Source organism: Sarcophilus harrisii, chromosome 2, assembly GCF_902635505.1.
Source record: "Sarcophilus harrisii chromosome 2, mSarHar1.11, whole genome shotgun sequence".
Classification (NCBI taxonomy): domain Eukaryota; kingdom Metazoa; phylum Chordata; class Mammalia; order Dasyuromorphia; family Dasyuridae; genus Sarcophilus; species Sarcophilus harrisii.
The window spans coordinates 416,327,569-416,399,657 of record NC_045427.1 but is presented as its reverse complement, the minus strand read 5'-3'; the positions used below and the strand labels follow the sequence as shown (position 1 = coordinate 416,399,657).

General features: G+C 40.6%; 2 protein-coding genes across 2 annotated transcripts; both read right to left on the bottom strand.

The window, feature by feature from the left end:
• Window positions 1-30,139: 30,139 nt before the first annotated feature.
• On the bottom strand, window positions 30,140-49,384 carry TSPAN17 (tetraspanin 17). The gene is made up of 8 exons (XM_003756869.3): window positions 49,136-49,384; window positions 46,724-46,774; window positions 46,431-46,577; window positions 43,667-43,837; window positions 39,586-39,711; window positions 35,009-35,056; window positions 33,012-33,128; window positions 30,140-30,763 (listed from the first exon to the last, which is right to left on the bottom strand). Exons 1-8 carry the CDS (start codon window positions 49,220-49,222, stop codon window positions 30,698-30,700), a joined length of 813 nt encoding a protein of 270 aa, XP_003756917.1. The 5' UTR covers window positions 49,223-49,384; the 3' UTR covers window positions 30,140-30,697.
• Window positions 49,385-55,571: 6,187 nt separating this feature from the next.
• EIF4E1B (eukaryotic translation initiation factor 4E family member 1B) lies at window positions 55,572-60,671 on the bottom strand. Its single transcript, XM_012552758.2, has 7 exons — window positions 60,643-60,671; window positions 60,373-60,473; window positions 59,903-59,998; window positions 57,376-57,439; window positions 56,589-56,702; window positions 55,951-56,090; window positions 55,572-55,785 (listed from the first exon to the last, which is right to left on the bottom strand). The coding sequence occupies exons 1-7, from the start codon at window positions 60,661-60,663 to the stop codon at window positions 55,671-55,673; spliced, it is 651 nt and encodes a 216-aa protein (XP_012408212.1). The 5' UTR covers window positions 60,664-60,671; the 3' UTR covers window positions 55,572-55,670.
• Window positions 60,672-72,089: the final 11,418 nt, after the last annotated feature.

The following is a 72,089-nucleotide window of genomic DNA, read 5'->3' as shown; positions in this document are numbered from 1 at the left end:
GTGTTCTCACTCAGAGTTGTACAGAGTCAGAAAGCACTTTTATAGCATATTAAGAGCAAAAGAAACAGGGTGCCATTCTCTAGGACATACTGTCCAGGCGAGACCATAACCTAGCCTTAAATCCTTCAGAGGAAGAGAAATTGAGCACCCTCTACCCCATTAATAGAATTCTGTGATCTATTAATAATAATAATTCCCTGCCTCAGTGGCAGGATCTCGCAGAGTTCTCGGCTGCCTTCCCGCACCTGTGCCGTCCCCTCTGACTCTGGCTGTGTCTTTCCTTGAATGTGTTTCTCTGGGTATGCGAGTCCTCGAGGATACCTCCTGGCCCCATCCATCCCGATTAGGCGGCCCGTCCACACTCAGCCAAAGGCATATCAATTCTCAGCACTGGCCACTGAACCGAGCTAATGGGGATGTACACCTACGCCAGCTTGCTAACTCACCCTGATCCGGAGTGGGGAGGGAACTGGGAAGGCTCATGGGGGAGCAGGGGCCCCCACAAATAGAGGGAGCTGGGGTCCAGTGACAAACCACCGAGGTCACTCGGCCACCATAGTGGTCACTAGATCTCATGTGGCTTCCCCTGGGGCCCTGTGGGGTTGGGAAGGGAGGGAGAATCATAGATTTAATAGCCAGAAGAAATCTAAAGCTGAACTATTTAGATGTTTAGGAATATTTAGAGCTGGAGGAAAAAATCTGCTGATTCTATCCCCTCGTTTTATACGGGAGGGGATTCAGGTGATTTGTCCAACATCACACATTCAAAGACACACTTTTACACTCAGACAGTCTCCCATATACACAGACATTCAGAGCTGGAAAGGACCTTCAGAGGTTCCCAACTCTCCCCACTGCACCCGTCCTCCTTATCCTTATGCTCAGTTAGACTTACTTGTCTGCCCTATGAAAAGAAGGATCATCAGCCACTTACTTAGCAAGCCCCTTACTTCTCTGGGCCTCAGTTTCCCAATCTGTAAAATCGAGGGAGGGGAGTTATATTAGTTGGCCTTTAAAGTACTAGTCATAGAGGGCAAGAATTCAAATACAGGTTCTCTGACTCCTAATCTATCCCCAGAGGCAGCTGGTGGGGCAATGATTAGAATGAATGCTAAGTCTAGTGTCAGGAAAACCTGCACACAAATCTGACCTCAGATGCTTGTGATTTTAGGCAAGTCACTCAATGTGTGCCTCAGTTTTCCCAACTGTAAAATGGGAATAGCGAGTAGGGCCCACTGCCAAGATTGTTGAGAGCATCAAATGAGATTTATAAAGAGTCACTTATGTGCTTGGCACCCAGTAAGCACTATACCTCATTCAGCAGGCAACGAGGAATCTCCGAGGGTTTTTGAGCCTGCAAGTAGACATCCTCAGAGCGGTACATTAGGTATTAGGCTCAAGCAATGGTGTGGAGGATAGATGGGAGAGTGGGCAAGTTAGACACAGAAAGGTCATCTAGGGACTGGTCAGATGGTTGTGATAAGAGGCGATAATGGCCCAAACTGAGGCCCTGACACCTGAGCTTTAGTTCTAACCTCACCGAGGATGGAGAAGGATAAAGGAAGCAGGTGATGGGAAAGCTGGTAGTCACTCCTGCCGAGCTCTGCCTGGCCCCAGTCCCAGAAGAGGACCTGAAGCTAGGGCTTAACTGTGTCAATAATTACAGGAAGGGAGAGAAGGAGGGAAGAATCCCCAGGGCTGTGGACAGGACAGGATTGGGAGGAGATGCCTGGGAACTGGTCCCAAACAAGGAGGGCACCCGAGAAACCTGTCAAAGGTAAGAGACAGCAAGCTGAAAAGTGACGGAGAGCAGAGGTTGAGGGCAACTAGGAAAATGGGCTTGGAGTCAGGAGGGCCCGAGTTCAGATGCAGCCTCTGCCCAGCTGCGTGCCTCCAGGCAAGTCACTCATCCCGTTTGCCTCACCTGTAAAATGCTCTGGAGGAGGAAATGGCGAATCACGCCAGGGTCTCTGCCAAGGAACTCCCCAAAAGAGGTTATGAAGAGTCAGAAATGCCTGAACCATCACACACACCCAGGAGCAGCCCAAATCCTGTCCCTATTGTGCAAAAGAAAGAAGGGAGCCGAGATGAGGGAGTTGTCAGGATCACACAAACAACAAGTGTCCCCTGCTACAGCGTGCAGGGCAAGGACTTATCCCCCAGACAATGCTCAGGGGGCACAATGACTGCCTGGTGCCTGTTCCTGGTGGGCTAAGGGGGTGAGGACAGGGGAATCAAGGAGAAAGAAAGGCTCCCCTTGATTTGCATGGGACCCATTTTCCCCACCTCTCTGCCTGGCCCCGAGGGAAACAGGGAGATGTCACCATGGCAATAGCCATGGCAACGTCAAAGGGTTAAAGCTTGGGGGAGGGAGCAGAGCCCGCTGCTGCACCTGTCTCCTCTGCCTGCAGCTCAGCTCAGGGCACCGAGCTTCCTGGTGTCCCTGACAATCAGCTTCAGCCGGTGCCCTGGAGGCTAATGAGAAGCAATGAGGCCCCAGGGATTTGGGCCCAGCCTCCACATCTAGGCTTTCAAACTATAGGGTGGAAGCTGATTCCTCTTTCCCCTCCTCCCATCTTTTCCTCCTTATTCCCCTTACAGGGACACAGAGCACAGGGAGGAGGGGGGAAGAGATCAACCCCCCCAAACTGTCCTCATCTCTTCCAGGAAAAGCCCACGTGGTGGTGCAATGAAGAGAGTCCGGCATTTGGAGTAAGGAGACACTTGAGAGACACTTGAGTTGGATTTTTGGTTCTAATATTTAACTGTGGGTGGCCCTCAGCACATCAATTCTCCCCAAACCTCAGTTTGTCTGTCTGTAAAATGGAGATTATAAGACTAGTACTTGTACTTTATCTACCAGAGAGGGTCGTTATGATGAAAATGCTTTGCACAGGAAAGATCAATCAAGTTCACATTCATTCATTAAGCCCTTTTTAATGTTCAACCCTGGTACTAGGAGGACTAGAGAGACAAAGGCACAAATGACCTTGGGGAGTTTATAGGCAACTGGGGAGGAAACACGGGCATGTAAAAGTATATACAAGATAAAAACAAGGTAATTTGTATACTTTGCATACAGATACAAGGTAATTTGTATGTAGACAAGACTCCAGAAGCAAGTTGTCAAGACAGACATCTCATAGTAGGGCATGAGTTGAACATCAAAAGAAATGGGGGTAATTTAGTCACGTGATGAGGTTTAGGAGAGCAGAGAGGAGGCACAACGATTGTGGAGAATCACAATGAGGCATTCTCCCTGCCAAAAGTACCTTTATTAATGAGTAAAGGCCTCTGAAAAAATCCAAATATGATTTTGTGCCATTCTTTGGGAAGGGGCGATTTTTATAGACAGAGAGGGGAAACCAGGAGAGTTGTTTTGACAACCAGTTGGGGAGATGTTTCACTTGAAGAATAAAATCAAGGAGGAGTAGGGAGAGACTGTTGAAGGAGGAAAACAAAATTTAGGAAAACAAAGTCGGGGGAAAATTGAGAAAAACAAAGTCTGGAAAAACAAAGTAAATTTGGGAAAACAAAGTCAGGGGAGATGTGGAAAAACAATTTCAGAATGGATTAAGGAATTTTGGTTTTAGGTAGAGAACATGCTGACTTGAGTTTCCAATAAGGACTTCTAAGAACCCAAGTGGAAGAAAAGGGCATTCAGGGGCCCCTACAAAATCAGCCCATGGAGTTTGGGGTGTGAGCAACAACATGACTAGTTTGGCTGGGCCACAAATTGTGTCCAAAAGAATAACAGATAATAAGACTGAAAAGGTAGGTTGGAGATAAGTTGGGAATGTTAAATAAGGAGTTTGTATTTGATCTTAGAGGTAATGGATAATAATGAAATCAGCTATGATTAGGAGGAAGTTTGAAATGGACAAGAGATGCCTCTGGGTAGGAAGGAGACTTAGGCCTAGTTCTAAGTCTTCCTTTTCTGTTGTTGTTCAGTCTCTTTCATGTTCCCATTTGGGGTTTTCTTAGCAAAGATACTAGAGTGGTTTGTCCATTCCTGCCCAGTTCATTTTACAAATGAGGAAACTGAGGTAAACAGGGTTAAGTGACCTGTCCAGGATCACACGACTAGTGAGCTTCTGAGGCTGAATTTGAATTCAGGTTTTCCTGACTCCAGGTGTGATGCATTGTCCACTCTGCCACATAGTAGGTGGTTGATGAGTGCTTATTTCTTCCTTCCTTTTCCTAAAACCAAAACCTACCTAAAACTAAAACTAAGTGTAAAGGAACATCAGAAAGAGAAAAGGCAGACAATTTTAATTGTGAGCTCTTTTCCTTTCCTACCTAAAGCGCTTCCTTTCACATGACTTGACCCCCCATTTTGATAAGAAGGACAATCAATCAATCACCTTTATTAAGTTGTGAGAATTGGATGAGGGTTTAATTTTCACAGTTATGTAAAAAATATCAAAGAAATAATTTAGAGGAATCAAACTGAAACCTAAGAAATAAGATCTAATGATTGGGCTGACATGGAACAAAGTAAATGAGACTTTTCTGTATCTATTGGTAGATGCAGAAGGCATGTATATACACCCAAACAAGGGTAAAAGAAAATAAGAGTTACTGTCACTGAAATTTAGGAAATGAGAGTCGGAATTAGGGGAGGGACTGCCAAAATAGTGAGGATGGAGGAGAACTGTGATCAAATAAGGTGGATGCCAATGGGAGATGTAATCAGGGGTGGGGACTTATGCACACATAGTGGGAATTAGGCACTTCAGAAAAGCTGTAACCTCTGTAATATCCAGCCAATGGGGGTAACATCAAAGGAACTTGCATTTCCAGACAAGGAATAAAAGGCTGTACTTTTGTACTTCAAGAGTGTGTCTGCTACTTTAGATACCAGCAAAATGGTAAAATAAAATCTTTCCTGGATTCACCAGCAAGTCAGAGGAGTTCTTGGTAATGGCCTTCTCTCTTACAGTAACAGAAAATGTATCCCAATGACTGGGGATCTAAGGCAAAAATATCTACTGCCTGCAGAGAGTTTGCATTCTGCTGGTCTATTATGATGGAAAATACAGTGAGGAAAACTGGGCTTTCATCCCAGCTCTGCCATTAATTCTCATATGCCCTTAAAACAAGTTGACTCTCATCCTGGGACTCAGGTTTCTGCCAACAGAGTAATGTGAAGAGATTGGACTCTGGATGGTTCCAAACAGAATTTCCAGCTCTGACAATCTGTGTTCCAACATCCCTTCTCTCCACCCTTCTTTATTTTAGAACCAGATCCAGATCCCAGTGAGTCGGAATGAGTGCCACATCTGGGTGGCACAGGAGGCCCGCACCTCCTGGCCCTCTGCCAAACTCTGGGAGCACACTCCGCTTCCTCTCTATCTAGCTCTCTGTGGTGTGCTGCCCTATCTGAAAACAAACAAACAACCTAGATATAGCTCGACTATTCTACTTTCTAAGGGCTTCCTCGTTTTGGAATTCTACATGTGGTTCTGGGCTAGGGATTCTACCCAGGCTTACCAGGGATGGTGATCCCCTTCCTTCTCTGGCAGGGATGGGGCTCTCCTACCTGAAGAAGGGTCCAACCAACGGAGAGAACTGGGGCTCAGAGGTGACTCTGAAGATGACTATGTCACGGAAATGCCAGGAGGAGACAACTTGAAATAGATCTCCGCTCATCCAGGAAGGGATTGGGGGAAAGAGAAATATTGGTGAAACAAGGGGTGAAGAACATCAGTTTGCTCAGGCTTCCTGAGTAAAGGCCAGCAAGATGGTCGGGGGGACCTTTCTCTTTAGAGTATCTTTGGAGAATAAGACCGTAGTCCTTCCCGGAAGCATAAACTATAAGGATGCATCAGCTCCTCCCAGACTCATAGGGTCAAGAGCCATGGATCTGGAATTGGGAGAATAGGCCCCAAACCTATCCCTGCTCCCTACCACTTGTGTGTCTTTAGGCAAACTACTTCAGTAAGGTGTTTAAACGGCATCCTCTGTGTAATGAGCAAGGCTCTTTAAAAGGATGTCAGGGATCCTTCCCGTTCTGAAGCCTAGAAATTGAGATTTCATGTCCTGTGATTTGGCGGCCTCTGGTGGACACTAGATGCTTAACAGCCCAAATTTTAGCCCCATCCCCTTGCTCCCCCCTCTCTCCCCCCCATCACCATAGAAGCCTAGAATCTTGGGGTTTGAATGTTGGGAGAGGTCACAGGATGTTATGGAAAGAACCTTGGAGGTGTCCTAGTAAATGTTTAACAATCAGCTCTCTGAATAAAAATGTAGTAAGGCACACTTTTTTTTTTAAATTATAGCTTTTTATTTACAAGATATATACATGGATAATTTTTCAGCATTAACAATTGCAGAACCTTCTGTTCCAACTTTTCCCCTCCTTCCCCCCCATCCCCTCCCCCAGATGGCAGGTAGACCAATACAGGTTAAATATATTAAAGTATATATTAAATACAATATATGTATACATGTCCAAACAGTTATTTTACTGTACAAAAAGAATCGGACTTTTAAATAGTGTACAATTAACCTGAAAACACACTTTTTAAAAAGTTTCTAGGGAGAGTCTTGGGCAAGGAAGGGGAGGCAAGCAACCAGATTAGGGAAGAGTCCTTTGGGAAGTGACGTGAAAGTAGAAAAAGGGCATCAATTCATTTATTTATCTGCACGTGAGATTTCTTTGATATAAGGAACTTCTAGTTTGTGACTTGCCTCTATCAATGCAGACTGAGCTTCGCCTTCTGCAATGAATAGCTCTGGGAGGTGACTTGCTTTGGGAACCTGTTTGTGTCTGAAGGTGGAAATAAAAGGAGGACCTGCTAACTACAGAGCTCACTCTCTGGACACTCCAGATGCTCTCAAAGTATGGTCCAGCCACCTCTGAGCATCAACAAGATAGTTTCAGAAGATTCACATCAAAACTCTTTTTGTTTTTTTTCATTCTAATATGTATAGATAGATATCTAATACTGTAAATATAGAGATCTATATCTAATACTGTAAATTATAAATATCTCTATCCAATATAGCAAATATATATATATATATATCCCATTAAAAAAAGCTCTTTGGGATCTAACTCAGTTTCAATTGATCAAGAATGGACAGAAGCAGCTACACCCAAAGAAAGAACACTGGGAAATGAATGTAAACTGTTTGCATTTTTATTTTTCTTCCCAGGTTATTTTTACCTTCGGAATCCAATTCTTCCTGTGCAACAAGAAAACTGTTCTGTTCTGCACACATATATTGTATCCAAGATCTACTGTAACCTAGTCCATATATAGGACTGCTTGCCATCTAGGGGAGGGGGTGGAAGGAGGGAGGGGAAAAGTTGAAACAGAAGTGAGTGCAAGGGATAATGTTGTAAAAAATTACCCTGGCATGGATTCTGTCAATAAAAAGTTATTAAAAAAAAAAAAGCTCTTTGGAATCCCCAGCAATTTTTAAGAATATAAAGGGAATATGAGATCAAAAAGTTAGAGAACCAACCTACCGTGCCATACCGATTTAAAATATAGAAATATCAGTTTGTCACTGAAGCTAGCTGTCACTGTGGCTTTCTCTGCAGGCATCAGACAGCTTTAGAGAAACAAGACTGAGAAGATGAGTCTATGAGGGGCCACACACCCAAACAGGTGTGAACAGGGTGAAGCTCCAAAGTTTTCCATAGAAGCCACTGAGAAGACAGACATAGACATCCTGGGCAGGGCTCCAGAACAATAAACGCACTCCCAGTTTTCCTGTCACCAAGATCTTCCCAAGGTGATTAGACTACAAGAAACTTGGTCTGACATTCCTGTCTCTCTCTGTATATATTCCATCTACTCTTATGTCAACCAGCCTTAGACTGAAGGTTCATCAATCGATCAATCAACAAGCATTTATTAAGTACCTGCTGTATTCCAGGCCCTGTGCAAGATTCTGTGGTTACAACTACAACAAATCAAACAATCTCTACTCACAAGGAGCTTTCACTCAAGAGAATTGTATCTTAGCTAAATTTAATATCTGTTATTTTCCAGGAGATCACAAAAATCACAAAAAAATTATTAATATTTGTTGAATTGAACTGAATAACTGACCCTGAATTTGCAAGACCAAAGCTTCTGCTCCTAGTGGGATAGCTCAGAGTGTGTGAGATAAAAGCCCTGAGCTTTGGGGATAAGAGATTTGGGAATCTGTTTCTCTCTGCTGACTTAGCAAATTAATGATGATCTCAGATACCTGTCCCAGGTTTCATCGGGCCTGTTTAGATCAGGTTACCCCACATCTGACTGACCCTAGCCAGCAGGATCTGCTTCCAGGTTACCCCTCAGTGGTCCTGGCCAGGCTGACCTTGCCTTTATTTCAGAATCACAGACATCTCCAGGTTTTCAGGGATGTCGGAGGCCATTTAGGCTAGCCCATCTATGAAGAATGGTCAACTATCTCTTGCTTGAAGAAGACAATTTGATGAAGTAGAAGAATGTTGGTCCTAAAACATGAGGACCCTCTGTGTAGACCCTGCCACTACCTAACTGGGTGACCTTAACCAAGTCAGCCTGTCTGGCTCAGCATCCTCATCTGTAAAATGAGGAAGAGAGTAGATGGATTGCCCAGAAAGAAATGACTAAAATGAGATAATATTTATGTTTTTTTTTAGTATTTAATATTAAAGTATTATTTAGTATTTAATATTTTAGTAAAAAAAACTTTTTATTTTTAAAACATATGCATAATTTTCAACATTTACCCTTGTGTCCCATTTTTTTTCTCTTTTCCTTCCCCCCATTCCCTTCCCTAGATGGCAAGTAATCCAATATATATCAAACATATGCAATTCTTCTATATGTATTTCCACAAATATTATGCTGCACAAGAAAAATCAGACCAAAAAATGGAAAAAAATGACAAAGAAAACAAAATGCAAGCAAACAGCAACAACAAAAAGTGAAAATACTATGTTGTGATACATACTCAGTTCCCACAGTTCTCTCTCTGGGTGCAAATGGCTCTCTCCATCACAAGACCACTGGAACTGTCCTGAATCATCTCATTGTTGAAGAGAGCCATGTCCATCAAAGTTGATCATCACACAATCTTGTTGCTGTATACAATGTTCTCCTGGTCCTGCTCATTTCACTCAGCATCAGTTCGTGTAAGTCTCTCCAGGTCTTTCTGAAATCATCCTGTTGGTCATTTCTTACAGAACAGTAATATTCCATAATATTCATATACCATAACTTATTATCCAACTGAGTGATGAGCATCCACTCAGTTTCCAGCTTCTTGCCACTACAAAAAGGGCTGCCACAAACATTTTTGCACATGTGGATACTTTTCCTTCCTTTATGATCTCTTTGGGATACAGGCCCAGTGGAGACACTAAGGGTTAAGGGGGTTTACACCACTTAATAACTTTTTTGGGCATAGCTCCAAACTGCTCTCCGGAATGGTTGGATCAATTCACAACTCCACCAACAATGTATCAGTGTCCCAGTTTTCCCACATCCCCTCCAACATTCATCATTATCTTAGCCAATCTGAGAGATGTGTAGTGGTACCAATGAGATAATATTTGTAAAGCACTTGGCAAACCTTACTAGATATTGTTAATTCAAAGAAAGATGGGTAGTCTCTATGAACTGATAAAAAAAATAATAAACCAAATCAACAGAACAATAAACACAGTGACTCTAACAATGTAAATAAAAAATCATTAAAATGAGGCTGAAATCTGACCAGTGGAAAATCATTGATAATCCCAGAAAAGAAATAATGAAGTATGTTATGGTGGATCTGTGCCGGAACAGTAACTGCTGCTGGCATTTCTGTAATTATAAGAACAAAAACTCCATATATTTTCCCCCAATTGGAAAATGGGGATAATAACAGCCCAGTCTCTCAGGAGTGTTGTGAGAATTACATGAAATAACATTTTTAAAAAGTTGAGGACAGGGAAATTGTACCAAACTAATTCTTGGCATATAGTAAGCATATATAAATAGTAGGCTTCATAAATACTCATCCTCTTATTTTTCCCTTCTTGTCTCTGAATGCAACTAGTAGGGAATGCCAAAAATTGATAGATGAATTAAATGATTTATGTAGCTTCTCTGGAGATGCGTTCAAATGAATTAATGTATTTGACCAGGAATAAGTTTTATTTTGTGTTTCATGTTCCAAATCCATAATTTGTGATAAAAAATTATGTTAGTATTGTGTTTATGCATTTCTTCCATTAGATTTTGTGATATCTTTATACAGACATACTGTTGCATTATGGAATGATACCTAGCGTACACTACTTTTACAAATGTATCTTTAGGAGGTTAGGTTGATTTTTTTTTTCTTTTTGTCTCAATGCTGTCATTTATAACTTGAGGCACTGTGTCCTTCTGGTTAAAAGCTGTCTTCAGTATTTAAAATGTATATTCTCTAGGTTGTCAAAGTTAACTTAATACCCTGAAATGTTTCATTGTCATTAAGAAGCTTCGTGAGGCTTTGCCAGACCTTTTAAATTTTTGCACTCTAGTAAGATCGTAAACCTTGTCAGTCCTATGAAAGAAGCTACTGGGAGTGGCATTTAAATGAGTTTTGTAAATTCTACCGTGAAACTAGAAATAATTTTAAGAATTTTAATTTGGTTTACAGAAGAACTAAAATCCCCTCCCTCTGACAAACATTCACAGCCTAAGGGGAATGGATTAAGGTTGCTTATAAGGCATAAAAATGATTTGCATTGTGAATTATATAACTGATTCTTAAGAAATCTATAGAAACTCATTGGATAAAATTGTAATTCAATTAATTGGTTGGTATATATCAGCATTATGTTTGAGTCAACTTTGGATCACCAAATCAAAGTTTTTAAAAAGCCCACAAAACTTCTTTTTGTCCTAGGAATTGGTGTGCAGTTCACTTAAGTTTTCAGGACAAATAAAGCTCAATAATAATAATAATAATAAAGTTCATTAAGTTTTCAGGACAAATAGTGTGCAGTTCACTTAAGTTTTCAAGACAAATAAAGCCAGTTTCTTTGAATTTTGAGTGAACTCATGGATTTACTTTATGTGTAAAAACTTCAGAATATTATTATTTTGTTAATTTTTCAATGACTGATTTTTTTGGATCAGGATGTTTTAAATTGCAAAACTGAAAACTTTGGAAAGAACTTGAAAGAGTACACGATAATAAAATTGTTATTCGTTATGAACTTACTGATATTACTGTTAACTCAGAAAATGGTTGTTCTTAAGCTGTAAGTAGTAAAACTTATTAAATGAAATGGAATATTTTAGGTTTGTCATTTGACTTGCTCTGAGTTTGGATCCAGATATGACTTTCGAATTATTAAATTGTTTGAGGTTGTCCGCCATTCAAGAGAAAATGCCAAGAGCTGCTAAAAAGAAATGTCATGTAAAATTACTACAGGTGGATGGCAATGACTGGGAAGGATAAGAAGACAATTTTCCAAAGTTAATGGCAGAACCATCTTAACTCAGTTTCCTCATTGTGCTATTTCCTTTCTGAACAGGAAATACCCCCTCTATGTAGGTCATGAGGCTGGTTGTTCCAAAGGCATATAGTCAATGCCTGAAATCAAACAGAAAATTTAATTTAAAAAAAATCACTTACCTAATTTCATGGCATTAGAAGAAAACTACAAATGTTTTATAATCTTACTACTCCAATCACCTGGAATCATTAAGCCTAATTACAATTGGAAGCAGGTATAAAGGACCCTACTGCTTCATATTCTTATTTCCTATGATAAGAGAATAAAATATATCTACAAAGGGAAGAAGTACTGAAGACACAAAAGCTCTAATTCTTTAACCCTTACTTTGAAAAAGACAAGATTAGACTATTTCCAGTATATATATGGGCTTGTCTTCCAAATGTTTTCCAATATGTAAAAGAATATACAGTTATCCCTTCCCCATGAGCAGTGTTAGTGATGTGTTATCCTCCCACTCCCTCCCTCCACTTCCCATCTGGAAAATCCACATAAAATGTTTTGAATCTCCCTTTATAACCAAAGAGGAAGTCTGAATTTCTTTGTCTTTTGTGAGGTGTTTATAGTACCTTATTGTAAAATTTGGGTTGATATTATATAATACTCTACATATACTTTATGCATTTCTGAGTTTTCTAACTTTTTGTGTCATCTTCTGGCCTTTATGTATTGTCTGTGGCATAAAACTCCCTCCAAATTCCCATTCAATTGTTTATATCAACCCACAATATATCAAAATCATGATGGAGAAAGTCTTGATGTGGAAGAGATGATTGTACTTAAGAAGTTGTGATAGTTGTAATCACATTAGTAGTCTTAGAATCTCTGCTGTTATGTTAGTGAAAGAAAATAACAAAGGAGAAATAAAGGTCATTGTCCTAAAATGGTTTTATATTTGGTTCTGTAAGTTATAGGAATGTGACCAAAAAAGGTTTAAAGCATAGTTCTGAATTTCCTTCAGGTGGATTCGGATATCAACAGATACTGCTCCATATCAATGTTTAAGTACAGACTTTGATTACATGGAGAATTGTTTTAATAATTATAAAGAAATTTTAAATGATGGTGCTTTTTTTTTCCTGTTTGGGATCTTTTACTGATAATATCAAGAGACAGAAGGACTCATTGTACGTTCAAGAACTCTTTGTCTAACCTATAGACAGCTATTGATCATCATTTACAGAGTTTAGACAAGTTAGAAAGAACATGATATGTGAACACTAAAACTAAAAAATTCTACATGAGTTTTGGGTACCTTGGTTTAATGGATTTTTCCCCCTATGGATCTGATAAGATTAACTGCATAAGTTAACTTTCATCACATAAACTAATTCCCAGAAAGCCAAAGTAATTAGACTTTGTCAGAACTTGACAAATCATACAAAATCTTATCCCTGACATATTTAAACAGCATTACATAGGGGATATTCACTAGTGTTATTGCATGATTTGGAATCTGGAAAATAGATCTTCTAGGAGAAATACTTCTATTAATTTGTCCTAGAAAAAAAAAGGTAGAAAAGTCCGTCCCAGCACAAGCACACAAAGCTGACAATATGTGCTCTCTGGCAGACCCAGTTTGATTTGGAATTTCAAAGAAAATGTTTCTCAGAAACAGATGATTTCATGAAGTAGAAAGCGAAGTCCAAATGGAACAAGTAAAAAACCTGTTGTCTAAATGGACCTTAAACTGCTTTTTGGTCCCTCTGATTACAAAGTACTGTCCAGCATCTAGCATTTTTTAGTGTCCCATTCTTTTTGTAAAGTTGTTTATTCAAATTATTTCAATGGTTTTTGTTCCTTCTCATGCTAATTGCAGTAAAATTATTTTATTAACTGATGTTTGCTATGTAATTCTTAAAATATTCTGAATTTTAAATGGTTTGTTTTCCACATTTTTTTAAACCACCATAACCCTCTTTAGAGTAAGCTTCCTATTTTGCTGCACAAATTGACTTATTGCATTGTGAATCTAGTCATTGTGTAGTCCATACTGGATGAAGCTTCTAATGAAGTATCTTTCACAATGAAGGAAGTATCCTTCTAATGAAGTATCAAAGTGGGGAAATAAGAAGCAAATGTACCATAGCTGTATTCTGTGAGTTTGGTGAAAACCTAACTCCTAGACATTCTGATGTCCTGATGTGATTAATTATAAGCAAACATCCCTATTCAAAATGGTGACACTGAGATTATTCCAAAATTAAGACATTCTTCCTCTCTTCCCCAAATTACCTGCCATCCTATCCCTTTACTCAAGCTCCCAAATAAGGAAAGTGGCTAAGCAGCCTCACTTGGCAGGTTCCTTTTTCCATCCAACAGAAAGCTATGTAAAATCCTATAGAAGTGTATCTTCTGTTCTGCAGAGTTGCTAGACACTGGGGCAATGACGCATTAGCTGATGCTAGTTAAACTTTTTATCTTCTAGCCTGGCTTCTAGATTTTTGACCTCCAGTCAAAGGAATATCAGTGAGAGGAATTCATTACTCTCCTAGAGGATCTTATATTGTCTGTTCTGACAAATTCCTCAGCATTAACTAGCCTTCAGGGCAGAGAGGTAGAGCACTATTAGGTAGAATATAGTATGCATTATTGAACTTAGTTTCTGTATCCAATGTTTTGGTTTTTTTGTCATAAGAACAATTCAGTCTGTATTATGAAAACAAAAGGGATCAATAGAAATTTATATATTAACAAATGGGTAATATCCAAATGTATATTTATACATCTATAAAATGTGTATTCTGTATATATATATATGTATCATGTATATACCTGTTCATGTATACATATATGTTGTATAATAATGTATAAGTATATCATGTATAATTTACGAATATGTATGTATACATATATTATGTGTGTATATGTATTTAAAGTATGTTTATGTGTTTTATGTTAATATAAATTCACATTATTAATATTTTTATTTTGCTTATAATATATAAATATGCTTGAAGTATATTTAATCATTATTTTGCTATAACCATATTTGTTAAATTTATTCATTTATAAGAAAAAATTAATTTCAGTTTAATGACATGCTGTAGGTGAATAGGAATTTTAATAAAAGTGGAAAATGTGAAAAAATGAGGGGGATGGGCAAGACCTTTGAGATCACTTTGAATTCTCAGTCTATAGACTATAAATCCTCAGGTGAGAAGGTACACTACCTCCTTAGGCAATCTATCTCATTTTAAGACAGTTATAATTATTAGGACATTTCCCCTTATATTCAGTCTAAATTTGCTTTTCTTGCAGCTTTGCACCCACTGCTCCTATTTCTGCCCTGTGGAGCCAAAAATAACAAGTCTAATACCGATTTCATGGGGCCATCATTCAAATCCCTAAAATCTCTCATGGCTAGTGTCATAGTCTTAGCTGGAAGGAACCTTAGAAGGTTGGTTCCTCTCTGTTTTCTCTTTCCAGAGTTAAACATCCTCAAATCTTTCAAGTAATCCTCCATGAGAACCTAGTCTTATGAGCCAAATGAAACATCCTGAGCATTAGGGAAGGCAAACATGGGAAAACTGTTGTTAACAGTTCATGAGGAAGAGAAATAGGGTTGATCAGCCACAAGTTCAAGGTGAGTCAACAGCATGACGAGGCAGCACAAAACACTAATTGCAGTCTTAATATGCATTGAAAGGTGCAGCACCAGAAGGTGTGAGTGATGATTGCACATCATCATAGTGGATGTAGTCATCCTACCCTGGTCAGACATCCATCTTCACACGGCCCCTCCTCTCTGAAGCACTGTGTCCGGTTCTGGACACTGCCTTTAGGAAGAACATTGAAAATATGGAGACTTACCTGATGGATCAGGCCATCCTCAGCAACAAGATCAACCAAATCATTTCTAATGGAGCAGTAATGAACTGAACTAACTATACCCAGAAAAAGAACTCTGGGAGATGACTAAAAACCATTACATTGAATTCCCAATCCCTATATTTATGCACACCTGCATTTTTGATTTCCTTCACAAGCTAATTGTACAATAATTCAGAGTCTGATTCTTTTTGTACAGCAAAATAATGTTTTGGTCATGTATACTTATTGTGTATCTAAGTTATGTTTTAATATATTTAACATCTACTGGTCATCCTGCCATTTAGGGGAGGGGGGGGGGTAAGAGGTGAAAAATTGGAACAAGAGGTTTGGCAATTGTTAATGCTGTAAAGTTACCCATGTATATATCCTGTAAATTAAAGGCTATTAAATTAAAAAAAAAAATAAAAAAAAAAAAAAAAAAAAAAAATTAAAAAAAAAAAAAAAAAAAAAAAGAAAATATGGAGACTTAGAAAGCAACCAAGATGAGGGGGATGACTAAAGACTATGCCGTACAGAGACTAAAGGCATTGCCATGCACAAGTATGTTGTAGGAACTGGATATATTTAGTCTGAATATGGGAAGATTCAGTGGGAACATGACAGAGTACCTTCAAAGATCTCCAGACTGGCCATGGAAATGAGGAATTTAATTTACTCTGCTTGGCCCCAGAGGACAAAGCTCTGAACAGTAGGTAGAAAGTTGCAGAGAAGGCAGATTTCTGCTCTCATTTCTCCAATCGGACTAATCTTCTTGAGGGTAGAAACTATTTTTGCCCTTCTTTGTATTTCCATGCTTAAGACAGTTGGTGCTAAAAAAAAAAAAAAAAAAAAAAAAAAAAAAAAATGCTTATTGACTTAACCTGACTCCACAAGAAGTCAATGGATAATGTGCAATTACCCAAACAATTGGAGCCAGTTGAAAGTGGAATAGGTTGTTTCCCTTCAGAGAAGTAGGTACAGAAATAACAGATCTTCAGGCAAAGAGTGAATCTCTTGTCAAAGATTTTGTGGAGGGGTTAATGACCTCTGAGTTTCCTTCCAATTCTGAGGACATCAACTCCCTCAATCACTTAATACTCACCCCTTCATGTTAAGGGAGAAGAATATGTACAGAGCAGAGCTGATTGTGAGTAATAAGGCCTAGTTCTGCCAGGATAGAATTTTTGAGGGGCTGTGAAATCCTGTCAAAGACTCGAACCAAGACCACAAGGAAACTTAGTAAGACAGACATCATTTTAACAATTCAGATTCCTTAATTTATGCCTTGGCTCAAAGAAAGAAGTTACTGTCCTTGGGTCCATGATTTTTAATATTTTGATAACTGTTTCTCAATATAATTGGTTGCCTTTGTATGTATTTTATTTTAAGCATTTAAAAACATTATTCTGAGAAATATGTGAGGTTCTGTGAGAAATTTGTGAGATGCCAGTCTCCCCATCTCTCTCTCTCTCTCTCTCTCTCTCTCTCTCTCTCTTTTTCTTTCTGTCTCTCTCTCTGTTTCTCTCTTTCTCACACTCTCCATCTTTGTCTCTCTTTGTCTCTGTCTCTTCTCTCTCTGTTTCTTTCTCACACTCTCCATCTCTGTCTCTCCCTCTCCCTCTCTGTCTCTGTCTCTGTCACACACACACACACACACACACACACACACACAGAGAGGTTAAGTGTGCAAAGTCAATCACTGGTACAAAGTCAGTCTGAGTGATCTCATGACATTTAGATTTTAGATAAGGGACAGGCAACCCATATATAATGGTTTGTACATATGCACTAACCTCATGTCTCTATGATGCTTTAACAAGGGACAAGCTGAGGGGACACCAATCCCATCTCCTCATAATTATCTGTACCAATCAAAAATACTTTTGCTTTTATATGGAAAATATTTACTCTTGCCTATAAAATGAATCACATTTGAAATTGGGGTCAGCCACACTCAACTGAATTAGTTGTCTCAGTGTACCAGATCAAATCCTTTTATTTGAGTTTCCCTCATTAAACAAGGCAAGGCCTAACCCAAGATTTCTTTTAAAATTTGGCAAACCAGGCAGGAGCCATTCCTTCACATGGCTATCACTAAATGAGCCCACCTTCTGATTCGGCAGTAGCCAGTCAACCCTTTCTCTAATCATAGGTTTATATGGATTCCCCGATAGTCTTCCACAAAATGGCTAGAGAATTAAACTCCTCAAACTCAGAAAAGATAAAGAGAAATCAGTTTCAAACCCAAAACTGATTCTTTTTCATTTGGGCATGAAGAAAAGGAGTAATCAGTGCATGGAAAGGACAGGGAAGTGGCGAGTAGATGGTCTTGTCCAATATTATATTGCCCACAAGGCAAGAAGATACCAGTATCTACAAAAGCTCATAGGTCAGTAGAACCATCCTACTAACTCTTGCTTAGGTAAGCTATTAAAAGCTTGGGATAAGGGGAAATTTCCCATTCATCTAAGATTTTCTTTAATGGTAGAATTCAATTTGGACTGGTCAGTACTGAGATAATTGGGAAACATTTTGACCAGATAAATACAAAGCCTTTGATGACTATCAATTTCATATGCTAATAACTAAACTTTAATAACTAGATCCTAGGCAAATGGATTATCAATGCTGTGCGTCGTGATTTTTCAAAATGAGGCTGCCCCTCATTACCATGTCCAAACAATCCCCATTTCCAAAAACAAAGACCATGGCACTGTTAAGAACCACTTTTGTAGGGAATAATCAGAAAAGAAGGAACTTTAAAAAATAGCAAGTCTGAGGAAGCAAAACATTTTGATGGCCGTAGTAAAGGAGGCCAAGGTGTTTTACTGTAAAAGGGAGGCAACACTTTAAGAGAATTTGCCAGGAAATATGAGGGAATAGCTTCCAGATCATCAACAGGAGCCCCCCATAAAGAATAAGCTGCCAAGTAGACCACCATCCCCACTCCCACAATCATCTCTGCCCCATCCTGTCACCTTTTGTCCCTGTAAGCTAGAATTACTGCTGACCAGTCTAAATATATATTTGCAGTATGGAATCAATTGAAGAAATCAGGCATTAATGGAAAAGACACCTGTTATTTGTCATTATGGCACTATGTTTAGAAATTGAAAAAGTAAGTTTCGTTAAAGATGTAATTGGATCAAAATTACTCCATATTAGTCTTGAATGCAATCAGTATAGAATGCCAAAAGTGATTAAAATGAATAATTTTCTACATAAGTATTTGAAAATGCATTCAACTGAATTATGTCATCTGACTGGTAATTCCATGTTTTTAAAACATAACATTGGATATGTTATTATTGTGTTTCTAAAAAAAAATTTTTGTATTGTGAGTTTGGGGAAATCATTGTATCAAAAATGCTATTAACTTTAAAATTAGTACTCAAAGAGCATTACAATTATATCATTAAAAAGGCAACTTCTCTTTTAATCTGGATGCTGTTAGATTATTTGAATTATTTTAAAATGTGGTAAAAATAGTTGAAAACAAATTATTTAATTGGACATATTTTGCTTTAAAAATGGAAAATAAAAATAACTTATTATTTGAGGGCAAAATAACAAACACCTGTTAAGTTGTCCTATTTTGACAAGAAACTGGAAACTGAATGGATGCCCATCAATTGGAAAATGGCTAAATAAATTATGGCATATGAATGTTATAGAATATATTTAGAATATTGTTCTGTAAGAAATGACCAACAAGATGATTTCAGAGAGGCCTGGAAAGACGTACATGAACTATTGCTAAGTGAAATGAGCAGAACCAGGAGATTATTATACACAGCAATAAGACTATACAATGATCAATTCTGATGGACGTGACTCTTTTCAACAATGAGATAATTCAAACCAGTTCCAATTATTCAGTGATGAAGATGAAGAGAGCCATTTACACCCAGAAAGAGGACTGTGGGAACTTAGTATGGACCACAACATTTTCACTCTTTCTGTTGTTGTTTGCTTGCATTTTGTTTTCTTTCTCAGGTTTTTTTTTTCCCTTCTTAATCCAATTATTTTTGTGCAGCAAGATAACTATATAAGTATATATACATATAATGGATTTAACATATATTTTTAACATATTTAACATGTATTGAACTACCTTCCATCTAGGGGTGGGGTGGGGGAAAGGAAAGGAAAATTTGGAACAGAAGGTTTTGCAAGGATCAATGTTGAAAAATTACCTATGTATATGTTTTGTAAATAAAAAGCTTAAATTAAAAAAAAAAAGTTGTCCTTAGTTGTGAAGTTTTTATGACTTTCTATTCAGGCAGTCATGAAATCCTATCAACTCTCTTGACAGTATGTTATAAAATGTTAAAGTAATGAAATTTGAGAAACTAGAATCACTCCCACTCAAAGTAATGACTTTTTGTTTATAGTAAAGAGTAAATTTTCTTTGAGAATATTTGACCATCACCTATGAAAATTAATAATTGTACCTTTTAATGAATTTATATATTGAAGTTACATCTTCGAGCCTACTTATTAATAAAAGACAAGAGATGAAAAGATTTCATCTCTTGTCTTTGAAGTTAATAAACAAAACCAATCAGGGGCTTATTGTGGTCATTTTCTGGGGTTTTGAATGAATTGTCATGTATTTAATGAATAAAGGAAACTCCATATTATGATTATTCTTAATTTATAAATGAAGGACAAATGAGATTTTCTTAAATGTACTCATTGCTAACTGTTATTGCAATATAAGAAAGGTAACAATAATTTGCTAGCCCTAATATAACTATGACAAGTGAAATTTTGCCATTTGAGGTAAAAATCGCTTGGACTATAATTTGATATTATTCTGAATTTTTATTTCAATTATGATTGTCTAACTTGTCATTAAAACAATAATTCACCATTCAAGGAAATGCCATATGCTGCCTAAAGGGAGTGCAGTCTGAAAACTGCTACAGGTGGATATGTGTGTCTAAGACAGTTGAGGTTCAACCTTGGGTAAGCAAAGGTAAGATCCCCTTGATTCAATTTCTCCCTTGTGCTATTTCCTTTCTGAATGAGAAAATTTTCCTACCTGGTAAATTCTGAATCCAGCTAGGATACTGGTGAATAATGTGGAATTAGTAGAAACTAGGCATTAACCAAAACCTAACACCTTATACCAAGATAAGGGTAAAATGGGGTTATGATTTAGACAAATAGGGTGGTACTATAAGCAAATTGGGAGAATGAGGGATAATCTATTTCTCAGATTTGTGGGAAAAGAAGGAATTTATAGCCAAAGATGACATTATGAAACACAAAATGGATAATTTTGATTACATTAAATTAAAAAGGTTTTGTACAAATAAAACCAAGATTTGAAGGGAAGCAGAAAACTAAAAAAAAAAAATTTTTCTATCCAAGGTTCTGATAAAGGCCTCATTTCTAAAATATATAGAGAATTGACTCAAATTTGTAAGAATATAATCCATTTTCCAATTGGCAAATGGTGAAAGGATTTAAGTCATATGAAAATATGCTCTAAATTATTATTGATTACAGAAATGCAAATTAAAATAACTCTGAGGAACCACTTCACACCTCTCAGATTGGCTAAAATGACAATAAAAGATCATAATAAATGATGGAGGGAATGTGGGAAAACTGGGACACTAATACATTGTTGGTGGAGTTGTGAACTGATCCAAACATTCTGGAGAGCAAGTTGGAACTATACCCCAATGGGCTATAAAACTGTGCATACCTTTTGATCCAGCAGTGTCTCTACTGAGTCTCCCAAAGAAATCATATAAAAGAGAAAAGGACCCATATGTGCAAAAATGCTTGTAGTAGCTCTTTTTGTAGTGGCAAGGAACTGGAAACTGAATGGATGCTCATCAGTTGGGGAATAGCTGATTAAGTTATGGAATATGAATATTAAGGAATATTATTGTTTCATAAGAAACAATCAGCAGTCTGATTTCAGAATGACCTAGAGAGACTTACAAGAACTGATGCTAAGTGAAGTGAGAAAATTGTACACAGCAACAAGATTATGTGATGATCAACTCTGATAGATGTGGCTCTTTTCAACAATGAGGTAATTCAGGCTAATTCCAATAGACTTGTGATGGAGAGAGTCAGCTGCATCCAGAAAGAGGACTATGGGGACTAAATGTGGATCACAATATAGTAGTTTCACTTTTGTTTTTGTTGTTTACTTGCTTGTTTTTTTCCCCTTCTCACTGTTTTTCCCCTTTTGATCTGATTTTTCTTGTGCAGCGTGAAATATGTTTAGAAGAATTGCACATGTTTAACCTATATCAGATTACTTGCTATGTAGGGGCAGGGGGAAAGGAGAAGGAAGGAGAAAATTTTGGAATACAAGGTTTTGCAAGGTGAATGTTGAAAACTATAGGTATATTTTGTAAAATAAAAAGCTATATTAAAAAATGAAAAAAGAAATATATATATTCAAGAATAAGATTAAATCCTTGAAGTATCTCTTCTTTCCAGATAATGAAGACAATATTCATACCCTCAAAAGAGAGGAGTAAATTTAAAAAAAAAAAAAGTAAACTTTGAGAAAACAACCAGATTAGACCTTTGAAATTTGAGTAGGACATATGTGTATTTATGTGCCTTTATATATATATATATATATATATATATATATATATATATATGTACATACATATGATTGACCTCCAAATGTTTCTAATGGGATATTCAGGTTTTGAGTGTGTTTTAGTAGTAAGTTCTAAAAATTGAGTTAAAGATTTTATACATAAAATAACATTTATAATTGTTAAAAAAATTAATCTTTTCCCTTATTCTGAAGACTGAAAATAAGACGGAACAGAAAGACTCACTTTCCAAGTCAGATTTTTCATCAATCCTTTTTCAGATTCTTCCTTCAGCATGTCATGATATTGTCCATACCACATCAAGAGTTTGGGTAAAGATAGAAAGAACAAATGTCATGTAAAAACTGAAATTCTCTGCAGTTTTAGGTGAATTATGGGCTCCTGATTTGGTCTTTTTCTTATAGCTCTGTTGTTATTAAAATTAGATCCAACAGATTTGAACTGGTTTTCACCACATGAACTAATTGTTGGAAGGCCAATTTGATTACTTTTTTTTTTTTTTTTTTTTTTTTTTACTAAATTGAACTAAGTTTATCACTAGCAGGCTTTAGTAATATTATCTAGAGAATTTCTACAAGTGACCTGGGGATGGTTGAGGAAATATTTCCACACATCTGCCCTTTTCCATGCACAGCTGTTTGAGAGATACATAGGTGTTCACCACACTCCTAAACATCATGGACACTGCCAAAGGACTTGATACCCCAACTCTATGGTTATATTGGGTTACTTTATTCACCCTATTGTAATTTTGTTTTTAGTTCTGTGTGTATGATGGATTAGATACCTATTCTGTAAATTACCTATCATTTCTACTTGGGTTGATAGCAATATGGGAACCAAGATCCTTGTATTGCAAGTTTGCCTGTAGTAATTTGCCCACGGTGTTTATTCAGAGGTCCCTTATGTGGTCTCTAGCTTAACTAGAAAGAAAACTGGGCCAAAAAGGGAAAGTGGGCAACCCTATTTGAAAACCACAGATTGACTTTATTGCTCTACCATTTGATCACTCATATACTGACTTTATTGAACAGCCAAAATCTATGGGCTATAAATATGTTTTGGGAACAGCAAGGAGGCTCTGTGGAAAGAAGGCCAGACCCAGAATCAAGAAAACCTGAGTCTAAATCCAGCCTCAGACACTTACTGTGTGACTCTGAGCAAGTCACTATTTAACACTATTTGCCTATTTCCTTATCTGCAAAATGATCTGGACAAGGAAATGTCAACTACTCCAGTATCTTTACCAAGAAAACCCCAAAAGGGATCATGAGGAGTTGGACACAACTGAAAAATAACTGAACAATACAGATATATTTTGGGGTGTAGAGATCAAATGAGCCATTTGTACAAAGGCTTTTCCAGATCCTGCTGACCAGTCATACTGCCGCCAAGCTTGTTGAGTGGACAGCCTGGTTATATCACTCCCAAGTGAAGCCTGCTGTGATTAACCTTAGCCACAATTAAGCTGAAAAGGGACCCCAAAACCAATCAATGGATTTTGACCCAATAATTAGGACCTATCTCCAACCTGTTAACTACCATACATTTTTTGTTTGTGCTTTATGCCCAACACTTACGTGTGTCTGATCCAACATGCCAGCCATGCTTTTAACTGGACCAACTGTTAGATATGTGCACATGTCCCTTTGTCCTTTGGGGAAGAGATGCCCCTAATGAGTACAAAGGGCAGATATTCAAGACTTGTGTAATTTTTATTTTATCAATGAGGCAAACTTAGATCCAACACCAAATTGTACAGCCATGGATGGGGGAAATGAGTTTTCCCATTCATTCACTTTTTTAAATGATTTAATATTTAATTTTTTCCCCAATTACATGTAAAAACAATCTAACTTTGATTTTTTTTTAAATTTTGAATTCCAAATTCTTTCCCTCATTCCCCTCATGAAGAAAGCAATTTGATATGTTACACACGTGTTGTCATGCAAAACATATTTCCTGTTAGCCATATTGTTTAAGAAAACACAAACAAAATAAAGAAAACAAGAAAAATAAAGTACAGGAAAAGTGTGCTTTGATTTGCATTCAGACTTCATTTTTTCCTCCGGAATGGACAGCATTTTTCATCATAACTCCTTTGGAATTATCTTAAATCATTGTATTGCTGATAATGCCAAGTCATTTATAATTGACCATTTTACAGTATTGCTGTTACTGTGTACAATGTTTTCCTGGTTGTGTCATTCCACTTTGCATCAGTTCACATGAGTGTCAAGGTTTTTCTGAGGGCATCTTGCTCATCATTTCTCATAACACAATAGTATTCCATCACCATCATATGCAATAACTTGTTCAGCCATTCCCCAATTGATGATCATCTCTTCAATTTCCAATTCTTTGCCTAAAATGGCTGCTATATTTTTGCATATTTTTGGGGGGGATTTCTTTGGTATACAGACGTCATAGTGGTATTGTTTATACATCATGGCTTTTAGTCCTTTGTTCATAGTTCCCAATTGCTCAACAGAAGGGATGAATCAGCATATAACTTTACTAACAGTGTATTAATATCTCAAATTTCCCACATACCCTCCAATATGGGTCATTTTTCTTTTCTGTCATATTAGCCAATTTAATATGTGTGTAGTGGGATCTCAGTTGTTTTAATGTGCATTTCTTTAATCAATATTGATTAAGAGAATTTTTCACATTATTGATAACTTTAGTTTGCTGGAAATTGCCTGTTCATATCTTTTGACCATTTATCGATTAATGGCTTCTAAAAACAAATTTGGTTCAGTTCTTTATATATTTGAGAAACAAGTCTTCATGACAGATTTTTCATAGTACTGTGTATTTTCCTCCATCCTATTTTCCCCCACTTAATCTACTCTCTCCCTTCACTCTATCCTCGTATTTTTGCTTCTCTCTTTTACTTCTCCCAATCTGCCCTCCCTTCTATCACCACCACCCCCTATTCTTTCATCCTACTTTCATATAGGGTAAAATAGATTTCTATACCCAACTGACCCCCATTCACTTCTAATTAGAAAAAGATCACTAACTTTTCACAATTCTCAACCTCCCTCCCCCTCTCCCAAGATTTCAACATATTGTCAGGCAGTCAATTGTTATGAGCAAAATGGAACACAGAGACAGGAAATGGGATGATAAAAGGAATGTAATCGCACCCTATCCTTGAAATGAAATGTGACTATTCAGGAGAGAAAGAGCTTTCTGGGAATTTTTCTTAAGTTGGGAGGCCTGACCCTCAAAGGGATTTTATTTCCTGTGTAACAAAAAGGGAATTATTGGCTCCCTTCAAATTAAGCAAACAGGTGTGGGTTAGGGAAAGCACCTTTTGGCCTTGGACCCCCAAAACCCTACCTCCTCACACACACTTGTGAAGCAAGCGCGTCTCCAACCAGGCTTCTGCTACACTTCCCCCTTTGGTAAATGAGACCAAACACACCTTTTCCATACTATTGCCTATGTATAGGGCAGGTCTCGGTCTGGTGCTCCTGAATAAAATGGACAAATTTTTGCAAGTAATTGCTAATGAAACCAGAGGCACAGTGGAAGGCCTTAATACTGAGGGCCACACACTAAAAGCTGTGGCTTTCCAAAAGGGTTTGGCTCTAGATGTCCTCTGGCAAAGAGGAGGAGTTGAAGGGCTCCACTTGGTTTCCTGACCTTCCACAGCCTCTGGGCTCTCAAGTATCTGTGGGTTTTCTCATGTGTCCTCACAGTGATTGTGTTGCTTGTGATTACAGTATCTCCCTTGGTACAAAGAACCGATTGCTAAAACAACTCCCAAATCATACGCAGCAGAGTTTAGGGCGATGCGGTTAGTGTGAAAGAGAGGATTATTGTGCAATAGGATGTCCACATTGCCAGAGGTGGATCGGTGTTTGGGAGGCTTGGAAGAAAAGCATGGGAGGAGAGGTATTAGACTAGCTACCAAACTGAAGGTCTACAGGGCCCTTGTGTTGACCTCACTGTTGTATGTCTGTGAAACCTGGATACCTACCAGCACAGTGCCAGGAAACAATCACTTTCATTTTAATTGTTTTAGGAAGATCACCTAGTAGGATAAGCTGTCAGGTCCTTTTTTAGTGGACTGCTAAGCATTGCAACTCTACTTCGGAGAGCACAATGGGCTGGCCACACTGTTCAAATGTCAAATGGACCCTTGCCGAAAAGATTTTTTTTATTTTTGAGAACTCACACATGGCAAGCACTCACAAGGTGGTCAAAAAAGCATTACAAGGATATTCTCAAAGCCTCTCTTAAGAATTTTATAATTTATTGTGTGCCACAGGAAACTTTGGCACAGGGCAGCCTCACGTCAGAGGTGGTGGGCTCTATGAGCAAAACTGAATTGAATTAGCTCAGAAGTGGCATTAGAAAAGCCACCCCAAAAGTTCAGAGACTATTTATACCCGACCTGTGACAGAGCACACTCCAAGCTCATACTGGTCTGATCAACCAGTCAGATATATCATAACTCGACTCTAATATAGAGAAGTCATTTTGGTCCTCTTCAAGAACGAAGTTCAACAACCAACCAAGTTCTGGTGCAGAGGCAGTCTGAGTGACCTTGTAACCTACACTTTGGGTAGGGACACTATCCTGCATAAGATGGCTGCCCATTAATATCCTCTCTCTGTGATGCTGTAATGAGGGAAAAGCTTAAGCAATCCTAATCCCATTTCTTCATAATTACAGGTGCCAATCAAGAATACCTTTGTCTTTATATGTAAGATGGCAGTTATATGAAGGAGGGATTTGAAGTTGGAAGATGCTTGAGGTAGAGAAATCAAATAGGAAGCCATTGCAATAGCCCTGGCAAGAGGTGATGATGGCCTTCTCTTCTCCCTCTATGCTTACTTTTTCACTTGGAGATCTCATTAGTTATCATGGATTCAATTATCTTTATGCTGAAGAATCTCAAATCTACTTATTAAGCTCTAACCTTTCTGTTGACTTCCAGTCTGCCATTTCCAAATGTAAAAGTGGACAGCCTGCAGACATCTTAAACTAAACATGTCCAAAACTGAATTCATGACCTTTCCCTCAAACCTCCTCTTCCAAACTTCCCTATTACTGCCAAGGATACAGCCATCCTCCAAATCACCTAATCACTAACTTAAATGTCATCCTCAATTCTTCACTTTCTCTCACCCCTCAAAACCAATCCATTGCCAAACTTTGATTTTACCTTCATAACACCTTTCACAAAGGTTCCCTTCTCTTCACTGAAATTGTCACCACTTGTATGGATCCTCATTACATCATACTTGAACTATTGCAGTAGCCTCTTGGTTGGTCCTTCCTACCACAAGTCTATCTCCACTCTAATCCCTCCTCCAAAAATCAAAGTGATTTTCCTAAAGCAAAGCTCTGACCATGTCTCTCACACATCTCAATAAACTCCAGTGGCTTTCTATTACCTACAGGATGGTGCATGAAATCAAATTCAAAATACTTCATCTTATTCGCCATACCATCTTTCCATTCTTATTACACTTTCAGGCTCTCTACAATCTAGTGACACTGTTGCCCCTCATCTGGGAACTTCACCAGCTGCTCCCCATTCCCAGAATGCCCTCTCATCTCCACCTCCTAGCTTCTCTGGCTTCTTTCAAGTTCCAGCTAAAATCCCATCTTCCACAAAAAAGATTTTCCTCGTACCCCATTAATTCTAGTGCCTTTCTTCTATTATCTAATATATACAATTTTTTGTATGTTGTATTCCCCATTAGCATATGAGCATGATTTTTCAGTTCATGTTTTAATGCTTTCTTTGTCCTCTTGCCTTGGTTGATTGGGAAGGATACCAATTCTGCAGAGATGGAAATGAAACAAACTTAATCATGTTATTTCCTTGCTCAAGTCTTCAGTGACTCCCAATTGCCCATTGAATAAAAGTAAAACTGGTTTACCTAGCATTTAAGGTCTTCCACAATTTGTCACCTTACAAATTTTCCATATATTGCCTCTCTCCATAATGCTCTGCTCTTTCCTTAATCCTTTTCTTTTCTCTGCCTCCATGCTATACTTTTCAGTACCTACAATGTTTTCTTTCTTCCTACTTCTCACCGAATGAATTTCTACTCATTTTTAAAACCCCAAATCAAAATACCACTTGCTTCAGGAAGCCTTCCCTGATGCTGACAGTGAGTAAAAGCGATATTTTCCCTTTGGATCTCACATAGGCTGGTGGTCCCTTAGAAGAAATGCCAAACTAAATGATGCAGTGGCTAGAGTGCTACCCCTGAAATCAGGAGAACCCGAGTTCAAATCTGGCCTCAGACACTTAATATTTTCTAGCTGTGTGACCCTGGGGCAAGTCACTTAACCCCAATTGCCTCAGGGAAAAAAAAAAAAGAAATGCCAAAGCTGAATAAAATCTAATCTAATCCATGATTTGATAGATAGGAAAACTGAGACCCAGAGAGAGGAAGAATGTTGCTCACGAAAAGCAAATTAGAAATGGAGGTGGTTGGCACTTCCTAATACCAAGGCCAGAGCTTTGTCCCAAGAGTTTTAAAAATCTTTGAATATAAAAAATCCTAACAAGCCACTGGGCCTCAAAAAATAACTTTTTTTTCCCTATAAAGGGATGAGGAATGGGTTCCTCTAGCAGTGATTCTCAAACTTTTGTTCCCAGTATTTTTATACTGTTAACAATTATTGAGGATCTGCCCAGAGTTTTTGTTTATATGGATTATTTTAATAGTAATTCACCATATTCGAAATAAAAATTAACTTTGAATTTGCAGTCAGAATTTGGCTCCTGATTGTCCTTTCATAGCTGCATTAACCAATAAGAAGTCAATTAACCTCTTCTGGTCTGATTCTTCAGGACCAGGCAGAAATAAGGATATAAAGCTTAATAAACTTTAAAGGGGGGGGGGGGGTAAGGGATTTTTTTTAATCATCTGGAAATTGAATGGGCCCACTGAGCTCACCATCACTGGAGATGTTTCAAGCAAGGCTTGATAATCATCTGTCAAAAATGCTACAGAGGGATTCTTGTACAGAAAGAGATGTTAGATTACAACATGGGTTCTTGACACTTTTTGTCAAGGATCCCTTTGGTCAAGCCCCTCCTCAGGATTTTTTTTTTTAGTTCACAATCAAAGGAAAAGCCAAGTTTCAGTTGGAAGTTAGTAAAAATAAAGATGCAATTTTTTCTTATCTCCACAAAGCCCTTGGAGACACCTGGGACCGATGATATCACCAGCATCATGTGAGGTGGATTTGGGGGAGGCAGAGCTGCACAAAGTCGCCCACCTCACTCACCTCTCCAGTCATCAGAGGTCAGTCCCAAGACAAAGATCAAGGTAGCTGGCAATGGTCAGTCCCAAGACAAAGATCAAGGTAGCTGGCAATGGTCCACGGAAGACCCCTAGACTTAGACACCGAGGTCATTCCCAATGTTACAGTTCTGTGAATAAATGGACGAGGAAGGCTTTGCCCTAAAATATTTTTAGAGTCAGACTCCCCAAACCCTTCCCCCTCAGAAAGCCCCTTTCTATGAGCCCCTTCCCTCAAACTAGCATCCTCGGATCCTGCACATGGGGCTTACCATTTGCCCCAGGTTTCACCGGGCTCAGCTGTCAGTAATCAAATCAGTATGAATAATGCTACTGCCCCAGGGCCCTATACACACACACACACAGGACTGCCAGACCAGGCTCTCACCCCCCTTTTTTACAAAGGTTAAACAAAGGTTTCTCAAGGCCGGGGGCTGTCTCATGTTTGTATCCCCAGTAAAAACTGGCCCTCAAGGAAGCTTACTAACACGCAACCGAGAGAGCCAGGGTGGTGTGGAAGGCACTGGGGTCAAAGGGCTTGTATTCAAATCTAGACACTGCTACAGACCTTGGAAGTCCTCGCCCTATACGTGTCCAGAAGTCGCTGCCTTCTCCGAGCTTTCCTCATCTGTAAGAGAAACCTCTCAGGAGGTTCAAAGGGAGCTGTGCACCCATCATTTCTCTGGTCTTCCCAGAATCTTATTTTACAGCAGAAGAAACTGAGGTCTGAAGGTACATTGATTTGCTCAGTCCCACAGCTATTACATGACAGTGAGGATTCAAACTCGGACCTTCGGACTTCAAACGCAGTGTTTTTTCTCCTATACCACCTTCCTCTGGACTTAGAACAAAACAAGCAGCCCCTTGCCTCCCGCTTCCCACTGTGGGAAAGGTCAGGATCCCTGCAGGGCCTCCCAGCGTGGGACAGGAACAGGCAGAAGGCACACAGCAAGTGATGAGGGTGAGGACAGTTTATTAATCTCCTCGGGGCTGGTGGGGGCAATAGCAGAACCCCTCCCCACCCCAGCTTTCCCCTGCACACACCCTCCCCTCACCGCAGGGTCTGGGTCTGGGTAGCATCAGAGGAGGATACTGTTCCTTTTACTAGCTCTCTCAGGAACCAGTATCCAATTTAGAACCTTTTATTCTCCCCCCTACCCCTCATTACATGGAGCTGTTTCCATGACAACCAGCCACCCCAGAAGTCCTTGTCATCAACTCTGGACTTCACAGCTGTGCCCAGGGAGGGGATAAGCAGCTGTGCCCCTTTCATCGCCCCAGCATGGACACGTGCCCCACCCCCACTCTGTACAGTTCTCTGTAACCTAAATATAAATACCCTCCCTGTGGCCCACCCGGCTGCTACAGCTCAGGGGCGCCAGGGCCATCCAGCGTGGTGCCAAGTGGGGGTCTTCAAGGTGGGCCTGCCGGTCACCCCGGAGCTCGTCCACACAGCCAGGGCGGCCCACCCTCCGAGGCCTGGGGCTGCCGGCTCGGAATCACCCTCTGCGCCCTCACCAATTGGCTTTCACTGCGTTGATGTCACTCACAAGATTCTGGGCCAGGCAAATGCCGAAAATCTGGAAGACGAACAGAACCGAGGGTCAAAGAACCAGCGCTGGGGAGACCCCTTCCAACCTGATCCCATTTTCTACCCTTATAGTCCCCATACTCTGGTTCAAGCCCCTTCCACAGTCAACCCTGCCCCACTGCAGCAGCTTCCTAATAGGTTTTCCCCATCTCCAATTCTCCCTGCTGGGGTCAGGGCAGGCCATCTCTCCTACCTTCAATGGCCATGGTAGAGCCCTAAAAGTTAGAAAACCCAAGTTTGGCTCCCGACCAGTCCTTTATGAGCTATGTGACTTTGGGTGTACCACTTAACTCTCTGAAGGTCAGTTTCCTCATCTGTAAAATGGGGGTATTAATTCTTATACTACCCTGGCTCACAGTGTATACAGAAGAACTCTGTAAACCTGAAAGTGAGATAGCTACACAGGATCCAGAACTGATCCTCCAGGTCAAGGTCTAAGCTTGCTAGGTAATTTAGATGATCCCAAGAGATCAAAATCACAGAGTTAATAAGGGACAGAGCAGGGAGTCAAATCTGCCCTCTTCTCAGTTCCAGTCCAGGGTTATTTCCAATCCATCACTTTAAAAAAATGGGGCCTGCTCTTATGATGTTGGAAAGAAATCTTAACTCCTTAGAGCAATATTCAAAACTCTCGACAATCTGGCTCCAAATTATTTGCCAGGCTTGTCCCATTGATGCGATACTCTCTTCCCCAGTAGAAAAAAGCCCAAATCCTGTTCCTATGGAATAATGATTGTTAATTCATCCATCCTGTCTCCAATATAGTTAGCATCTTTAAAGACATTCACAACCACCTTTGAGACAATCTAGATGGGAACTTAGTTTTCCCAGAGTGTCTTATTACCATAGGTTAATAAAAGTCATAGGTAAATTCTATCAACCATAATTGCATAGGAAAAAGTTAGTTTTCCCAGACTACCTTGATTGGCAGATTTTTAGTCAGGTCTGGGACCTGGATTGCCAGGGCACTCCATTTAGCTCTGACTCTCCCTCTTGAGTATGTGCCTTTGTACCTGAGAAATGCTAAGGCTATATTTCTCCTTAAAAAGACCTGCTTATAATGAAGATCTTGCCTAAGTCCTTTTCAGGACTAACCCCACTAAGAGATTACTCTCTCTCCCCACTCCTAGTGCCTTCCCTCTAATGGTGTCTTTCTCCTTACTCTAGTTAACTCTGATTCGGCTAACCTGCCAGTAAATGGCTTATTCCCACTTCATAAAGTATTTCTTTTCTCCTGGTTAATTGTGAGTTCCCTTGGAGAACTTGTCTTTTTCCTTGCTAACTATATGTTCTCCCAACTTTATTTCATGTTTGTGTCTCCTGATGCCTATTTTACCTCTTATTTTGTCTATAAACCCTTCTCCCCAATAAACCTTCTTTTGACAAAGAGAATGGGCATTGTGAATGTCCTATGTTTACTTCAAATTAGGGATTGCTCAACCTCATCACCATCACTCCCTCTCACAAGAGATACCCCAGCCAAAGTGGACGACTCAATGTTTCCTGAATGCTACCCACTAACTCTGAACCCCCATACCCTCATTTCTTCTCCTACCTGCTCTTCAGGACCCTCTTCCTCTGAGAACTCTTCCTGACCCAGCCCTTTCCCCTCCCTTCTCCCAGCCCCTACTCCCCAAAGCAGAGAAAAAACCACCCCCCTTTGATGTCAAGAAACATTTTCTCTAACCCTCTTTTCCTGCCCTGATTGTGCATAACCTGCCTGGTTTACTACATTGATTGGCTCCTGTCACTCACAGGACAGAAGAGGCCAGCTGATACCCACCCTCTCTTTACAGAAGAGGAAACTGAGACTGTTACCCCAGCAGGACATGTAGTTAATAAGAGACAGACAGGATCCAGGGACCCGAGTCAGAATCCAGCGCTCTTTCCACATATACATCGTAGAAGGAAGAGCAGTACAGCAGAACTTGTGGTCGGGGGCCCTGCTACTAATTACTGAAAAGCCCTGTAACTTCTCTAGGTTTCAGTTTTGCGGAATTAAGACTTGGACTAGAGAGTATCTTCCAGCCTTAATCTACCCTATGGCCCTCCTGCTCACAGAATATCATCAGTTACTGGAGGCCAGGAGTCAAGACTTGGTCTCCTCTGCTTCCTTCCTTTCCCCAGGAGCTGGCACAAGGAAACGGTTCCGGATTGAACCAGTCCCAGCAGATTGGCCCAGAACCCCACGGATTACAGGAGGCACCCCGGGGGATGAGGGAGCCCCCAAGCAGTACCTGGAGCATGGCGATGCCCACGAAGACACCGGCCACCACAACCAGGTTGTCTTGGAGCCACTTTTCAAACTGGCCCACGCAGCCTTTTGTATGGATAAAGCTCTGCTGCTCCAGTTCCTTTGAATAAAGCACAATTAACACGTGTCTGTTATGTCAATGGATGATCACTAGGCTCCCCCCTCTCTCCCATAGTACTTATAAAGGACTTTCTTCAAAACTACTCCCAGGAGGTATAGTCATCCCACTTTACAGAAGAAGAAACTGAGGCTCTGAAGGCGCTTTGATTTGCCTGTAACCCATTGTAACAGACTCCTCACTGGTCTTCCGGCCATTAGTCTCACCCTAGTCTTTCCCAGTCCTGCAGCTTCAAAATATTCTTCACAGCAGGGCTCCAGGGATGTTCCTAGAAGCTTCTAAGTGGCTCCCTGTGGTCTCCTGAACTTCTTTGTTATTTAAACCTATTCATAGTCTGGCTCCAGCCTACCAAAAGTCAAATTATTCTTATACTACCCTGCCTCAGTGAAGAGCCCTGTGATCCTCAAAGTGAGATAAGATCACAGGATTCAGACCTGAAAGGGAGCCCAGAGTTCTGCAGTCCAGGCCCTAAACATGCTAGGTGAAGAAGCTGACCCAGAGACACCTCTCTCTCCCCCCCTCACATCCCAGCCCATTCTTAGCTCCAGCCAGACTGGCTTCCTTTGCTGTGCTACATTCCATCTTGTCTCCCACCTCCTCACAGGCCTGGAACACTCTCCTATCTCCAAGGCTCCAAGCACAAGAGGCCTAGGCCATCTTCTCCAGGTGTTATTGCCTCACCCTCAAAGACTAGGTTTGCATTTCATTTAGATTTAGGCTCCTCTTATCTGGATCTAAGTGGAGTTCCATACACCTCCCTCCCTCCCTTCCTCCCCTCAAGTAAAACATAAATTCCCAGAAGGCTCCAGAAAAGAAGTTAATAAATGTTAAACTGAACTAAATTCATGCAGCATTATTTTCAGATCTTCCACTGAGTCATATCTTGGCACAAAGTGCCTCCCCATTGTCTTACAAATAAAGTATATAAATTCTTGGCCTTCAAGGTCCACTTATAATCTGACTCCAGTCCTCCCAATTCAGCCTTATCTCTCCCAAAGTCTGTCTACATTCCAGTCGAACTTTTCTTCAGTCTCATATAATTCCAAGATTTGTCATGGAGAGAGCCATCTGCCTCCAGACAAAAGACTATGGGGACTGAATGTGGTATTTTCACCTTTCTGTTATTGTTTGCTTGTTGATTTTTTTTTTTTTTTTACTTTCTCACTTATTTTCCTTTTCAATGTGCTTTTTCTTATGTAACATGATAAATGTGGAAATAGGTTTGAAAGAACTGCACAAGGGGCAGTTAGGTGGCACAGTGGATAGAGTACCAGCCCTGAAGTCAGGAGGACCCAAGTTCAAATCTGCTCTCAGACACTTAACACTGCCTAGCTGTGTGACCTTGGGCAAGTCACTTGACCCCAACTGCCTTCCGCAACCAAAAAAAAGAAAAGAATTTCATATATTTAATCTATATTGGATTACTTGCTGTCTAGGGAAGGGAACCAGAGGGAAGGAAGGGAGAAAAATTTGGAACACAAGGTTCTGCAAGGGTGAATGTTGAAAACTTTTCATATGTTTTCAAAATAAAAAGCTATTAAAAAAAAAAAAAAAAAACTACTGGCTTAATAGCACCAGGGAGAGAAAGTGGGTTCAAACACGGAAGAGCTTTTAACCAACTGACTGGAATAGTCCATTCCTAGGATCCTCTGCATCACTAGAGGTCTTTAAGAAGAGGTTAGACAATTCACTTCCCTTGTCAGGGATGTGGGAAGCAAGAATTTTTTCATTTGGTCCGAGGTTATACTAATTAACCACTTAGGTCCCTTCTAGCCCTGGGATTACAGAATAGCACCTTTATACTAATCATCCCCCAACACCCACACTCATTCCCCACTGGTCCTCCCATACGTTCCCCTTACCAGTTTAAGTCGGACATCATAGCCACATTGGGTATTGAGAACATCCTCCTAGGGAAAAACAAGATTTATTAGAGACTGGATCTTTGCTCTGTCTTTCAATCAACCATCCAACATTAATTTACTAAAATGCCTACTATTTGTCAGGAACTTTGCTAGGAGCTGGGGATACAAATGTAACAGAGAGTTGACAGTTTAGCCATCAAGAAGCTGGCATTTTCCTCATTTCTGGGCTTCAGCTATACTTCCCAACCCTGTTCAGCTCATCAGACAATACTCCCTAAGCCATCCCCAGCATGTCAGTAAAAGCAATTGTCGAAGCCCCAGGTTCTGCCACTAATGAATGATAAGACATTTATGTTCTCTAGGTCTCAGTTTCCTCAGCTGGAAAATAAGAATGTTGGATTACACAGTCCCTAAGAGTCCCTTCTAGCTCTACAGGCCTCTCACTCCTAGAATATCATCAAACTCCTAAAGGCACAACCCAAACTGTGGTATAGTCCGTCTTCCTCTCAGGACTCGACACAAAGAAATGGTTGGTTGACTGAACTTAATTCTCAGTGATGGGGAAAGACTTCAAGAGGTACCACAGGGGATAAGGGAGCCTTTAAGTAAGGCTCATGGCAACACCCATGAAGCCCCTGGCACCATGTTATTTCTAAGACATTACTGGGGCCAAACTGACAACAGGCAATATTAGAAGGCTCAAGGAAAGATGAAAGCACTAATGCCTTGTTGGTAGAGCTGTTCTAAAAAACCATCTGGAATTATGCCTTGAAAGTATTTACAATTCAAAGCCTTTGAACCAGAAAATCTACTATGAGGTTACACCACACAGCAGTCTGTGACAAAAAGAAAGGTCTGTCCCCAAAGAATATGAGAAAATACTTGCACCTAATTCTCTGCAGAAATTAGAGGGCGAAATACTGCATAAAACATCAGACTTTCCCCTCCCACAGGCTGTTTAGTTCTGTGAAACTTTTTTTCTTTCTTCCTACTTTATTATAAAGAAATACTCTGGATCAGCCAACTAGATGGCATAGTGGATACAGCCCCGAAGTCAGGAGGACTTGGAATTCAAATCTAGCCTCAGACATTTAACACTTCTTAACTGTGACCCTAGACAAATCCCTTAACCACAATTGACTCACTTAAAAAAAAAAAAAAAAAAAAGAATGATTCTGGGAAGAAGGAGAGAACTACACTGGGAAACAGAAATGTGAAGCCCTTAAGTTTTAAGTTATTACTAGATTATCTGGAACTCTTAGTAAAAACTTCAAGAAACCCACATATTTCTGGGGGGCAACTGATTATGCCAAAATACTCCATCTTTTAAATTAGTCATCATTACTGAAAGAAGACTTTTTTTAAAAAATTATTCAATTTGATTTAATTTTCAGTTCCAAATTCTCCCTTCCATCCCATTGAAGAAGGCAATAAAAACAAAACCCCTATCATGAATCCAGCAAAACCAATCCTCACATTAGGCAGATGATGGAAAGAAGGGGAAAAGGAAGAGGAGGAAAGGAGAAATGCTTCAATCTGCAGTGAGTCCATCAGCTCTTTATTTGGAACTGGACAGTGGGTTTTATCATGACTCTATTGGAATAATGGTCAGTTCTGTTGATCACAGTTCCCATCTTTCAAAAGTTATTTATCTTTAAACATTATTGTTATTGCATAAACGTTTAAGATCTTTTGTTGAGGTACCAACCTCTTTAAATACGGGCAAAGAACCTTAAAAGGAAATCTCTAAAAATCTCCAAAAGCTTGTTTTCCTATAAACTCCTCAAGGGTTGTCATTGTTCAGTTACCTTTCATACAATTATTCCCTTTACCTTTGTGTTGTTGAGTTACGTTTGACTCTTTGTGACCCCACTTAGAGTTATTGGGTTTTTTTTGACATTTCCTTCTCCAGCTCATTTTATAGATGAGGAAACTGAAGCTAAGAGGGTTAAATGACTTGCCCAGAATCACACAGCTAGGAAGTGCCTGAGGCCACATTTGAACTAAGATCTTCTTATTCTACCCACTGTTCCAGCTAACTGCCCTTCTTCCTATTATACCACATTGTTTCTAAAAACACCATGAATACACTACAGCCAAAATTCAGCCTTCTGTGGCAAAACCCCACTGTATTATTCTTCACCCCATGGGGTTAACTGTCCCTTAATGCTTTGAAGTCATGTGTACGAGAAGCCAATGAATACCAGATGGCATCTGCCTGTATTTAGTGTAAATAGCATCAAATGCTTATGCTTTAAAAATGATCCACTTGGGAGACTGAGAACATCCTGTACCCTGTGCTTCTACTCTCCAGGGGCCCGCCTTATTGGTGAGAAATATAGTACAGGCTGCAACTCAGAACTCCCCAGCCTGAGCAACCCACCAATATCAGCCTCATAGAACAGGACTAGGGAGGTATGTGCTCCAAAGTGGAGCAAAAACACATATATATATATATATATATGCATACATACATACATATGTGTGTGTATAATATACACATACATACTATATATTTATTTATTGTGTTTATATATATGTATTTAAAAGCACTACTCTCAGAGATATTTTCCAGACCTTGGTCTTTGTTCTTGTTTCTTCTACCCAGTTATCTAGAGTTTTATATAGGATAAGCAACTCAGGTTTCAAGAACAAAGGAGACTTAGTCCTGCCTTCCTTAGATGTGTTCAATAGCATCTCAAGGATATGATCACTTCTGGACATTCACTCTATTTCGGAAACATCACTGATAAATTGAAAGATAATTCTCAAGCAAGTCATGAGGAAAGTCCAGGAAATCATGACACCTGAAGTTGGATGAAAGAACTGGGGATATTTGTATCTAAAGACTTAAAAAGGCTTGAAAGGGCCATTTGCATCCAGAACAAGAATTCTGGAGACTGAATGTGGATCAAAGCATACTATTTTCCCCTTTTTGCTGTTGTAGTTTGCTTGCTTGTTTTTTTTTTCCTTCTTGTGTTTTTTTTTTCCCCCTTTTAATCAGATTTTTCTTGCACAGCACAACTAATATGAAAATGTTAGAAGAATTGCACATGGTTAACCTATATCAGATTGCTTGCCATCTTGGGGAGGGGAGGAGGGTGGGAAAAAAATTTGGAATACAGAAGTTTTGCAAGAGTGAATGTTGAAAACGGTTATCTTTGTATATATTTGAAAAAATAATGTACTATTTAAAAAAAAAAAAAAGCAGAGACAACAGTTTACTAAACCACCCAAAATTTAAAAATAAAAGCAACCTTGGACAAGTTATTTCATTTTTTAGCCTGCTTTGTATCATCTGTAAAATGAGGAGTTTGTGATAAATAATCTCTAAGTCCCCTCCCTACCCTGAAATACTTTGATCATAATCTGAGAGACTAGCCAGGGGAAGAGATATTAGAGTTGTTTTTGCTTGGTCCCAGAAGGCAGAATTAGTGTTAGTGACTCCAAATAGCAGAGATATTTGGCTCCATATGAGGAAAAACTTTCTCATTATTAGAGCCATCCAAAAGTAGAATGAGTTGCCTTGGGGGATGTCATGGAAGGTCTTCAAGAAAAGGTTATAAGACCATTTGTCAAGGAAGGGATCCAAGGAACTCTTGCCCAGGTACTTGAAACCAAGGAAATCTCCAAGATCTCTTTTAACTCCTAAGAACAGTGCTGAAATGTCCCCAGGCTGAGTGGATGCTTCTATATCAATCCACTCTGGGCCAGACCCACCCTCTAACTCCTCAGGAAAACACAGAAGCTTGAGGTCTTTTGGTCTAGGGACCCCGTCAAAGCCCAGCAGGTCTATCCACAGCCTCCAGGCCACTGAATTCCCAGTAGCAATGAATTATGATGTTAAGAGATTACTGGCTATAACAGACAGACCGCCATCTTTGAGTCACTGGATCTGCATTCAATTGTCAGCTCCAGCAGTTCCTATTTGTGTGACTTGGCAAGTCAAATTTTCTCTCAGGCCCATACTTGTACCCACTTCACAGGACTATTGTAAATCTTAAAATGCTACCTAAATGTCCCTCCCAGCTCTGACATCCTGTGTATTAAGGTCCCTTTTAACTCTGACATATCGTGTTCTAAGATCCTTCCCAGCCCTGACATTATATTCTAAGATTTCTTCCACTTGTGACATTCTACATCTTATGATCCCTTCAAAGCCTGACATTACATTGTATGTTCTAAGTTCCTTCTAGTTCTGGCATTCTAGGTTTCTACAAGTACAGAAAATAGAAAAGCATGGATAACATTTTTTCAGAGTATTGAATTTGGTTTTTTTTGGTTTGATTTGGTTTTGGGGGGTGGTGGGATCTTTGACCACATGATGGTGCTTTGCAAACTAAGGTCAAAAAGCACAGTCTCTACTTCCAAGCTAAATGCCAACCAAGCACTGAATCTAATTCATAAGCAAAGAGAGATGACCATCTGCTTAGAACATACTAATAAAATGGGTTCTTGTCACACGGGAGCTGAGGAAGGAGGCCAGAGTGGACAGTCTACTTCTTTCAGCTCACTTCTCACAAGGCTGGAGAGCTCCTCCCCACCCTTTCCCTCCTCATCCCAGCCCCACTCACCGCAGGATCCTTGACACAGCAGGAGAAGGGCACCCCACAGCGCTCACGGCTGGGGTTCCAGTCAGTGCAGTTAAAATAGATGTTGAGGTTCCAGTCGCTGGGCCCTCGGGCTCCGCAGCATGACCACTGAGAAGGGGAGCCCAGATGAGAGATTGGAACAATGGGAAACCTCCTCACCACCTCCCAGGGCTCTTGTTCTCTGCAGGATCCCCAGTACAAGATACCCAAACCCTGCCAAGGCTGGCCCCATCTGCTAGGACTTCCTGACTCAATACAGCTGACCAAGTACCTGATCCATCCCTGCTGTAGTACTCAATCCATCCCAGACCTCTGGTCCCTGCCCTGGAAAAAAAGTTGCACTGTCCAAATCAGGCCAGCAGCAGAGCACAGGGAAAGGTGGTTTTAAAATAGACTCAAGGCTGCAGAGAACCAGGTGTAAGCTTCTTGAAAGCAATGCCTGTTTCATTTTTGTCTTTGTATCTCCTACACTTAGTACAACTTAGCACATAGTAGGTATGTAATAAAATTAAAATATAAGTTTAAAAAAAACCAACATGATTAATTGATGTAAGCCTCAGTGATCCAAAAAAAAAAAAAAAAAAGCTAGAGCCTCTTTCCTTTCTAGAAATCAGAGCCAGATGAACCCTCAGGACTCATTTGGCCCATCTAAAAAAAAAGTGTCTAGTATGAACTTTGGGGGTAAACTGTGTGCCCAAAGGGAAAATTTATGATGCATTCTTCCTCTTTCTTTTTCCTTAGTCAGAAAATGAATTATAAGCAAGGCTGAGAGAAAACCTATAATTGATGGATCATTTAATCCCACCATTAAAGAAGGACGCCAAGTCCCTTCCCTTCTCTGAACACAAATTGTTTCATATGAAAATAAAAGGGTTCAATAGCCAGAGATGGCCCCTAAGGTCCCTTCCCTATCAATCTACAATCCCATAAACTTATAAATTTGAATATATTTTTTTCTGTTGAATGAGCTCCACCCAGAGAGCCCAGGTAGGCAAAACTAAAACAAGAGTGTTCCAAGAGATCTCCCTTCATGGCCCAGAGGTAGCAGGAGAGGACAAAGGTTGGTAGGTAGGAAATTGGAGGGGAAGCACCTCTAGCCTGGAGAGAAAGAGAGAGAAAGAGAGTGTATAGGCCTGTGGGACAGGAGATCCAGATCTAATTCTTGTTTCTGACTATTATCTACCACTGTTAATTGAGTAATCCTGGGAAAAATCATGAAATTCCTCATTTTTAAAAAGAATACTGGGCTGGAAGACATCCTCTCCTAATTTAAAATTCTAGAATTCTAGGAATTACATGGCTAATGGGAATCATTGCTCCCATACAATTCAGTTTCTCCATCAATAAAGTAGGGATAATAAATACTTTTCTCAGGTTTCCCCACCCCTCTAACCTAGGCTGGGACAGGGTAGATTATATTTTTCAAATGACCTTAGCCTAATTCGGCCTGGGATCAAATCTCAGTTCCGCCATTTAATACCTCATGTGACCTTGGGCATGTCCCTAGCCTCTCTGAAGCTAGATTCCTTTATCTGTAAAATAAAAGGATTAGAAGGTGGCCTTGAAGGTCCTTTCCAGCTCTAAGTCTATAATCCTATAAACCTAGGAATTTATATATTTTTTTCTCTTGAAGATAATACTTCAGAGTTGTAAATAAATCCTAGGAAACATTCACCGGCTCTGAAATGTCTGGGTGCTAGAACCACACGCCAAGAGATATTGGCTGACAGGAAGGTCAGGAAGCCCAGGCTGAAGGGCAGTGTCCAGAGAATCAGGTGAGTTTAGAAAACAAAGGAAAATATGAGCCGTGGCTGAAGGTGAGAGTTGGTTACCAGTTCTGAACAAGGACTGATTAAGGTTTTCTGATCCTAAAGTCAGAGGCAGGATCCTCTTAATCTTTCTGCTGTCCAGGGACCCTACCACAGAAAAATATTTTAAAATCTATACAGAGAAAAATATAGCCATCTATTTTTTTTTAAAGTTCACTCGCCCCAGATCAAGACCTACCATCCTTAATGAGGTCAGGGAGTCAGTCTCTACCAGGATGGGGAGGAGAGGGGGGGGGACAGGCATCTCCAAAATAAACGGGGAACTAAACACATTGGCAGGAAAAGATCCAGTCTGGGATCCTTTCTAGGGTACCTGCATAAGGGTAAGAACTTATGAGCAGGAGGACTAATGGAGTAGGAGGTACCAGAAGAAAAAGAAAGCAACAAGTATGTGATGTCTGATCAGCAATGAGAAGACGAGAGATTGGACTTCTTCTGAAGACCTTCTCACAAACAATGGCTGAGGGGAGCTGCTGTGTTAGTTAGCAGAAGCAAGTGATCTGTGAATCAGACCCTGCTCCGCAGAATGAAAAAAGTATGGGTCATGCCCACCTAACTCAAGAGCCCAGGACAGCTGCAAACTCCAGTTAGTAGAAAGTTAGTGGCCGAGAGCCACTGAGAAGTAAGGAACCCCGGATAAACAAGGAACCCAGGATCAGCAAATCTGAAAGGTAAGGAAAGTGCTCCAGGGACCTAAAGATTGTACAATATCTGTGATTCTTCCAGAGGCAATGAAGGAACACCTGCACATATGCAAAATTTAGATTCTCTACTAAAGATAAAAAAGACAGAAGGAATTTCTTTCATTCTACCAGGCGTGCTTAACCATTTTTTGTGTGTCCAGTACCCCGCTTTGGTTTATGGACCCTCTTCTCAAAATAATGTTTTTAAATGAATAATAGGCTTTCAGAGAGAAAAAAAAACAAAACTAATTCTATGGGAATTCAGTTAGTAAAATATTTGCTTCAAAAGACAACTTTAAGGATTCTGGGTGAAGAACCCCAAACTGGACTCTAGCTTAGTGAATGAAATACTCCTAGAAAGAATGGAAGAGGTGTTTTTAGTAAATAATGACTAAAAGGAATTTAAGAAAGAAAAGAATTCCTAAGCTCTTGTCAGAAGGTTGAAGCATAGAAGTAACTCCAGAGAACAAAAGAAAGGATTGCTGAATTTTTGGAGTTATGTCACATTCTGAGGCTTTTTTTCCAAGAAGGGCGGGACTGTACACTTGGAAGCAAAAGCAACTTCTCCTGTCATGCTGATACTGAGGACCCAAACCAGGGTACAGATCCCAGCAAAAAGAGACAAATAGTGATACTTGAGAGATAATCTATCAATGACCATGAGCAACACACAAGGAAGTATGCTGCCTTCTCAGAACACTAACCTGGAATGGGACAGAAAGCCTTGCAAGATTTTGCCAAATCTGGCATTTCTAGTGATTTCAGGGATAAACAATATTGCTTAAAAGAACCCAGAAAGCATAATGAAAGCCTTGGGAACGAAATAAAAGAGAGACCCCAGGTGTGTTTTCATCACTACTGCTCATGAAAGTGCAAGGGCTTCAGAAAAGAAAGGCAGATTTGGGAAGTGAACAGCTGGCTAAGAAGATCATGTCTGAGAGCAGGATTTGGATTTCTAGCCTACATGGACTACATTAACAATACGGAAAGAACAGCAGATATGATGGTTGAGCCACCCTCAGTGATATTAGGAAAACTGTGGGCAACAGATGTGCTATTGGACTGGAGATGGTCAAATGTCCCAATTTTCAAAAAGAAGGAAAAAAAAAAGGTAAATTCTTCAAACTACAGGCTGGTGAGCTCTAACACTTACCAGTCAAGGACAAGCCACAGTTAACCCTTTTGAGTTATTTCCTGCTAATGAATACTTCTGATGTGCTACTTTACTGACTTGTGAAGAAAGAACTTCACAAACTTGAAAAGTATTATAGAAATGTGAATCTTATTACTTTGTATCTGAAAGCAATGATAAAGTTACTACTCCTACAAAAACATAACACACCCCGCACAAAACCAAACCCTCTCTAACCTAAAAATTTGTGAACTAAACCAAACGGTTGCTAAGGATCATGGCCTTCTATGGGAGGTAAGGCTGCTAGATTCTCTTCTTGTGAACCTCCCACCCTCCCCAACCTCCTAACCCACCAACCATGATGGAAACAAGTCAAGGGCACCCTTGGCTGGACCAAGATTGAAACTGCGATGACTCACATATTCCTGAGCAAAGTCGATGAGGTTTTGCAGGTCAATATCATCCCGATAGGCTTTGACGTTGTTGTTGATGAATATATTGAGCTGGTCCCTAATCCAGTCCTTGAAGACGAAGGCCAAGATTCCTGTGGCCAGCTCCAGGAAGAAGATGAGACCCAAGAACACTGAGAACTGCAAGGGAGGGAACAGGAAGAGAGGGACAGAATCAGTGGAAAATGGTAGAATCCAGCTTGAATTCTACCTCGTGCCCTGCACCTAGTCAGATCATGGGGACAATGGGCATGGGCAAACGCAGGTTGGAGTGGTGAAAAGGCCACTAGACTGCAAGGGAGGGGATGGGTCACCCTGGAGTTGCCACTAACTTCTGACTTACTGCACTCTAACCTTCAGACACTCTTGTAAAGCACCCTTTCTCAGTCACTACTTCCAAGTCCTCTGGACCTTGTCAACTGCCTGATTACTTCCCCTGAGAACTACTCAGTTTTTCTATCTGCCACCTGCTATATATGCTGTCTCCCCCAGTTAGAATGTGAGCTTCTAGAGAGCAAAGACTGCCTAAATTTTCAATTTTAATCCCTAGTGATTTGCCTGGGCTTGCCCTCATAGTAAGCATCTAACAAATATTTTCCCAATGTATTTACTCTCTCTATGACCCAGCTATATTGGTTTTCTTACTGTTCCTCCAACATAGTAAATAGTCCATTTCCCATCTCCATGCTTTTACCCTAGCTGCCCCTAAGCCTGAAGCACTTCCTCCTCATCTCATAAAACTGTGCTACATACACACATACGTATACACACACACACACACACACACACACACACACACACACCCCTTGCCCATGTCCTCTCCCAAAATTAAAGGGTCCTACTTCTAGAATTGGAAGGAACACCAGAGAGCATCCAGTCCAGACCCCTCATTTTACAGAAGAGGAAACTAAGTCCGGATAGATAAAATACTTTATACAAGTCATAAAGGCAAAAGGCATCGGGGAGAGATCTGATTAAAGTTTTCTGACTCCAGAACCTGACCTCCTTCCCCTCTATCACAAGTCTTCTTACAATGTCTTAGTACAGCATGATTCAGGCTTCCAGGAAGCTCTGTCAAGCAAGTGGCAGCCCCAGCTCTGACAAGGCCTGCCCAGGAGGAATAGCTCAGAAACGGATTCATATCTTCTCTAGTCAAAAGATCGGCCTAGCTAAATGTGCTCTGGAGGCTCATCAGCTGGAAGATGGTCACCAGGGGATGAATATTTTGAGCAACAGCAGACCGTGAAAAGCCCCTCTAGGAGGGCATGGCACCGCTGTGTTCTAACCCTGAATTATCAATTTTTCTGAAGATGAAAAAAGTTTATCGAGAATTCATTCCTTATTACTGTTCTGTAAGAAATGACCAACAGGATGATTTCAGAAAGGCCTGGAGAGACTTACACGAACTGATGCTGAGTGAAATGAGCAGGACCAGGAGATCATTATATACTTCCACAACAATACTAGATGATGACCAGTTCTGATGGATCAGGCCATCCTCAGCAATAAGATCAACCAAATCATTTCTAATGGAGCAGTAATGAACTGAACCAGCTATACCCAGAAAAAGAACTCTGGGAGATGACTAAAAACCATTACATTGAATTCCCAATCCCTATATTTATGCACACCTGCATTTTTGATTTCCTTCACAAGCTAATTGTACAATAATTCAGAGTCTGATTCTTTTTGTACAGCAAAATAATGTTTTGGTCATGTATACTTATTATGTATCTAAGTTATATTTTAATATATTTAACATCTACTGGTCATCCTGCCATTTAGGGGAGGGGGTGGGGGGGTAAGAGGTGAAAAAATTGGAACAAGAGGTTTGGCAATTGTTAATGCTGTAAAGTTACCCATGTATATATCCTGTAAATAAAAGGCTATTAAATTTAAAAAAAAAAAAAAAAAGAGAATTCATTCCTGGCACTTAGCACAACACCTGGCACAAAGGGGGAGAGGTGGGGAAGAAACTTGCTGATTGACTGACTGCTGAATCTTAAAGCATTTAAATAGGTGGAATTGCCTAAACATGCCATGCCATGAGGGGCTTCCTGATGGGTTGAGAGGGATCTTGGGATTACTGAATGAATCCCAAGTAATCCCAAGATCACTGAATGAACCAATAATCCTGAGTCAATGGTCCCAGAGAAACAAATCTTGAATTGAGGGTTGGAGAAAGGACAAATGTAGAACTACAAATACCTTTATTTGCAAAAGAATCAAAGGATTATAGATCAGGGTTAGAAGTGACCTCGAAAGTCATTTACCCCAATACTCTCATTTCATAGATGAGAAGGCACAGGGAGTGACACACTCCAAGGTCAGTTTTTTCTACTACCACACCATCTCTTCCCCAGGCAGCTGGACCCCCCCCCCCCCCCCACTTCCTTGCTGGGGCTTCTGGCAAAGAAAGTATTATAGGCCAAGCTTAGCCTGGTCAGCTTAGTGACACTGCTGATTTAGGAAGTCTAAGGACTGCCTAATCTGGCAAAGGAAAGTTTCCTTTTATATTATTTCTAATTATATTCTCCCTTTAAAAATATTTCTCAAATTGTTCCATGCTATCTTGGCTGAATTCCCTGAGTCCAGCGTGGGTCACTGGCCCTTATTTTCTTCTCACCCACTTCAATATATGACCCCTTCCCCCAACACAGAGACTTACAATCCCTTAAATAAATAACTCCACATCCTCCACCCCAGAGGAGAGGGAAGAACTCCTCACACTTACAAACTTGAGTAAGAAGGTGTTCTCCCGAAGAGCCCCAATGCAGCCAGCAAAGCCCAACACAGACATGATACCTCCAACCACCACGAAGAACCACACAGGATCCAGGCCGCTCAAGTGGGTGAGTGAGGAGATGTTGGAAAGGACCCCCTGCACACAGGGTATTAAGGAAGGAAGATTAAGAATCACAGAAACAGTCCCACCTCTACCCCAGCAGCCTCCATCACCTCAGGGCTTGGACCCAAACAACCCAGCCCCTTTCTTCCCTGCCTTGCTTCCTCACCACTGGTGCTTACCTTTTCTCCCCAGGCCCACAAGCCTATGACCAGCAGCAGAGCCCCCAACAGCTGGAGAAGAAAAAAGAAGGAATTCAGGGTATGTCTACTAGAAGTGGGCAGCAAAAGCCCTACACTATACTTTCCTGTTGTGTTCTCCAACTCAGTCCTGCCTGTCCCTGCCACCCCAACTTAGGGAATATGTACCTGAAAGAACAGAGCATAGTCTCCAGAAACCTCTGCTTTCCTACCACATGGGCTTTTGGAGGTCTGGAGTAAGAGGGAGTAAAAGTGAAATAGAAAAGGGGCCCCTCTTCATTAACTCAATTGTTTTGTGTCCCATTTTTAACACTAACTGTAATCTTAGCCAGAAACTTCTTTCTGAGTTTCAGTTTCATCTTTAAGAACAATAATATTTGTTATATAAAAAGATGTGGAGATAAGAAAAAAATTTAAAAAAGAAAAAAAACAATAATGAAAATTCAATCTTATAAAATACTTTTTTCAAACTTTTTTTTTCAGTCCTGTGAGAGTAGATATTAAAAATACTAGCTCCATTTTACAGATATCCTCATCTGTCTCATAAACTGTGACCTCCCCAAAGTCATAGTTTATGTGTCACTTATGGGATTTAAACTCAGGTCTTTCCTCATCCTTAAATCCAGTAAGTACCCCTCCTATCCTACAATGACTTTAAAATCTGTTAAAATGAGGATGATAATCCAGGCTCCATATCTCATACAGTTCCCAGGAAAGTGTGCTAAAAACTTTATAGAGCAATATGGAAGTTAGCTAACACGATTCATATTGATTATATCTATTTGCACAGTGCATTGGAATCATTAAAGGACATGAACAGCTAATTCATAAAGGATGATTTCAACTAGAATGACAATGTAGTAAATGATAGTTGTCAAATGAATGGGACTGACAGTCTGAGGGTGGTAAACCTGGCTAAGAGGTCAATGCAATCTTCCATGGAAAGGTGATAAGGAAATGGAGGAGGAAGGGAGAAGTTAGTGACTGTTTGACTTTGAGGGGCAAGGAAACAGAAGTCACAGATGACTTGGCAGAAACTAGGGGACCAAATCAGGGAACTTCAGACTGCTCAGCTATGGGATGAGTAATAAATATATACTACTTCAGAGTAGAAGGGCCAATTTTCTGCTCAGATTCTCTCTCATGAGGTTATAAGAGGACCATATGGACAGCCTTCTAGATAAAAAATAAAACATCCCTGTATTCAAATTTAGGCTTAGCCAATTATTCCTTATCGACCTCTAGAGCACTGAAGTGTTCTCTGGCCTGTTCGGTCCCATACTCCTCCCTCCTTTTAAAATGAAGGAGTTGGAGAGTTGGAAAAGTCTCTCCCAGACTTAAGTCAATGATCTTAGGACGAGCTCTAAGGTCCCTTCCAGTTATAAATCCAGCTATTAGCCGATACCAAGGCTCTCTTGTCGGTTGAAAGGACTAAAGGAGACCTTTTGTGCCCACTCTCTGACCATTAGCCACAATAGCTGAAGAGGTCCCTCCCAAGAGAGCAGAGGGCTCAGGCTAAAGGAAAAGCAAGATTAAGTGAGGGGAGCTGGGGAAATTACAATTGATAATGAGAATAGGGGTAGGTAGGAAATAATGGTATCCAGAAAAGGCCAGAGCTAGCCATTGGCCTGGAGAAACAGGCCCTGCTCAACACAGGGGCCATACCTTACCCCAAAATGTGAAGGTGAAGGCAGAGATGGGATTCTGCAACTCTCTCCATTCACCCTGTTCCTGGGTGACCTGGAGAGACAAGTACTCAAATCCCCCTTAATTTAGTCCTACAAGGGTGACTCTCCTCCTAGAGAGAAAATTGGGAGTTGGGAGGTGGGGATGAATCTCTAAGAATCTCCAAAGAAATACCTTCCCACACACTTAAATCTTTCTTTCCCAGACCTCGAGCAACCAGCAGACTGGGTCTTTAAATGGGACCCCTGCAGAAGACCTCATGCAATCGATTCCATGGAGAGCTGCCCCGACACACGCTCAATGAGGGGGGATCTCTAGGCCTTGAGAAGCAGCAAGTCTAGGCTATGAGTGGCTAGCCAAGAGTACAGGCGACCCCTCCCAGACCCCTTTCTTCAGTATTCTTTCCTCCTCCCTTTCCCCAGGAAAGAAAGCCAAGTGGGTGGGGGCAGGGCAGCTCCCCGTGAACCCCAGAGAAAGAAGGGGGTGGGGTGTAGCTTTTCCCTTCCTTTCCCCTCCCCCTCTTCCCAGGAAAGGGAAGGGAGGGGAGGGGAGGGCGACAGTACCGGGAAGCCCAGAAAAATGAATAGGGCAGGGTGGTTTGGGGGGCAGCCTCCCCTGCCCTCCAGAAAGCCCCGAGACGGGGTGCAGCCTGATCGTTACCCCCCACCCAGCCCCACCCCTCACGGCCTCATCCCCACCCCAACTCACCCAGAAGACAATGTTGAAACCGAACAGGAAGTATTTTCCGCAGCAGCCGACCTCGGGCTCCTGGAAGCGCTGCTGCTTGGCCGGCATGGTGAGCAGCCGGGGCGGCCGCCGCGCGCTGGGAGCCGCTCGCCCGGGGCCGGGGCCCGTGGCCCGCAGCAGCCCTGGGTTAGCGCCGGCCCCGGGCCTGGACTGGCGGTCTCGGCTTCATGGCTGAGACCACGGCGAGGCCCCGCCCCCGTCCCCGGCTCCACCCGCCAGCCGGCCTCCTCCTCCTCCTCTTCCTCCTCCTCCTTTTTCCCCGCCAGCTAGGACACCTAGCAGCGAGCCCTGGGCTCTCCCTCCGGGGCAGTCCCAGCTCTGGGGGCCTCTGCAGTGCCCGTTGCGCGGGCTAATGCAACTATGCCCTCGGTAATGCGGGGCCTCCTAATCGGGCTCTCTGTCTCAGGCTCCATCCATCCTCTCACCTCGGACAAAGATGTATTCCTAAAGTACTGTTACAGCCACGTCACTCCTCGACTCTAGAAGCTTATGGGGCTCCCTATTATCTCTATAATAAAATAGAAACTGCTCTGTTCGGCAACTAAGACTTCACAGTCTGGCTCGACCTTCCCTATCAGAGCTCCTTATACATTACTTCCCTTTCAATCTTCAATTCCAGCCAGACTGTGGGCACTATTCTTCCCACACTGCATTCCTTCCCCTTGCCTTTACACAAGCTGTCCCTGGAATGTGCGGGACCTTCACCTCCTCCCTCTCAAGAATCCCCAGCTCCTTTAGTTTTATAGAAGAGATGTTCTGATCCTCCTCGATAGTAGGAGTGGTCCTCCACTGGGATTTACTTTGTATATATTTTGTATTGTATGTATATATGTTGTTTCCCCTCATGCAGAGCTAGGTCTGTTTCATTTGTATCTATATCCCCAGCATGTGGGCATTTAATAAATGACTAATGGATTCAATGTATCATTATCTCCAGTTGGTCAATGCCAGTTTGAAACTCATCAAAGTAAGGATGAAAAGCAAACTGAATTTGGAGTGTTAATTACTTCTCTTTTAAAACTGGAGATTACTGGGCCTATATCCCAAAAAGATCTTAAAGGAAGGAAAGGGACCCACATGTGCAAAAATGTTTGTGGCAGCCCTCTTTGTAGTGGCAAGAAACTGGAAACTGAGTGGATGCCCACAGTTGGAGAATGGCTGAATAAATTGTGGTATATGAATGTTATGGAATATTATTGTTCGGTAAGAAATGGCCAACAGGATGATTTCAGAAAGGCCTGGAGAGACTTACATGAACTGATGCTGAGTGAAATGAGCAGAACCAGGAGATCATTGTACACGACAACATCAATATTATACAACAATCAATTCTGATGAAGGTGACTCTAACAATGACATGATTGAAGCCACTTCCAGTGGTCTTGTAATGAAGAGCCATCTACACCCAGAGAGAGGACTGTGGGAACTGAATGTGAATCGCAACATAACATTCTCACTCTTTTTGTTGTTGTTTGCTTGCGTTTTATTTTCTTTCTTTTTTTGATCTGATTTATCTTGTGCAGCAAGAGAGTTGTATAAATATGTTTATACATATTGGATTTAAGATGTATTTTAGCATGTTTAACACATATTGAATTGCTTGCCATTAAAGGGAGGGAGTGGGGAGAAGGAGAAAATCTGAAACACAATGCTATGCAAGAGTCAATGTCAAATTATCCATGCATGTGTTTTAAAAATAAAGCTTTATAAAAAAAAAAAAAAGAAAAAAAAGCTTGAGAAAAAAAATTTTTATTTTCACTCCCTTTCTCCACTCCCACATCCATGCCTTAGTACAGACCTTCCTCACTTCTTCCTAATTATTTTCTCCTCCCCCAAATCCACACAGTGGTGGGTCATTATAAAAGTGTCACTTCCTTGTTCAGAAACTTTCAATCCCTCCCCTTCCTATAAAGTTCCCATGTTAAAAAGACAGAGTTCCTTGAACACAGAAAACTTGTTTATTAAATAGGTCTGGCATCCCCTCTTTTATCTGGGAAGAAGCTTCTAAAATGTTCAGGTCCCACAAGACCTAAAAAAGAAAAAAAAAAAAAAAAATCCCTTGTTCCCAATCTAGCTACTATCCCAAATCTGATAAAATTCTTAAATAACTTATCTACACTACTTCCTTCTACCCACCTACCTATACTCTCAATCCCTTGCAATCTTAAAAAATTCAGTGACTTCAGAAATTGCCCATCAACTGTTACAGATGTCCTCGGGCTTAACATATCTATAGCTTTTGATATCACTGGTCCCTCCTACCCCAGCATTCTTCCCCACCTCAGCTTCAGAGATTGCATGCTTTCTTATTCCTCCCAGGCCTTTATCTGTATGACCTCTAGCTGAGCCCTCTTCTTTCTGTATTCCTAACCCAGTCCCTTGGCAATTATATTAACTCTCCCCTATGCAGATGATTCCCAGCTCAACTAGCTTCAGCCCCATGTCTCTGCTAAATTGTGTTGATTTCCCATCTGAAACATATTAGATCAAGCCATTCATTCCAGGGGGTCATAACTGCTGTCACCCAAGAGAATAGGCCCTCATAACTAAACACAGGGTGCGGCCTTGGACCTAGAAGATATTGTACAGACAGGAAAATCAGACTAACTAGAGCTTAACAACAATAAAATTTTTATATTATTGTTATATTTTGCATTATATTCATATTATTATATTATAGCTAATAGTTTCATTGTGCTTTACAAATATTATATTTTATTCTCCCAACAAATTCAGGAGGTGGTACTATTATCTCTAGTTTATAGATGAGTAACTAAAGCTTAGAAAAGTTACATAATTTGCCCAAAATTATACTGCTAATAAGTTTCTCAGGCAGGATTGTCCTTCCCTCTTTCCAACACTAAATCTGGCACTGGTATAAATAAATTTCACAATAATGTTGGACAGGAACTTGTTCGAAAATCCTGCAAAGGAGTCAAAGGAAAAAAGTTCAACAGAAATATTACTGCTTTCAAGTTTGCTCAAATATTCAAGCCATCCCTACTCAGGAGGTAAGCACAAAGGAAGATTACAGCCAGAAGGAACTGGAGGATACCTTAGACATCAACCAGTCCCCTATAATGAATCCCCTCTAGGTATCCAAGATGCCATCCCAGGAAAATGAGCTGAGGCAACTGGAGGGTAGCAGATCAAAACAAATAGTTTTCCAGTAAGGAGCTTACATGAAATCAGTGTGCAACCTCAGGGCAAGTGACATTTTCCTTCTTTCTGGGAAAGATCATAGGACAATAGATTTAGAGCTGAAAAGAATATCAGAAGCCATCCAATTCTCCTGTTTTACAAATGAGGACACTGAAAAACATTTCTTTTTTTTATTTTTTTTAAATTAAATAACTTTTTATTGACAGAACCCATGCCAGGGTAATTTTTTACAACATTATCTCTTGCACTCACTTCTGTTCCGATTTTTCCCCTCCCTCCCTCCACCCTCTCCCCAAGATGGCAAGCAGTCCTATACATGTTAAATAGATTACAGTAGATCTTGGATACAATGTATGTGTGCAGAATCGAACAGTTTTCTTGTTGCTCAGGGAGAATTGGATTTAGAAGGTATAAATAACCTGGGAAGAAGAACAAAAATGCAAGCAGTTTACATTCATTTCCTAGTGTTCTTTCTTTGGGTGTAGCTGCTTCTGTCCATCCTTGATCAATTGAAACTAAGTTAGATCTTGTCTTTGTTGAAGAAATCCACTTCCTTCAGAATACATCCTCATACAGTATCGTTGTTGAGGTATATAATGATCTCCTGGTCCTGCTCATTTCACTCAGCATCAGTTCGTGTAAGTCTCTCCAGGCCTTTCTGAAATCATCCTGTTGGTCATTTCTTACAGAACAATAATATTCCATAACATTCATATACCACAATTTACTCAACCATTCTCCAATTGATGGGCATCCATTCATTTTCCAGCTTCTGGCCACTACAAACAGGGCTGCCACAAACATTTTGGCACATACAGGTCCCTTTCCCTTTTTTAGTATCTCTTTGGGGTATAAGCCCAGTAGAGACTGAAACACATTTCTTAAATGACTTGCCTAATTTCATATATCTAGTATGTTGGAGGGAATTTGAGCCCTAGTTGTCCTAAGTCTATAATATCCCTGGCAACCTTAATTGTTTACATTTTAATTTATTTTTGCTTTTTCACTTGATGAATAGGGTTAACTAAATTGACTGAAGCTGCTCTGGTGTCTATTCTGAGCCCTCTAAACTGTTTGCTTCAAGCGACCAGACACTGTCCCTCCCAGGCTCAGCTTAGTTTGTGGATCTTGCCAACTCTCCCCTCCAGAGACTCCCAAGCTTTCTTTACAGTCTTTTGCTTATTATGCAAAACGACCTACACTATGAGATCCCTAACCCCTTCCACAGACAACCTAGTCATTCTCTCTGCCTTGGGGCTCTATATAAACCCTGTTCCTGGCCCCCTCTGGGGTATCTCAGCCCCTGTTCTGCTGCACCACAAGCTGTGACTCTTCTACCCAGATTAAAGACCCCCATTTTGTTGTATTAACTGTTTTCATTTAAAATTCTCGATGACACACTAGAACTGTGATTTAATCTGTAGGGAATTGTCTTAGAGAATCGCCTGAGGGTACTGACCCAGGATCACACAGCCAGTGTTAGTGAGAAGACCTAAATGATGAGAATAGCTAATATTCACATTATGCCTACTATGTGCTTTACAAACCTTAACTCAGTCTCTCTTAACAACCCAGGGAGTTAGATGCTAGTTTATCCTTTTTTTACAGTTGGTTTTTGTGGTTTGTTGTCCTTTTTCGAAGAAGACCATGACATCAGGGAGATGATGCCATGATGACGTGCAAGCAAATTGGATTTAAGTGAGGGAGGGCTGAGCAGGGCCATGTGGGTCCAGTGGCCAGATATGGATCAAGTAGAAAATGAAACTAACACAGAGGTCAAATGACTTGTCCAGAGTCACCCTCTAGATTTAAATCCAAGGGCTCTAGGCCCAAGGTTCTGTTTCCTGTGTGCCCAGCTGCCTCTTCTTGCCAGCTTTCTCTTCCCTACCCCAGTCAGTCTCTCCTTTAAATCTTTTAAGCCCACGAACCACAAAGCCAAACACCTTCTAACACTTTTTTAAAGAAGATAAAAATTAAACTAGTTTCAGCTGATGATGGCTGGGGATAATTGTCTGCAGAGTAGCTAGCAACTCTACAGAACAGAGACACACACACACACGACATATACCCATTTTTGTATACCTGCATATATATAGATATATAGATAGATAGATACACACACACCATGTATGTGGGTATGTATAAATGCACAATACACCCAAGAGTACACTGTGTGTATGGATGTATCAGCTAAGTAGTACATTGTGTAGGGCACCAGGTCTGGAGTTAAGACGACCAAAGTTTAAATTTAGCCTCAAATATTTACTACCCACATGGGTTAGTGAGAGTAACTCTAGTTTAGTCTTTCAACCAGTTTGCCACAGTTTACTCATCTGAAAAATTGAGATAACATCCATGTTGCAGTATTATTGTGGCTTACATGGGATAATTGTAATGAAAAGGATAGTCGCCCCTCCCCTCCATTTCCTATCAGTTTTTGTACTTCTCTGGAGCCATCATGCCTTCCTCTCTTCCCTAGGAAAACTCATCATTGGAAATTTTCACCATGCTGCAAGATCGAATCTCTCTAATATTTATATCCCTCTGATCAGACCCTCAACAGAAGCAGGACAGGGGCTCCAGGAGATCAACACAATTTTTCTTCTCTTTTCCTACTAACCACACTGCTTCTGGACTTTTCTTGAACCCTTTAGCAGGCCCCTGAGGTGCGTACTTAACCCCTTCAAATTTCAGTTTCCTTTTGCGGATAGTCTTTCCCCATTAGTTTGTAAGTTCCTTGAAGACAGGAACTGTCTGTTTATTTGTATCCCCAGCACTTAAGTGCAACATAAATGTTAATTATTATCTATAATAGTTATAATAGATAACCTATTATCTATAAGTTTTTACATGCTTTAAGATAGGCACCAAAAGGAACCTAACTGTTGAGGCAGATAACCTGTTTCCTTATTTAATAGGGACAGGTTAGGGATGGGGGGAGGAAAAGGAGAGAAAATGTCTCTTGGAGTCACCCAAGATCAGGGCTGTTTTGGGCAGGGGCATTTTCCCTTATTGTTAGGCCCATCATTTGAGATAAAAAAAAAAGCACAACCCTGCAGGTTCCATTGGTTTGACTTCTGTGGTTACTTATAAGTATTAAAAAGGAGTAAGAGAATAGTTGCCCTAAACTCACACTACATAAGTTTTGTTCCTTTGTTCCACAATTTTCCCCTTTGATACTTCATTAGAAGTATCATCAAGTCTGAACTGCTCAATAAATAGGTTCACACCCTAGTGATTTGTATTTGTTTTTATTTTCAGGTGAAATGAGGGATGGCAGCCCAGACACCATTTTAATCCTGAGTTGGAAAGAACTGGTATCTGTACCAGGACCTCAAATAACAAATTTGTTCTTGGTGAAAGAGTTGCTCTTGGTGGCTGTATCTGCATGGGCCTGGTAGCCAATAACAACCTTCGGGGAGAGCCCCAACCTCTCCTTGTAGACACGTCTAGGGGGTATAAGGAAATACTAAGTTTCCCACCCATGCATTCCCAGTATCTTCCTCCCTCCCTCCAGGCTCATCATTTTCTGTTCCTCTCTCCACTTCCCAAGGCTATAAATTCCACATGGAAAACCTTTGCAATTCCCTCTCCCCTCCCCCCAACATGTTTACCCAATAAAGGTGACAGCTGGCTGGTTCTCAGCCTCACTGGTCCAGATGGCTATCTTATCCCCCTTGGTGCGAAGATTGACCACAGCCCCACACACCTCCTCACTGTATTCCTCAAAGGCCTCTCCAATCAGGCAAAGAAGCTGGCCCCAGAAAAATAAAATGATATATTTAGCCCTGATGGCCAACCCTGGGCCTAACATCCTGCTCTGAAGTTAGACCCTAGTAGACCTGCCCCCTCCTAAAAGCTATGGATATCCTCAAGGAGAATCCCCTTCCCAGCTCCTGGTGAGAGGTAGAGTGATTAGTGATTGATCTAGTCCTCTCATTTTACAAAAGAGAACTGCAGAGAAGGAAAGCAAAGAATCTGTTTTAGAGTCATTATAAATAGTGACTTTTTTTTTTAGCAAGTCACTTTTTTTTTTTTTTTTTTTTTTTTTTTGTGACTTGCAGTTTCAGATTAGAGTTCTAATTTCAAATAAAAAATTTTCCAGGTTAGACTGGGCCAGGGAGAGTCCCATCCCATATCCTCACTTTCAGGAGTAGCTGGATGAATATGAGTATAACTTGTTGGGGTGGATACAGGATATCTATAAGAGAGATGTTCTTTCCCTCCCTTCCTCCCTCAATCCCATACTGACTGTCTCTAGCCAGAGCCGGTCGAGGTTGCTTTGGCGCTGTTGCTTGGCCAGGCTGACCAACCAGCGGCCACCATGCTTATTCCTGCTATCTTCCCACATAGGCTCAATGCCATCCTGGGGGAGAAATAAGAGGGGTTAGCACAGAGGGCAGGAAGGTAAGAAATCATTTAGTTTATCTCCACCTGTGCTAATAGCATTCTACTTTCTGCTAGAAGTCAGAGACTCCTGCTGCCACTTAGCAACTCAAAATAGAGAAGACTTCCTCCCCACAGAAGAAAGCAAAATTCTGTGCCTCATCCCAGACTTGGTACTCTCCAGCAGGGAAAAAGCTCTCTAGGGCCAACATGGCAAACCATCCCAAGAATATCTCTATTTCCACCCCCAACTACCCCAGGCCTTTCCCTAGGGAAAGGGAAGCTAGACTTAGCCAAGCTTTGACATCTAGCTTTATAGGATTTAGAGCTAAAGGGAATCTTTAAAATCTAATTTAGCCTCTTTATTTCATAGGTGAGGAAACAGACCCAGAAAGGGGGAGAAATTCACCCATGTTCACACAGAAAGTTAATTCTAACTTGGGTTTTCCACAATCAAGTGGATCATTCTTCCTACTCCACCACAATCAAATGGATCGTTCATCCTCCTCCACCACAATCAAATGGATCGTTCTTCCTACTCCACTACAATGTATCCAGGTGATGCTAATTCTGCCAGGTAAAGTTTCTTCCCCTCTCCCTCCCCAGTCTCTCTCAGGTGGAAGGCTCAGTGGGGATTGGATAGAGAATATTACCTTGAAAAGGGCATAGTCACAGCCCGAGGTCAGTTTGCTGGCCATTTGGATGTGGCTGTAAATCCTGGGAAAATAAACCTTAGAGTCCCATATCATTTTAGACCTAGAAGAGATCTTAGGAGCCATAGAGCCCAACTCCCTCATTTTATGGGAAATCAAACTCTAGAGAGACACCACAATACCCCATTACTATATAAAAACTGTTTTTTGTATGTTAACCCAAAAGAAGGCTCCGAAGAAAATCAAGTCCCATGACAGAACCACAAGTACCAGATGAATGTGTAGAACTCTAAGGACTAAAGCCTAAAAGAGAAAAGCTAGAAGGGACCACCTTGGAGTCTCTATTTTTGAGGACCCCAACCCAATTTTACAGCTATAACTTGAGTTATATAGAAAATGCCCCATGGACACTTCAGAGTTCTAGTTCTGGCTACCAGGTGGCCTTGAAAAGATTTTAATTTTTAGTATGATATGGCCCATAGCCTCTCCATATGCCTCACCATGATATCTGCAAAGAAGCAGGATATCATGCCATCCACCAAAAAAAGAGTGAGTTTGTGGCTCTCTTCCTTTAACTTTCTCACAAATGGTCACTGGATTTTCTGTTCAGGCAGAAGGGGTATCACTTTTTTCCCATTTCCAGGTTGCTCCTATGTAGAACATGAACTCAACTAGTTGAAATTATACCTAGACCACTTGGAAAATATTTGGAAGAGAAAATCAAAGCAGAAAAAATTAGCCTAGACCACTTGGCTAATTTTTTCTGCATTGATTTTCTCTTCTGAAATTTTCAACTGAGCAATCAACCTAGAGGAATATATGTCGTCCAATCTTGGAGAACTTGCAAGTTTGAGAGATGTGAAGATCCGAGTCCATTAAGTGAAACAAGGATTTCTTCTTTGATGCCTTCTATGGGTCTTCAGTGTTAGATGTATAGGCTTGTTCAGGAGCAAAAACCACTTCTGGGCCAACAGAGGCTGGTGTATTGCTCCCGTTCATTTCCAGTAAGGGACCCATCTGCCTGAACCCACAAAGGCAAAGAATGCCAGCAAATGCCATGCAACCCACGTAACATATTTACCAATGTCACACAGGGGAAAAAAAATAATAGAACTCAGACACTGACTAAATCCAGACGGTTTTCCCCCCAGGCCACAAGGAAAATCTGGGACCAGAGAAGACTAGAAGGGACTTTTTTCTTCAGGAACAAAAAGGGATCTTTTTATTTACACTTCAAACCAAATTCTAAAGATGTGAATATTTTCTTTACTGCTGTTCTGGGAGGGAGATAAGAAATTGGTGTTGTCCCCATTTTACAGATTGGTTCAAATGGACTCACCATGTCACAATTGTTTAAGTTGTTTTGGTTGTGTCCAACTCTCCAGGACCTCATTTGGGGCCTTGCAAAGATACTGTAATTGTTTGCCATTTCCTTCTGCAGCTCATTTTACAGACGAGAAATTGAGGCAAAGCGGGTCAAGTCACACAAAAGTTAGTATCTAAGGCAAATTTGAACTCAGGAAGATGATTGAGTCTTTCTGATTCCAAGCTCATTGCTCTAGCACTATTATAGCTCCAACTAGTTGCGCTCTGTCACTATAGGCAGCTCACATTACCTATGCTAACCATGATTAACTGATTTAGTTAAGTTTGTAAATATTGAAGTCGGGACCTTAAACCTTCTGATCTTTTGACTCTAAGACCAGTATCCACTTTCTGCTTCCCCATACTACCTCCCATCATTGATAAACAGACTCAGCAAAGACATGATAGCTGTCTTCAAGGATTTGAAGAGCTGTCTAGTAAAAGAAGGATTAAACTAACTCGGCTTGGCCCTAGAGGACAGAATAAGGAGCAATGAGGAAGCAACTATATTTTGCTTGGATGTTGGAGGAAACTTCCTAATAATCAGAGCTGTCCTGAAATAGAGATGTGATTGATGCTTCAGGAGGGAACTCTCAGTGGAAATCTTTAAGAAGATTGATGGAAGACCACTTAGGGATGTTGTAGGAAGGATTCCTGTTCAAGAGCAGATGAGATCACATTAGCAACAAGGGCTCTTATTTGTTTTAGGCCCATATAAGCCAAGAGTAGCCCAAGTCTTAGTATTGAGGACCCCATATTCCTGCCTAGAGGTCCCAGGGTCAAGCTAGTCAATCAGACACTTATGTAAATAAACCACATTCAAATGGCAGATTGTGTTGTCCTTTTGGGAAGGATCTTTATGAAGGGACTGGTCTCAGGGAGAATTGACAGATGTTCTACCAGAAAAATATAGGATCCCACTCACAAAAGGCAATCCCAGTGGAGTGGAGAAAAGATTATTTTTTAGGTGAGAGAAAGAGGGTCAGATAGAGCTACTGTTCCTTCACTGGTAGAGTTTGTCAACTGAGTATGGCTTGGCCAGTCAACAGGGAGCTAATGAAAATTTTTTTAGTAGAAATATATATTTCTTCCTTACCACCCAACCCCCTCTTCCCTCTCTGGGTCCAGCTGAAAATCCTTCCACCAAATGCCAGATACTCACGCCCAGAAGTCCTCCACAGTATCAAACTCGGTGACCAGATGAAGGTTGTCCCGCCAAGTCCTGTTTCTGTCATTCTTGAAGAACCATAATGCCCACCTGAAGAGGGAGGGGAAGCGGAAAGAGACAGAAAGGAAGTAAAATAGTGAAACTCAGTCATCTAGTACTGAAAAAATATAATAGGGAAAATTTGTATCATGCTTTTGGTGACCAGAGTCCTGGCTCTGCTACTGATGCAATATGTGCCCAGGCAAATCACTTTAATTCTCAAGGGTCTCTTCTGTAAAATAGGTTTCCTCTTCTGTAAAATGAAAGGATTGGGCTGGATGATTCAGTAGACTAAGCCACTTCTAGCTCTAAATTTTAGGAACTAAGCCTGAGGCAGAAGTAACAAAGAGAAGGAGGGCAGGAAGAGAAGAAAAGAGCCTTACTCTTAAACTGAAGGGGGTGCTTAGGGGCAGTACTGCCAGTACCTGTTCTCCAGAGGATGCTTCTCTAGCCGGTCCACAAAAGACAACTTCCTCTCCCTTGGGGATTCCTCCAGCATTTGGGATTCAGTCTGCAAATCCTGCACCTGGCCAGAGGAGGGAGAGAAGGTAGGGGATGGGGGGAGTTAGGGTCCATGAAGGGCTATCTTCCAGTCCCCCTCAACATCAAGCCACTGCCAAGCCCGTGGTCAGAGTTAAAATAAGGTGGAAGTATTGAAACACACAGAAGGGGGGGAGGGGAGGTATCAGACTCACAGTTGGAGCAGCTGTAGCCATGCTTAGCCTCAGACCTCTGCCCAGGGGACTCCTTTTATCCTCTGACCACAAAGGAGGGCATGGTTCTTAAAGGAACAGTCACCATCTCCTAGCTGCCTCACCTCTAAAGTTGAGGTAGTATGTTTCAGGTTGAATTGACTCCCTAGTCTTGTTTTCCATTCCTCTTCCCCATCTCTAAGCACCTAAACGGTCTCAAGGCTGAGCTTAACCTGGTGGGAGCTGGACTAATCTATATTTAATCAAGTCAAATCACTTCTCTACTGAGAAAATTTTCATTAGCTCACCAAATTCATTTTCCTGATATTCAAGGCCCTCTCAACAAGCTGGCACAGGTCTATTATTTCACACTAATATAATGTTATTCCTTTTCTATACATTTTATATTCCAGTCAAATTGGACTGCTGTTTGCCCTATCCCATCGATCTCCAACATATCCAGGGACTTATTGCCTTCCTGAAACCTCTTTACCTTTTGAATTCCTACCCATGCTTTAAAACTTAATCAAATATTTTCTTTAATTCTTCTTTAGTGTCCTGCATTCCCTTGAAAAGACCTGTCTCCTCAGGCATCATGTAACAGTAAGGATAGGAGCTAGAACTATGATTTCATTGATATAGGGAGTTCTCAGGAAGGGAAACTCCCTCTACCAATCCAAGACGGCATCTTCTCTTGTTTGTACTTATTTGTTGTTGTTCCCATTAAATTGTGAGCTCTGTGACTGCAGGGGCTATGTCTTTGTATTTGTAGTGCTATGTACAGTGTCTAGCACACAGTAGGTCTTTAATAAACATTAATTAACTGATTCTTGACTACTTAATAGCCTTAGAGTCACAAAGCCAGTAGGTGTTAGAGGCAGGACTTGAAAACCCAGCTCTTCTTAGCTCCAGGCCAGCCTTCTATCCACTGTGCCAGATAGACTTCATATAGTAAAAAGAAAGCTGAATTTGGAGTCCAATGAACTGGATTAAAATCTTGTCTCTACCACTGACTTCTATTTGACCTTAGATAGTCACTTAACTTCCCTGAGCCTTGATTTCCTCCTATGAAAGAAAGGATAGTAAATGGCTTCTAAAGTCCCTTCCTGTTCTACATTTGTGGTCCTCTGACATAGTACTTTTTGTGTATTTCTCTAAATGCACATATCATGTAATATTGAGTATGGGCGTATCTATATCTCATCATTCTGTGAGTTTACATACCTGTACATTTTCCCCAGTATTCTGAATGCAACAAGCAAGTGACCCAAAGGGAAAAGTGTAATGTGGGGTAATCAAAAGAGCCCTGGCTTTAAAGTCAGAGGACCTGGGTGTGAATCCTAACCTTGCCACTGATTTGCTATGTTACTTTGGGTGAGTAATATAACCTCAGTTTCCTCTTCTATAAAATGAGGAGCTTGAACCAGATGAACTCAATTCCTTCCAGTTCTGGATTAATGATTCTATATGACGTATTCATATATGTACTCATAAAATTTATATATACTCTGTATGATGAGATACTTTGTGAGTCCGAGAATCTGGCCCATTTATTATCAGTTTACTATAGGAACCTAGGAACCTGATTGTCCTGCCTTATTATCTATAATCTATTCAATAGTGTTATTGCTTCTGCAAAACACATGTCTATGGACTACTCTCTCTATAAATCACTCTCTCTTTGATTCACCAATCAAAAGTATTCTAGATCAGTGCTAAAGATCTTAAGACAAGACTTGTTTATCCTTCATTTTCTAATAGGACCAATAAGCTCATAGAGGACGCCTTGACTTGTATATGAATTAGTTTTAAATGAGGCGGAGTTGCACAAGTGGTCAGCTTCATTCTCTTTCAGAGTCATTCAAGTCCGATAGCAAGACAGAAGTCACGACTATGATTGGCAAGGATATACCCAACAACTGGGTCCTGGATGTTTGGCCAAGCTCTAAGCTCTTCATAGTGCCCCCCTTCTCCCCGCCCAGTCACCTTCATGGTCAGTGGAATACGTCCTCATCTACCCATTCCACAGAGGGAAGTCTTCGCAAGCTTGGGGTAAGCATCCTTCCCTCACCTACATGCTGGAGACCTGTTGGCGTGGTCCTTATGCATGCTGCTGCTGCTTGGAGCCACAGTAAGAGTTGGGTGACTCATGAGCAGCCTTAAAAGGGGCTTGCCAGATCCTTTCACATCTCCTGAACTCCCCATGCACCACAAGGCAAGATTTAGCTGTTGATTGGATATGTTGGGTAAAGAAAAGTGTGGTGGGGCAGCTAGATGATCCAGTGGATAGAAAACTAGCCCTGAAATCAGGAGGACCTGAGTTCAAATGTGACCTCAGATATTTAACATGTCCTAGCTGTGTGATCTTGGGCAAGTCACTTAATCCCAACTGCCTCAGCAAAAAAAGAAAGAAAGGAAGAAAGGAAGGAAGGAAGGAAGGAAGGAAGGAAGGAAGGAAGGAAGGAAGGAAGGAAGGAAGAAAGAAAGAAAGAAAGAAAGAAAGAAAGAAAGAGAAAGAGAAAGAAAGAAAGAAAGAAAGAGAAAGAAAGAAAGGAAGGAAGGAAGGAAAAAAGAAAGGAAGGAAGGAAGGAAGGAAGGAATAAAGAAAGAAAGAGAGAAAGAAAGAAAGAAAGAAAGAAAGAAAGAAAGAAAGAAAGAGAAAGAAAGAAAGAAAGAGAAAGAAAGAAAGAAAGAAAGAGAAAGGAAGGAAGGAAGGAAGGAAGGAAGGAAGGTAGGTAGGTAGGTATGGAGTAAAACTTGTGAGGTTAAAAACTTCAGCCACTAGAAGAACGGCAATGCCTTTGGCAGAAATAGGAAAGTTTGATGGGAGGGGAATGAGGCGCAAGGAAAAAGACAATGAATGAATTCTGTTTTGGTGGAGAACAGATAGAGAGAGAGGGGCTGATGGCTTTGTCAGCAAAGAACAGCTTGAGGTCACCGAAAGGACCGAGCATTTTCCCAGGGAGAATCAAAGCCATTCTTCAAGGGTTTGAAAAATGAATAGATGCTAAGAAAACACAGTCAGTGAGTGTAGATGATTTGGGGAATTTGACAACGAAAGAGAGAAAAATAAAGCATTAGCTTGAGGGGATGGTATGATCAAGTGAAGATTATTTTTAGTATAAAAGGCACAGAACCACACAGGCATAAAGGAACAAATGCTTTCTTTTGGTATTTAAAGGTCTCAGGGAAACTGCTCAGAGTGCAATACATACTCCTGCCACCAGGTGGCAATTCAATCTCATGCAGTTCTGGCCCTCCTTCATTGTGCAGGGCCCAGTTTACTCTAGGTTCTGGTTTTCAGCCACCTGCTGGGTGAAACTCAACATATATGGGTGGGCCCCGCTTGGTCCCTGCATTTCCCCAGTTTTACCCTTTTCAGAAAAACCCTGCGTTGAAAGTCTATCTTCTTATGGCCCCCATAACCACCCTATTATAGTAATTATTTAAGTAGTCAGTAAGATAACAATAAATAGGAAATAGGAGCTAAAGGTACAAGGAGAAACATAAAAGCCTTTTGCTAAAACTGCCTCCTAAATTAATTATGGCCACATACAGACTAAGTGCTAAGTTGAGATAAGCCAGTTAGATCCCCACAAAATGGCCCTTGGCCTGCAAGCAGCAGATAAGCACTAGACACATAGTAAAGCTAGAAAAAAATTGCTTTAATAAGACTTCCAAATTGTTAATGCTGTAAAGTTACCCATGCATATATCCTGTAAATAAAAGGCTATTAAATTAAAAAAAAAATAAGACTTCCAAATTCTACTCCTTGAGCATTCTCAACCATCTGTCCATGCTGTCTGTCCAAGTGCTCCCACCTCCAATCAGCAGTTTTATAAGTGAATCTACAAGTCATATAAACCAGTTTGCCTCAGTTTCCTCATCTGTCAAATGATCTGGAGAAGGAAATGGCAAATTACTCCAGTATCTTTGCCAAGAAAACCCCATATGGGGGTCACAAAGAGTCAAACACGACTGAAAAATGATTCAATAACAACAAATGTACCCTTCTTCTTCCCCTGTCTATTTCCCTACCTGTCTCTCTCTTCTAACCTATTTACAGAGCTGTCCTTGAATCTTCTGCCCTTTTACTCTGTGCCTTATTAAAGTGTGACTGTTGCATTATTTCCCACTTGCTGCCAGTATGATCTTTCCTGACATCCAAAGAACAAGATTTGCTTGCTCTGATCCAACTGAGACCTCTTTTATGTGCTTCTTCCTGAAAGCATAAGTCAGACAGCCAGGCTAGGACTTAATTTGTCAGCAACCAGACATCATATATCTCATAGGAACTTAGACTCTTCCATGGGGAAGCTTGCTACTATGAACCCACCAACAGAAAGCAAGGACTGATGTATGTACCTCTGGGTGGGGATCTACCTTCCTGACTGGGCTTAATAAAACAACCCCAAGTTCCTATCTTTTCTGATACCATGATGAATTATTACCAATAGTTCATTTTTTTTCTCAGCAAATAAAGGGCCAGATTCAGAGATAGGAGTTCATTTTTTTTCTCAGCAAATAAAGGGCCAGATTCAGAGATAGGAAGATCTGGTTTCAAGTTCTAGTGCCTAAGTGATGTGGGCATGTTCATTTAACCTGTCAGTGCTCCAGACAATTGTCCAGCTTCAGAGAAGATACAGACCTCCATAGGTAGAGAGAATTTCTTCATTCTAGAGCTCTTATGTACATTAAATTAAAGATTCTAACAAAAAAAAACATAATTTATCAAATATCTATAGCTCCCTTTGTTTTTTTAACCCACATATTTCCATATTAGTCATGTTATTCAAGAAAACGACAAGAAAGAAAAAGGTGAAAATAGCGTGTTTCAATTCACATTCAGTCTCTATAGTTCTGTCTCTGGATGTGGATGGCATTTTCCAAGTCTATTGGAATTGTCTTGGAGCACTGTATTTCTGAGAATTAATAATCACATACTCTTGCTGTTATTATGTACAATGTTCTCCTGGTTCTACTCATTTCACTCAGCATCAGTTCATGTAAGTCTTTCCAGACTTCTCTGAAATCAGTCAGCTCAACATTTCTTATAGAATAATAGTATTCCATTACATTCATATACCATGACTTATTCAGCCATTCTCCAGCTGATGGGCATCCACTCAGTTTCTACTTCCTTTCCACTACAAAAATGGCTGTTTTTGTACATGTAGGTCTTTTTCCCTTTTTTATGGTCTCTTTGGGATACAGACCCAGTAAAGACACTGCTGGATCAAAGAGTATGCAAAATTTTATAACCTTTGGGCATAATTCCAATCTAATCCCTATCCTCAAAGGATCTTAATCTTTTTTGACTTGGGTAACCTAAAAAAAAAGATTATTCACACACATATTATGCGTGTACATAAAAGAAAGTATATTTGCTAAAGCAGAATCAAAGTTAAACAAAGTGCTATTTCTAAAGAAGCTCTGAAGCAGCAGTGGCCCTCTCTTCATGTGGCATGTTTTATTGATCTCCTAGGAAATGGGGAAATATCATATCCAAAAACTTTGATAGAGTTCCAGGAGAAGAAGGAACCACTTCACTACCAATGGCTTTTATAGATCTACCCTCAGATTCTAGTTGCTCCCTAGGAGAGATGCCATCAGATACCTTAGCCATTTGCCCCCAAGGAACTTGGGCAGGCTTTTTCTCTGCATTATCTCACAAAGTATTGTAGCTATTACTCAAGGAACCCCAGTCTTTTCATCTTCTGGAGTCATAGGTAGTCAGGACTAAAGTTTAACTACCAACTCAAACTCATGGAGGATCAAGGGAGCAAAGTTCTAGAGAAATAGAGTCAGACAGACAAACAGAGACAAAGCACTACATAAAGTTCTGCCTCTGTCCTTTTAAAAAAAGTCCTCCTGTCACAGTACATCTTGTGCTAGCTCTCACTCTAGTGTACTGTCACTCCCTGAGGCCATAGAGCTCCACACTTCCCATCTCTTTGGCACCTTTTGCAGCCGGTGCAGGGGGAGCATGTATTGGCTGCATTGCAAAAAGCTGTTGCAAAGAGTGTTACATTAGGCCTGAGCATGTTCTTAGGCAGTGGGGAAGGAACCAACAGACAGGGAGAGGTTAAAGCTGAGGGAAAAAATAGGTGAGGGGAGATGGTTCAGTAGAAGACTTGGCTTTGACTGGGAGAAGGGATGCTTCTTCCTCAGAAATAAGAACAAAGGAGCAGAGGATAGGGGAGATGTGAAGGGAGTTTGAGGTATAAATTAGGGGAGCTGACAGAGCTCACAACGAATGGCCTTGATTCTTCCGGAAGAGTAGTAATCAAGGTTATCTGCTGAAAGAAAAGGGGTTGAGATTTAAGGAGAAGCTTCCTTAGTGTAATAAAAAGTCTTTCAAGAAAGAATGAAAATATTGCCATATAGTAGTGAAATGTCATTTTTATGTATAACTGGGAAAAATAAAAATACATTTTTAAAAAAGAGAAAAAATAGTCTTCTGACCAATATTCACATTGCTAGCCTCTCTCTAATCTACCCTCCACAGAGGTCCCAAGATCATCTTTCTATGGTATAATCTTAGCTATGTTAAGATCCTCTGAACTTGTCTTTTTAAGTTGCCATATTTTCCAGAAATACTGGACCCAGAGTATGCAGGAGGCCCTGAATGTGTCATGGACAAACAGGCCTATTTAGTGCTCATCAAATCTTAGTCCATTTTACCTTTGCATAAACTGTCTGTCACCCACATGTCATGACACTCTTCCTCCTATCTCCTGCCACTAAGAATTCTTCCTTCGCTCAAGTCTCAACTCAGGCACTCCCTGCTTTAGGAAGCCTTCCTTGGATTATTAATTCTCTATCCTTCCTCTAATTATATTGCATTTGTTTATCTGTTTATATGTTAAATTCCCTAGTAGGATGTAACCTCCTAGAAGAGAAGAATGTTTTTCATTTTTGTCTTTGTATCGCTACTGTTTAACACCTTAAAAATATCTGTGGGGAGAGAAATAAAGAACTGTGATTTCTTAGCGTAGAGAATTCTCATGATGGAAATTCCCCCACCCCAGCACATATCAGCAGCTGTCTGTTGTTGTGCAGTCATTTTTTTAGTTGGGTGACAAAGGTCTTCATGACCCCATTTAGAGTCTTCCTAGCAAAGATATTGGAATGGTTTGCCATTTCCTTCTTCAGTTCATTTTACAGATGAGGAAACTGAGTCAAATGATGTTAAGTGACTTACCCCAAAACACACAGCTACTAAGTGTCTAAGGCCACATTTGAATTTAGGAAGATGAATCTTCCTAACTCCAGACTGTGCATTAAGTCCCTTAGCTGTCCCTGTTCTGAAGTATAGAGTCTTATATAGCTGCCTGGAGGGTACTGAGAGAAAGACCTAGATCCAAATCCTGACTCAGATACTAGTTTCAACATTCAGCCTTGCAAAAGCTTGTGTTTCAATTTTTTTTTTCTCCTTCCCTTACCTCACCACCCCTTTCCCTAGATAGCAAGTAATCCAATATATGTTAAACATATGCAATTCATCTTTATATATTTCCAAAATTATCATGCTGCACAAGAAAAAGCAGATCAAAAAGAGAAAAAATGGAAAAGAAAACAAAATGCAAGCAAACAACAATAACAAAAAAGTGAAAATACTATGTTGTGACCCACACTCAATCATAAGACCTTTGGAACTGGCCTAAATCTCTTTGCTGTTGAAAAGAGCCACGTCCATCAGAATTGATCATTGCAATAATCATTTCTTAAGCACATATTATATGCCAGGCATTGTAGTAGTAATATAAAAAGAGGCAAAAGACAATTCCCACCCTGCCAAGGACTTCTCAATCTCTTGGGAGGAAACAATAAGCAAACAAATGAAAATCTACTATATATATATTACTATATATATATTAATATTATATATATATATATATGATAAATAGCGATTAATGAACAGAGAGAAAGCAGTAGAATTAAAAAGGGTTGGCAAAGGCTTCCTGAAAAATATGGGATTTTAGTTAAAATTTTAAGGAAGCCAGGGAAGCCAGTTGGCAGAGATGAGGAGAGAGAGCCTTCCAAGCATGGGAGACAGCCAGAGTGTCTTGCTCGTGGAATAGCAGGGAGGCCATTATCTTGGATTGAAGAATACTTGGCAGGGAGAAAGTCTACGAAAACTGGAAAGGAGCTGAGTTTTGAAGGAATTTGAACATTAGAAAATTTTGTATTTGATCCGGAAGGCTATCTTAGTAGGGAGCTATTGGAATTCATTGATACTATGGCATATTGTTTCTTAATAACTGGTGATAAAAATTTAGCTATATCTACTCGTATGAATGACTAGGGTAGAGTGAAGACATAGGTCAAGAAGTTAAGGAGATCAGAGATTCAAATCTTTGTTAACACATTGATAATCCCAAATATTGAAGCCCCTAATTATAGAAAGCAACAGTTGGGGTGAATGAATGAATAAAAAAGCATTTATTAAGTATTTACTATGTACCAAGCTCTAGGCTTGTATACAAAGGACTCACAGAACTCATATTTCTACGGAAAAAGAAAACATATATAAGTTAATAGAGACGGGAATGGGCACAGATAAAAAGATAGCCAGGGTAGAGAGAAAGACTGAGTCCCTCCCTGAATTCCTTGAGAAAATAAGAAGAGAGAAGCAAAATAATATGATAGAGTGAGCTGGCTTGAGATTCAGGGACACCTGTATTCAATTCCGGCTTTTGAAACTACGAGCTGTGAGAGGCTGGTTAAACCATTTAACCACTCAGCATCCCCAGGCAACTATCTAAACATTTTGAGGAAAGCACAGATTTGAATTGGTAGAAAGATTCTTCTCTAAGAGGTTCAAAGAAATCATAAATCTGAAAACATTTCAGAGAGAAAGACAGAGACATAAAGATAGGGAAAGAGATAGAGAAACAGAGAGAAAGGGAGAGTGATTTAGGGCTAGCAAGGCTCTGCTCAGAGGTGAAATAGGTAGGAATCTAAGGGAAGAGAAGGTGGGAAGCATGGATCTCTCTCCTAACCTATATCAACCCTTTTTTCCTCCAGAGTTCAATCTAAGAAAGACAACACAGGTTGTATCTGTGGCTTTATTCCTCCTAAATAAGCGGACATGTATACAGAAAGATGTATATAGGTATAGGCAACAGGGGTTATAAAGACAAAAATCACAGGGGGTGGGTGGGTGGGGTATTTGAGTAGTGGTCTTTATTAGGTCTCTGGGCTGGGTTGTTTTTCAAAACTAGGATCAGTCTGAGAATGTTATCTGGCATAGCAGGGGAAATTCTAGGTTCAATATACCAATACTACAAGGAACTTCTATTAGCCTAGCAAGGTATACTCAGTTTTATCTGATTCCCAGGTCAATCCAACCTTTTTGTATAGTAGAGGAGCTTGAGCAAATCAAGGTGATTAATACAGTCATTAACCATTCCATTTTCACACATGATACATGGATATGAAGAAAGAGGCACTTTGAAGGAGCCATCAACATTGGAAAGGATGCAAAAGGATGAGGTATCTTTTTGGGAAAAGCCAAGATTCCTGGAGCCCAAGAAAAAGCAAAGGGGTGGGGAAAGTCATTATAAGATGAAAGAGAGTCTATTAATAATAAAGGGGCTTCAGGGGGCAGTGGAAGGACAGGACAGAGGAGGAGAGGGTTTGGGGAAGGTTGAACAGGGAAAGCAAGGAGTTGTCAAGGAGCCTCCGAAACATGGAACTAGGAGAAAGAAAATGGAAATGTGCTAACAAAAGTAGAGTGGGGAGACACAAAGGGGTGGGGATGGGGGAGTACCACTTGTTGGGGGGGACAAGATATTTGGCTGAACATAGAAAGTATCATAGAATCAGAGACTTAGAGCTGAGAAAGACCTTAGAGGTTATAGAATTCAATATCTTGTTTTACAGATGAAGAAATAGGCCCTAAGAGCTTAAGTGACTTGTCCAATGTCATCTAGCTAATAAATATCTGAGATAGGGGTTGAACCCAGATCTTCTTGATCCAGGCCCAGGACTCTCAGCCACTCCATCACCTACTGGTGCCTTCATGGGAAGATCAAAGATAATGGCAGTGGAGAGGCTGTGTGGCTAAGGAGGACGGGCCTGGAATAGGCTTCTTGCTCTCCTGTCCCTTTCTATCACAACATTTGAGAGGGGCTATTGATGCAGGAGTAGAGGAATGGGGGCTCCCAGGAGTCATGTGAAGGAAGAGGCCTGGACAGCACATTCAGCCCCTTCATTTCTCATTTAAATCCCCTCAAGGGTCTGGGGCAGCAGAGTAGGCCCGGTCCTAGAGCTGCCTCCTCCTCTCAGCAGCACCTCTGCCCCCACCTTACCTGGGTTTTCACTGGTGATAAAGAACTGAGCTGATGCTGCTTTCACAGCTTTTAGGGGAGGGTAGCATGAGGTGAGAGAACTCACAGTGAGTGTTGCCTCCACAGATGGCAATAGCAACCAGAAAAGAGATTCTACACATTCAGAAATGAAACAATAGGGATATATTATGAGAATTTTTTTTAAAAAACCTGTTTAGTTTCAAACTGGGCGACTCTCATTTTCTGGGGGACTCTGAGGTTCTCAAGGCCTGTAGAAATACAAAATTACCTGTCCAAGTAGACATATAATGGCCTTGATTATGGTTCAGCTTGGAGTGGGCCCCAGATAAGGTATTTCCTTCAGAATGTATTCTAATTGAATTTGAGGTTATCCATTTGGGCTCCCTAAAATAAACCCTATTGGCCCACTTTTATAATCACAGCTTCATTCTCAGCCAATCAAGAAACTTAGATGATATTATGGGCTCATGAAGTTTTTCTCATATCTTTTGGACAGCATCAGTAATTTCATGTATTTTTATAGAGCTCCTGGTGTTAAACTCTCTCCACCAATGTAGATCAGCACCTGCTCCACGGCTTATACAGCCTTAGAGAGTTGCCTGGGATATTGTGAAGTTAAGTCACTTGCCCAGAGTTTCACCTGCATCATGTGTCAAGAGGCAAGAATCAAATCCTTAATGGCTTCCTAACTCTAAAGCCTGCGGTCTATTCACTATGTAGCGCAGAAGGACTTTGCCAGACAGTACAAAGAGGGTAGGATTGGGACTAGGTAACATGGGTGACAGGAGTACAAATAAATCCCACTTCTGCTTTCGTAGGGAGAGCAAAAGAAGCTAAAAAGAAAAAGTAAACCTCCAAAAGTTGGTCAGCCATAGTACTAAAGAATCACTCACCTAAATAGATATCCAGCTTTCCCACTTCCCCTTCAGGAAGGGAAGCATAATGGACAACAGTGACTGCACTGAAAACTAGGAAATCTGGATTCAAATCTGAGCTCTCACATTTTATTACCCATAATACCTTGGCTTCTATTTTGGGGTGCCACTTGCTTTCTGTGTGATACTGGATAATTCCTTTCCTCTCTCTTAGTTTCTTCTATAAAATGAAGAGATTAGACTAGATAGTCTAAGGGCA

Excerpts from the sequence above, each read along its gene's own strand:
- TSPAN17 (XM_003756869.3), bottom strand. The coding sequence starts at position 49,222 with ATGCCGGCCAAGCAGCAGCGCTTCCAGGAGCCCGAGGTCGGCTGCTGC. Across the intron at positions 46,775-49,135 it reads GTTTCAACATTGTCTTCTGG|CTGTTGGGGGCTCTGCTGCT; the intron begins GTGAGTTGGGGT and ends TTTCTTCTCCAG. Across the intron at positions 30,764-33,011 it reads TGGGCATCGCCATGCTCCAG|ATTTTCGGCATTTGCCTGGC; the intron begins GTACTGCTTGGG and ends TTCGTCTTCCAG.
- EIF4E1B (XM_012552758.2), bottom strand. The coding sequence starts at position 60,663 with ATGGCTACAGCTGCTCCAACT. Across the intron at positions 60,474-60,642 it reads TGGCTACAGCTGCTCCAACT|GTGCAGGATTTGCAGACTGA; the intron begins GTGAGTCTGATA and ends TCCTCTGGCCAG. Across the intron at positions 56,091-56,588 it reads ACCGGCTCTGGCTAGAGACA|CTTCTTTGCCTGATTGGAGA; the intron begins GTCAGTATGGGA and ends TTCTGGGGCCAG.